The sequence below is a fragment of the Azolla caroliniana genome, unplaced genomic scaffold (genome assembly GCF_043228905.1).
Source record: "Azolla caroliniana isolate FFs.n. ecotype wild unplaced genomic scaffold, voAzoCaro1.0.p SCAF_14, whole genome shotgun sequence".
NCBI classification, from domain to species: domain Eukaryota; kingdom Viridiplantae; phylum Streptophyta; class Polypodiopsida; order Salviniales; family Salviniaceae; genus Azolla; species Azolla caroliniana.
Window position 1 is genome coordinate 7,627,446 of NW_028230449.1, and position 72,089 is coordinate 7,699,534.

Genomic DNA, 72,089 nt, shown 5'->3' on the forward strand with positions numbered 1-72,089 from the left:
GTAGTAGATCGTCATTGGATCGGACACCTCCTCTTGCAGTTCCTTAAGTAGCCGCTTCAACCATATGGCTTCGCATGTCGCGACAGCCGCTCCTCGGTACTCGGCTTCGGTGCTCGACAGTGCAACTGTCGGCTACTTCTTACTGCTCCACGCGATCGCGGCACTCCCGAGCGAGAACGCGTATCCAGACGTGGATCGGCGATCGGCAGCGTTGCCAGCCCAATCAGCATCGGTGTAGCCGACTAACTGCGCGGCTGCACCGGTCCGATATAGCAGTCCCCGGTCCTTAGTGCCGTTGACATACCGAAGTATGCGTTGCGTACACTGAAGGTGCTCCTCGGTAGGTCGCGCAATGAACTGACTGATCATTCCGATTGGATAACTGAGGTCGGGTCGGGTGATGGTCAAGTATATGAGGCTTCCGACCATTTGGCAGAACCTTGTCGGGTCGCATACCTTTCCCGTATTGTCGTGTTGTTACGCGCGTGCGTGGAGAAAGGCGGGACCACGGGGGTCTTGGACTAGGGAGCGACGGAGCATAGGAAGTCGCACTTCACCGTTTCTGGGGCACCCCTGAAACACACCGGAAGCAGCCGAAGGGAGAGAGGGAGTGAGAGAGCCTGCTTGACACCGACTCACGCGCGCGCACACACACACACACACACGCACACACACGCCCTCTTGTACAGGAAATGTAGGGAAGGAGGGGAGCACCCGACACCAACAAGACGCGAATATACATAGACAAACGCAAACATATATGTATATATATATAAGAAGAATACACTCCCGGCTTCGAGCCGGACTGAGGTAGGTTACAGTAGTCGTCTGCTGCCAAGCCGTCGTCGGGGAGCTCACGGGCTCGTCGCGCCGAGCGGGGTCTTGCGCAGGAGATGAGCTAAAGCCAACCCTAAATGAACACAAAGGGGAAGAAGAAGAAGCAGAAGAAACCTAACCCTAAACCTACCGGTATACCCTCTAACGCAAAAATGGGCAACCCTTACACAAAGGGCATTCACTTCCTTTTATAGATCAAGGAAAGGGATGCGTTACAATGTGGGACAAATCCCGACTTACATGGGATCGTCTGTCCCGACGTGACTACTCTTGGGCACCATAAAGGCGCCCTCGATATTCACACTAAATGTACATTGGTGCGTACAGACGCTGCACCCAGCCGATGTAGCCAATGTTCCCGATTTCCGCCTCTGGCCGAAATTCTTCACTACATCCGCCCCCACCTAACCACACATCCACCGGTATGTGCCAAGTCCGGTTGAAGGGTGAGAGATTTCGGCCGGTGAGAAACCGGTCTTCCGTTATCCGCATCCCGGCTCACTGCCGGATTGACCCGTCGGCTTCGAGTCTGCCTTCTCGCTCACCTCCCCGTAGGCTCGTCGACCCGTCGATGGGTCCTCTGCCGCGATCTCCGTAGTACGCGTAGTTCCGTTGGCCCTTGTTCGGCCGTATGAACACCCTGCTTCCGTCGTATGCTCGATGTCCTCCGCTTAAGGAATACCCGTGGCAACCCGCTTGGCCTCCGTTGTTGAATCGTGATGTCCCGATGGTGTTTCACGTCGCCTTCGTCCTTCCGCCGCCACCTTCCTTCTCCATGGTCTTACATTGCCGCGTCGGCTCGATCCGCCATGGTCTCCGGAACGGTGTGGAGGATCCCTTTCCGGCCTTCTCCGCGCTCGCCTTCCCGCTTCGGCACCTCCGCATGCCACATACCCTCGTCTGTTGTTTGGCGTTGCCCGTGTTGCACTCCTCGTCGGCCCCTTTCCGGCCAGATCGTGCATCGTTGTTCACCCGCATACCGGTGTCCTTTGCATCCGAGGAACACCCCGTAGTAGCCCGCTTGCCCGTTCCCGTCTTCGTGCTGCTGCAACAGGTCCTGAGTCTTCCGCTTGCCGTCGTCCCCTCGCCCCCACCAGCTTATCACCCCGGCTTGCCGTGTCAGTCTTCGTTACTTCGACGGAGCTACCGAGATCCACGAAGCGAGTGCGGAGGATCCTCCTCCGGCCTCTCTTCCCATCCTGGTTCCGACCCTGTGCAGTCCGCTAGGCACTTGTCACTTCGTTCTTGACACCTCCCTTGTGCCGTCTTCCGCTTCCTTCGTTCAGCCCTGCCCGCGCCAAACACCGTCCCGTAGTCACGCTTCGATCCGGCCCGCGATGGCCACTTACGAGACTCTTGTTCTACCCAAGGTGTGCCTTTCCGACCTGACACACCTCTCCGTGTTTGCCCCTACCGGCTCCTTCCGAACCTCGTGTCGTCGGGTCCCGTTCCCTGCCGCCATTGTCCTTCTCCCTCGGTCTCACGTTGCCACGTTGGCCGAACTGCCGGAGCCTCCGGATCGGTGTGAGGGTCCCATAGGACCGGACTCCGTTTGTATGCTTGCCGTAAGTCGGGTGTCTTTTGTTTGAGTCCCTCCCGGACTCTCCTCGTGTCTTCCGCGTAGTCGGGTCCCGTTTCCCGCCGCCACCAACCTTCTCTCTCGGTCTCATGTTGCCACGTTGGCCGAACTGCCGGAGTCTCTGGTTAAGTGTGGGGATCCCGTAGGACCGGACCTCCTTACGCCCATTGCCTTTGTCACCTCGCCGCAACCGTCAGTATCTTGGTCTTACGTCGACCGCGTTGCCGACTGCCGAAGTCTCCAGAACTGGTGTGATGGATCCTCCGTAGGCCACCCTGCCGTAGCCCCTGCCTTCGTCACCTCGCCGACACCGTCAGTATCTTGGTCTTACGTCGACCGCGTTGCCGACTGCCGAAGTCTCTAGAACCGGTGTGAAGGATCCTCCGTCGGCGTTCGTCGCCTTCCTGACCCTGTCCCGGGTCATCCTTTCCCTCATGCCGAGAGGGAGGTTTACTCCGCATCCTCTCCCGTGGTACCGACGTACCGTGTCTTCGGCCTCTTCGTAGGCCTGCTCTCTTCCTCCCTCCCGGAATGGTCATGCGGGAGTCCGCTCCACCCGGTTCTCGTCCGGGTCCGTTCGTCCTTCTCCGGATTGCCGAGTCCTGTTCTCCTGTCGCCACCGTCTTTCGTACAGGACTTACGTTGGCACTCGGGCCTGCAGCCGGATCGGTGTAAGGAATCCCATAGGACCGGCTTTCATTCTCTTTCCAAATCTCAACCTTCGCCCGGTCGGTCTTTCTCCCCATGTAAAAGAGGGCGGCTCGTCCCGCACCCCCTTCCGTATCGGCACTTTCATGCCGACTCCGGCCCCGATCGAACGATCCACGACCGGATTATGCTCCACCCGTATCGGAATGCCGATCTCCTCGTGCCGCGTCCGCCCTCGGCCTCCTCGCAGGCCGTTTCCCATCCGACTTCGTTGGCATCATGCCAGGACTCCTCGGTACCGCCATCCATCTCCTCGGTCTGACATGGGCATACGGGCCCGAATGCCGAGTTCTCCGGAATCCGGTCTGTGGGCTTTCGTCCGCTCCTTCCCCGTATCGTCTCGCCGGTGATTCTTGGCCCTCTGCCGCCGCCTTCCTCCGCTTGGGACTTACGCAGGTATTCGGGCTCGACTGCCATCGTCTCTGGAGCAAGCGTGGGAAGACACAAAGAATCACCCGCCCGTTTTACGCCCTTGTCTGTAGCCACCGACTCTTCGTGGTCGGCGGTCGTCTTCTTACCGATCGCGCAAGCCCCGTCTGGGCTTGCTTCTCCAATGACCAGGATCTCGGGCTGACACGCCCGAAACTGCTGGTCCCAACGTTCTGGTTCTGCAATCGGTATCTCGGCCTCGTCCTTGGCCGTTCTATCTCCGCAAGTCGAGAGGGTGGCTCGTCCCGCGCCCTCTTCCGTGGTACCGACGTACCCTTCTCTTTCGGCCTCCTCATCCTCCGATCACCTCCGGCCCGACTCCATAATAAGCCCTTCTTCGGCTTCAATTTTCCCCTCCTCCTCGAGCATCGCTTTGAGCGCTGCGTACGCCTCCGCAGTCCTGGCCCCAACGCCGACCCTTGCCGACTCTCTTTGTCGTTCGGCCTCTTCCCGCTGTGATGGCACACCGTCGCGTACCTTCCTCTTAGCCTTCTCGGCTCGCTCGTTGTCTAGCCTTTGGCACACCCTTCCTACCTTCGACCAGTCCTCCGTAAGCCCATTCGCTCCATCATCGTCTTCGAGCTCAATCCCGATGGCTTCCCGTTCCGCTCGGTCGATCGACCTGACGAACAAAAGGACTTTGTCCGCCCCCACCAAACCTTGTTCCCGCTCTGGGAGCCGAGCAAGTCATCGCTCGAACTCCCGGAACACCTTCGTCGCACCCCGGTGGGTCTTTGCCGATGCTACCCACTGGTCGAAGTGGTGCCGTACCTAGTTCTTCCGCCATCCTCCGTATGCCTTCAGGAGCGCCTCTTCGAAGGCCTCCCACGAACCATGAGCTTCACGGAGCTCCATTACTTCCGCTTGCATCCGGACAGCTACGAACCGGCAGAATAACTCCAGCCTCAACGCCTCGTCTAAGCCACGCTCTTCCATTTCCACGTTGTAGGCTTCCAAGTAAGATGGGACTTTGTCCTCGTTGAAACGGACGACTCTTTCGACCACTCGCCCAACCGCTTGTTGCGCTGCTTCTCGCCTCATCACCACTCGTGCCGACTCCAACACCACTTCGGCCACCATCTCCGCAAGGTCGTCGTCATCCGACTCCATCCTCCCTTGCCGCCCTTCACGTCGGGTTCACCAAATATGTCGCGTTGTTACGCGCGTGCGTGGAGAAAGGAGGGACCACGGGGGTCTTGGACTAGGGAGCGACGTAGCGTATGAAGTCACAAATCACCGTTTCTGGGGCACCCCTGAAACGCACCGGAAGCAGCCGAAGGGAGAGAGGGAGTGAGAGAGCATGCTTGACACCGACTCACGCGCGCGCACACACACACACACACACACATGCACACGCCCTCTTGTACAGGAAACGCAGGGAAGGAGGGGAGCACCCGACACCAACAAGACGCCAATATACACAGACAGACGCAAACGTATATGTATATATATATAAGAAGAATACACTCCCGGCTTCGAGCCGGACTGAGGTAGGTTACAGTAGTCGTCTGCTGCCAAGCCGCCGTCGGGGAGCTGACGGGCTCGTCGCGCCGAGCGGGGTCTTGCGCAGGAGATGAGCTGAAGCCAACCCTAAATGAACACGAAGGGGAAGAAGAAGAAGTAGAAGAAACCTAACCCTAAACCTACCGGTATACCCTCTAATGCAAAAATGGGCAACCCTTACACAAAGGGCGTTCACTTCCTTTTATAGATCAAGGAAAGGGATGCGTTACAATGTGGGACAAATCCCGACCTACATGGGATCGTCTGTCCCGACTTGACTACTCTTGGGCGCCATAAAGGCGCCCTCGATATTCACACTAAATGTACATGGGTGCGTACACATGCTGCACCCCGCCGATGTAGCCGATATTCCCGATTTCCGCCTCTGGCCGAAATTCTTCACGAAACCGTATTGGGACGAAGCTTGATGGTTCAGTCCAGAGGAGTCGAAATGGACTTATAGTCGACCATCCCGAGTTTGAAGAGCATACTCAGCACGTAATGACGTTGGCTGATCAATATGCCTTCGGGGGTACGGATCACTTCGATCCCAAGGAAGTAATGAAGGTCCCCCAGATCCTTCATGTCGAATGATGCCGCAAGTTGAAGCTTCACGCGGTCGATTTCACCTAGGTCGGCGCCGGTGATGACCAAGTCATCAACATATAGTAAAATACTAACCGGTCCGAGTCGACCTTTACGGATGAACAAGGAAGAGTCCGATTTTGACGTGACGAAGCCCAACCGACGCAGTTGTTGCGTGATCTTCGCGTTCCAGGCACGCGGGGCTTGCTTCAGTCTGTAAAGGGACTTTTTCAGTCGGCATATTGCCAAGGAGTTCGTTCCAGAGTGAAATCCGAGGGGCTGTACCATGTACACCTGTTCCTCAAGGTCACCTTGCAGGAACGCATTCTTTATATCCATCTGATGTAAGTGCCACCCCTTTGCCGCAACTACTGCCAGCAAAACATGGACGGTCATCATTTTCGCAACCGGCGCAAACGTCTCATCGTAGTCGATGCCGCGTTTCTGCGCGTAGCCTTTTGCCACTAGCCGAGCCTTGTACCGGTTGACCGAGCCATCGGTGTTGTACTTGACTTTGTACAGCCATCTACACCCGATCTTCTTCACACCCTTCGGTGCGTCAACCAGGTCCCAGGTCTCGTTCTCCGCCAATGCGTGCATCTCTTCCTCCATCGTGGCACGTCAATTCGCGTCTTTAGCCGCTTCTGCGTAGCTCTCCGGCTCACGCACTTCCGCTACACGGGTCATGTACGCATAATGATGCGCCATGTACTCATTGTATCCGAACCGCAAAACAGGATTCTTCTGGCGGGTAGATCGGCGTAATCTCACATTAGCCGATGTCGAGGCCTTCTCGGCCGACGCGGTCTTCATCTTTAAAGACCCGTCACCGGTTCCCTCGGAGTCGGACTCACGTCAGTTTGACTCGTTCCTTTCCGTGCCAGAATCCGACACCTTCTTCTTCCCTTTCTCTTTGCGTGTAAGCCGTCTCCTCAGCTTCCTGTGCGGGGAATACACGGCCGAGTCTCCACTACTCGCCGACTCTTCATCGGACTGGTCGTACCGACTCAGTCGTCCAATCGGTCCACATAACCGGAGTGAAATCGGACTCTCTTCGCGGGTCTCGATTTCGGGCTCATCCGGAGGCATCTCGGCCTCGCTGACCTCATCGTTAGAACTCGTATTGGAGTCGGGGTTCCGAGTCGGGGGTAGGTACCAGGACGCGGACTCGTCAAACACAACGTCGCGGTTGACACGCGCTTGTTTGGTGCGAGGGTTATAGCACTTATAACCCTTCTGCTCGTCCGAGTAACTGACCAAGATGCATTTCTCGGCCTTTGCGTCCAGCTTCCTCATTTTCTCCTTCGGTATATGCACATACGCAATGCTACCGAACACCCTCAAGTGTCGCAAGTTCGGCTTCGTTCCGAAATATAGCTCGTGCGCCGACACTTTGTCTCCGATCCGGTTCTGGATGTATACCACGGTCCTTACCGCCTTGGCCCAATAGAACTTGGGCAAGCTCTTCTCCGATAGCATTGCCCGTGCCGCTTCCACAACTGACCGATTCTTTCTCTCGGCCACGCCGTTCTGCTCTGGCGTGTATCTACAACTGAATTCGCGGCGAATTCCCATTTGTTGTAGATAACCGTTGAATTGATCGGAAAAGTACTCTTTTCCGCGATCCGACCGCAGGCACTTGATCTTTCGTACCGTTTCGGCTTCCACGAAACCTTTGAGGTCCCAGAAACAGTTGAAGACTTCGCTCTTCCTCTCAATGAGGTAGATCCACGTGTGCCGTGTGTGGTCGTCGATGAAGGAGACGAAATATCGGCTCCCGCCAAGACTAACATTTTGTGTCGGCCCCCATACATCGGAGTGTATAAGGTCGAGCTTGTTCCGGCTCCGATTTCGCTCGTTGGGGAAAGGAAGTCGGTGTTGCTTCCCGAGCTGGCAGGCTTCACAAATTTGTGCCTTTCGGCCACTAAATTTGGGCAATCCGAATACTACCTGTTTCGATTGCAGATCTTGAAGCCGTTGGTGGTTGACGTGGCCTATCCGCTTGTGCCACAAGTCGATGTCCGACTCGGTCTTTTGTCCCTTCGCGAACATTGCGGTGCCGCCGTCAGTGGAGTCGAGGATGAACATCCTCCCGTCTCTGCGCCCTTGCGCAATCACACGTTCATGAGTTTCCCTTTCAGCCCGACATGGCTAAGGGGAACTTCTCCGACATTTGCGATCGGATGCGGAGTGTCGTCTCCTGTTGCGACTACTCCAGGTTGTATCGGTTTTTCAAGGTACAAGAATCACTCCTTATGGCTCGTCATGTGGTTTGACGCGCCGGAGTCTACGTACCACACCTCGTCCGATCTCGGGGTGCTCTGTTTCATTGAGTTTGCTTCGTGTCTCGTCACGAAGACAGACCCTTCTCCAGCTTTCCCGGAGTCTTTGGCGTAGTGCGATCGCTGCCGATTTCCCCTGTGGGTATGTCCGGAGCCGTTTCCGGAACCGGTTCTCTCCGAATCGGCACGCTTCTTCCAGCACTCACTTTCCCCGTGGCCTTTCTTGCCACAGTACCAGCACTCCGCGATGGCCTTCCCTTGCCGGTTCTCATCGCTTCGACTCCCCCTGTTTCCGGAGGGTCTGGAGTTGCTGTCGGCATCACTTCGGTGCCTTCTTCCTTGATCTTGTCGGCCGCCTTCATTGCGCCCCGACTCGCCTCGTCCTCCACGTCCACGGGGCCTATCTCCCTCCATGTATAGCATTCTGCTGTCGGCGTGTGTGCTTGTAGACGCACCCGCGTGGTTCTCCTCTACCAGGAGCATCGACTGTAAGTCGAAAAAGGACGGCGTATTCTCCCGGGTACACACAGTCGTTCGGAACGCTCCGAACTTCGACACCAAACCTCCGAGACAGATCTAGACCATCTCGCTCTCCTCGATGTTCACCTCTATGGAGGCGAGGGAGTCGCAGATATCCTTGATCTTCGAGGTATAGTCCGCCACCGACAAGTCGCGTTGTTGTAGGTTGCTCAACTCCTGTCGGAGCTGAAGCTTCCTGGCTGTGGTGCTCGCGGCAAAAATCTTCTTCAGATTTTCCCACGCACCCTTCGGCGTCTTTGCATCCCGAACATAGCTCAATAGTTGTTCGCCCACACACGATGCAAAGCAGTATAGTACCCTGCTCGCCGATTGCTCCCACGACGGGAAGTCTCTGTGTGTCGATTCGGGTGCCGCGTCATTAGCTCCTTCGACATAACTCTAGTAACCGTGTCCGAGCAGGTACTGGTGCATCTTGTTGGACCAAGACGCGTAGTTGGTTCTGTCGAGCTTCTCTGATGGAAGCGAGCTCGCCATGCCTCTATCCATCGTTCTTCTTGTTCTACTTCGTCAAGCTGTGTTGGCTGCAGAGAGGTTCTCAACCCTCACGCTCTGATACCATGTAGAAAGTAGTGTGCGGAAGCAGGTATGAAGACAGAACAGAGGAAGGAAACTCAGGTTCAATGGAGAGCTTGGGCTTACACGGTATACGCGGGAGAGACAGAGAGAGTAGACACAAAAAACTATTTCAATAATATTACTCAAGTCTGTACATAAGACGTGCTCAGTGAACACTTTTATACAAGTCCTGGAAGGACTTACCGAAGTACTGACAGTACTTCAATGCTCATTAAGAGCTCCTACACTAACTCCCAAATATATTCCTCACGGAATATCTTTCCTAACGACCTCCCGGTTTACGCACTCGGCCTAACCGATCGGTCCCAACCTATCCGGTCCTCGACTTCTTCAGCCGATCCGGCCGATGTTGAGCTTGTCTCTCAACAGTAACCACAATGAGGATATAACTCATGCTATGGGGAAGCTTTTTATGGAGAGAGAGAGAGAGAGAGAGAGAGAGATAAAGACATGCGTTGGAAAGCCCTCGATTAGAGCTTCGTAACGAGATATAGCAAGTTAAATTTGGTGGTCTGTACGAGAAGCAACGATTAAAATAAGGAATATTGTGTTGTTGGCATCCACATACTCAAGACACATTGCAGGTCTTCGATTGTATTCATCATCTTCGACCTCTTCAATCGGGTGAGTTTGTCTTTCTTGTTCATGGAAAATTGTTTTTATCCCAGATCACTATCACATCAAGAATAATGTATATAAACATGAATTCCTCTCAAATTGTGGGGAACATCGATATGGAAACAATTGATAAAAAAAAGAGTAATGTGATGGTTGAATGTAATCATGAAAGGGAAGACATTGGAAGTTCTAAGAGGTTTAAGGGCATTGAGGAAATTAATGAGAAAAAAGCAACATATGCTGAAGTAATACATGTAGATGAGGTTGACAAGGATAATTGTAATTGGGATACTTTATGGGGAATTGCCAATACCTTATTGTCTGATATTGTGGAAGAAAATGAAAATGCAACGAAAGAATGCAATGATGTGGATGTTGATGCTAAGGTAGTGTTGCAATCTTTTGATGTATTCTATGATCGTGCAGTTATATTGTTTTTTACTGGGAAACTCCCATACATTAATTGGATTAAACAATGGTTGAACACAATCATGTCACCAAATTGTGTTGAAAATATATATGCAGGACCGCGAGGGTTTTATGATGTAGTGTTTCGTTCATTGGAACATCGAAGTGCACTGTTGGCTAAAGTTCTAGTGTTTTTTGATAAACGATTGGTGCATGTAATGCAAAGGTCCCCTGTTGTGGACTGTCATGCTTTGTTGAAACAAGAATGCCCTATTTAGGTAATAGTGGATTGTAAGCATGCTTTTTTATGGCCACTTTTACCAGAGTTGATGAGTCAAATGGGTAAAGTGTTGGTATCTCCACATGCAAATGCTAGAAATAAGTGCAGATTTTGTGTGTTATGGGATACAAGTCGTAAGAGGACAGGATGGGTGCGTATGAACACACCAGGAATGAAAAGACTTTATTTTAAATTGAAGTAGGAGACATTTGCAGGTCACTATTTTGGATGTGGTGAATGAAGTCACTTTATGGCGGAATGCCATCGTCATTGTCCTTCAACTACAGAGGTTCCTAATGAAGGGAATGGTAAGGAAGGAGTTGGGAGAGATGTTGGTGTGTCAGATATGGTGGTTGTTATGGATGAAGGAACATCATGTAGAGCAGGTTATAAAGAGGTTTCACTTCAAGGTTTGGGCCCTAAGAGTAAGGGAACTCAATCTATGGATATGGAAAAACAAAATTTGGTGGTTATAGATAAGGGGGATAAAACCATTGGATAGAACTAGTAATGATGGTGTTGTTGAAAAGGATTGCCATCAGGTTAAGGGCAAGTCGAAGGGTAAATCAATGAATATGCAACGTAATAGTTTGCCCACTACCTGTGAGACTACTTGGAAAAGTAATTCAGGAACTAGGGAGGGTCCTCGAAAAGTTCCTTGGCAAAGACAATTTAGGGATAAGGGATTACCCCTTCACCTTCAATTTGATCCATTGGGACGAGTTGTAAATTCATCGAATTCTCAAGGTTTTCGTCAAGCGAGAGAACCTAAACAAAAGAGTTCGATATACAACTCTAAGGATGTGGTGCATGAAAATCCATATGCAACATTGGAACATGCTTTGACTAGTTTCATGACATCGGTTGCTCTAAAGGAGCAAGTGCACCCATAACATTGTTGACTAAATGAAAGTGGAAACATGGAATGTGAGAGGGGCATGTTCTCCTCATAAGAAGTATATATTATGGAAAACTTTATTACATAAAGAATGGGATATATTATGTGCAGTTGAGCATAAGTATCATGAGTTAGCAAGATCCACAGTTCATTTGCGTGGATATTCATCATTCAATGCAGGACATCTTAATAATCATTATTCAGGTGTGGTATTAATCGTGCGGGATAAGTATTTTCCTTAGGTGGTGCATAATGATCCTTATGGTCGATTTTTGGTTCTAGAAATCACTTTTTTTGCCGAGGTTGTGTGGTGGTTGGGATTTATGCCCCTAACCAAGACACTCAACGTATTGCATTATGGGGCTCACTCTGCCAAACCCTATGTGTGGGCCGTCTAGGATTACTTATGGATGATTTTAACATGTGTGTTGATGCATCTCAATCTACGTCTGAACATTCAATCATGGATGATCCTAAGCAACTTGCTTAGGATTCATTGGCTATGGAGGATTTGAAGTTGGATGTTTGGACATGGTTGCATGGGAATGATCTAGGTTTTACTTTCCAATCCGCTCAACATAGACAAACATGGAGTCGGTTAGATAGAATGTATGTGATGCACAATGATTCTTTTTTACTGACATCACTTCGTATGGTAGTTTTACAAGATGTAGGAACTTCAGATCAATTTCCTATTTGTTTGGAGATTTGTGGTCATGCAATTGACATGTATAAATCCTTACTTGGAAAGCCTCCATTACACTTTAACTCTTCTCTTTTGCTTCAACCTCACTTTGATTCTCTCATGGAGCAAATTTCAGTAATTTTTTCACAAGAAGTGAATCTTAAAGGATTTAAAGCATGGGATATCACATTACGAAATATTAAGATCGTTCATCGTATGTATGGAGTAACTAATGCTCAATGAAGAAGAGGTCTTCTTCGAAAATTCTTACAAGTTCTCTCTAGGTGTAATCCATTATTGATACGTGCACCTTTAGGTGAGGAGCTTTTGGATATGCAAAGTCAATTGCATGTTATTATTTCTCAGTTGCAATGCCAAAGTTATCGTTATACAAAGATGTGACAATTGAGGGATGGGCTCATAGATAATCAATGTCAATCCCATTTGTTTTTCCAAGCGTTACATCCTACTTATACTCGATCTAATGTGGTACATGTGAAGCAAGGTGATGAATGGATAGTGGATCCTACTAAAATAATTGACATATGTGTTCATTATTTTGAGTTGATTGGCCCACAATTGCTAATGACAAATGAGGTGAGTAGAGCACGTCATGAGTTTTATGATGTGGTTGGATGTATTGTGCATGATCTCATTAGTCATGAATTGGATGTGGATTTCACTGAGGATGAGGTGGACACAGTTTTAAGGCATCTTCCTAGTGGTAAGAGCCCTGGTTGGGATGGCTTGACAAATGAAGTTTTTAAGCGATATTCACACATTTTAAAGGGGCCCTTAACTTTGATGTTTCAACATTCTTGGGATTCTGGTCGTATGCCTCAAGCTTGGAAGGTTGGTCTAATTAAATTAGTTCCAAAGGTGGCATCTCCAAAGTCATTTCATCAATGGAGACCTATTTCTTTGATGGGGGGGTTGTATAAGATATTTACAAAGGTCTTGGCAAATAGATTACAAAAGTATTTGCCAAAGTTGATACATCCTGCCCAATATGGTTTTATTGCAGGTAGGAATAGATTGCATAATGTGTTGAATGTTCAAATGGCCATGGATTATGCCCGAAACACTCATCAAGAATTGATTATGGTGCAATTAGATTTGGAGAAAGCTTATGATCATGATAATTGGTCCTTTGTTTCTGGTTTAATGCATACAATGGGCTTTGGACCTCGTATGTCTCACCTCACATTTTTATTAGGACAAGATGTGGTGTCTCGAGTCATGCTTAATGGAGGAGTTACATTAGATATTGCCCTTACAAGATCCGTTCGTCAAGGATGCCCTATTAGCCCCTTGTTGTTTGTTATTGTTACTCATCCCTTGTTAGTGATGCTATCAAGGCTTGCAACAAATGGTGATATTGTGGGTCTACACCTTTCGTCTGGAGGGCAACTAGTTGCGGAAGCTTTGGCTGATGATTCTTTCATGTTTCTACAAGCCTCACGAGAGAATCTTGAGAAGGGGATGTTTGTATGGAACCAATTTGCATTGGCTTCCGGATTACATATTAATTGGAGGAAGTCTAGTCTCATATCATGTACTGAAAGGGATTTGGAATGTTTAAGATGGCATGGATCCGTGGTGAAGAAAGGCTCTATTTTTCGACACTTGGGCTATCCATTAGGAATGAATGTTACAAATGGTCAATTGATTGAATGGATGTCTAGTAAGTTGAGGGATAAGTTCATGTATTGGAAATCACAATCTTGGCCATTTCATGTACGTTTGAAGGTTGTACAATGTATTATGGAACCTATGATATTATATTACTTGCCACTGCTGTCATGGACAAAGAAGGCTTTGGATTCTATTTTGCAACCTCTTCGATATTTGTTGTGGAAGAAAAGGGATAAGATGGGAATCACTTGGGTTGCATGGAATCATTTGGCAACTCCTAAGTGCTTGGGGGGAGTTGGAGTATTGAACTTATCTAAGCATATGATGGCTTGTAGATTTTCATTATTACAAGACATGTGTTCAAACTCACAACCATGGATATCTATTGTTCAATATTTCATTGAGAACAAGGGTTTAACACATGGGAGGACAACAATTAAGGCTTCATGGTGGCAATTACTAAATGGATGTATTTCACTTAGGATTCTAGGCTCTACATGTGTTCAACACTTGGTTATCTCATGGCAAGAAACACTCTTATTATGTGTATGGAAACCATCATCTAGTAGAGAGCATTATAATTCTTTGCAAAAAGAGTTACTTGTGTCTTCTTGGTTAGTATGTTGGCTAGGAAAGGAGAGATTATGCTCTCAATTTAATTGTTTGTTTCGTTTAGGGGTCAAAGAGGTGGGAGATATAGTTGAGGCTCCATCTCAAAGAATTTTGGAGTTTGTTGAAGCACGACAATTATTACGCATTCCGCCTAATTATGGGTATTTTTTGGCAACAACTACGAAATATTCCATTGATGCAAGGTCCCTTACCTCTACAAACAGGAGAACAACTGTGGATTGATTGGTGTTTAAAGGGTCAAACATTGTTGTTACAAGTGACTACTAATCTTTTGTATCATTGCTTTGTTGAGTCTCTTGGATGGTTATCAGCTAAGGCTAAAGAAGAATGGAGATTACACAAATCTGATCATGGGTGGTGGCAAATCTTACAACGTAGTTGGCGTTCTAAATTGCCACTTGTAGCAAAGGTCTTCATTTGGAGAGTTTTGATTGGAGAATTTCCTTTGGGATTAGCTCTAAAGCCTCGTGGACTAGCAACAGGTAATTGCTTTTTTCGCACTGTTCAAATGGAAGATAGTACTCATCGATTTATACAATGTCCGATTGCTCCTCACATTTGGAGTTACATTTCTCAAATTTGGCAAGTTTTATCACGGTGTTATTTGACACCTAGACATTGGGTGTTTGCACAATTTACATAGGTGGACCCAAAGTCAGAGATGGAGATTGTTTTTCTATTTTTGAGATATTGGGGATTGCGTCATAATTGGAATATGCGCAAGGCTTTTGTATTCGATGGTAGACATGGAGTGAAAGCATATCTACGAAAGTTGAAGGGAGTACTAATGTGACAATTTTCTTTATTGGAGCAAGTGGAAATCCTTTCCTCGATGGAATGTTTGTCTTGTTTATTGGCAATTCAACATGTTCCATTACCCATGTAGTGTAGTGTCGTTAGTGGGTGACCATACTTCATGGTCACACCCATTGTAAGTAGTGTTTTTTACACACATTTATTAATATAATTGTGTGTTTTCACCAGAGAGAGAGAGAGAGTGAGAGAGAGAGAGAGAATGTTGTGTATGGCAAGTGTATTCTTATCAATGTATGCAAATTAGATGGACAGAAAGTTACATTGTATATGTGGGAGGCATCATCAAGGGAAACTCCAAAGTTGAATGTCCTAAAGAGTGTGCTTGGTGGTGTCAAGACTGAGAGAGAGAAAGAGAGAGAAAGAGAGAGAAAGAGAGATAATTGAAAGAGAATTATTATATTGAAGAGAAAAATGGATTACAAAGAGTAGGCTACAAAATGGCATTGAACCAATTTAGGTTTGGGATGGGTGGTAGATCCCTATTTATAAGTAGTAGAGAACACTCTAGAATATTCTAGGTTATCCTAGAATGTAGAGTAATCTAGAAGATCTCTAGAGTATTCTAGAAGGTTCTAGTGGTATAGAACACTCTAGAATATTCTAGGTCATTCAAGAATGTAGAGTAATATAGAATATTCCTATGATATTAGATTTCATATTCTAAAAACTATACATATAAGAATATAAATACAATGGTTAAGGATTTGACATGTGTATAACAAGGTCATGGGTTCAAATCCTTTCGAGTCATAATGTGAGTGTCATGATCCTTTCGATGCATGATGTGAGTATTATCATGACACTATCTCCCTTCTTCAACGACACGTCTCACGGGTCGTAGGGTTTGTATTAGGACCTGGTTTACAAGGATATTGGCGATGAAATGCATTGACGAGTTCTGCAACATTGGAAAGATTTGCGGCAGGTTCCCAAGTTCGATCATTGGGGGTATAGCCTAGCCAATCGACTAAGTAATACAACTTGTTGCGCACGATTTTAGAATCTGACGAGTTCTGCAACATTGGAAAGATTTGCGGCAGGTTCCCAAGTTCGATCATTGGGGGTATAGCCTAGCCAATCGACTAAGTAATACAAATTGTTGCGCACGATTTTAGAATCGAGAACGATAGCAACTTCAAATTCAGGCCCGTCCAAGAACTCGACAGGTGGGGGGGGTGTCGTAAGACAACCCGGAATTGAACTTGTAGTATAAGGTTCCAAAAGGGATACATGAAACACCGGATGAAGATGCATGTGCGGAGGGAGGTCCAGACGAAATGCAACATCACTTATCTTACCAGTGATCATGTAAGGGCCAAAACGTTGATAATCCAATTTACTGCAAGGTCGAATGGTCTTGATGTTGTGTTGTAGAAGCCATACATGATCCCCAATGCGGAACTTTTTTGAGGAGTCTAGACGATGACCATCGGCAAGCCTCTTGTGTGTAAATTGAGCATTGTGCAAATTGTGGAGGATGTTAGCTTGAACTTCTTGGAGGCAACTAAGACGATCCTTGGCAGTAGGGTTGGTAGGAATGTCTGGATGTGCATTCATCGTCCACCGAGGATGATAGCCCGTATTTGCGAAAAATGGGGAATATCCTATAGAAGAATGGGCTGAGTTGTTGTAAGCGAATTCTGCCAAGTACAAAAAATCAACCCAATCATCTTGTTGATAGTTGATGAAACAACGAAGATATTGTTCCAATGTCTGGTTGGTACGCTCAGTTTGGCCATTTGTTTCGGGATGATAGCCTGAAGAAAGCTTAACAGAAATGTGGAGAGAAGTTTGAACATGTGCTTCCAAAACTTTGAGATGAATTGTGGACCACAATCACTATTAATATCATCCGGCAGACCATGATGCTTAAATACCTCCCGTATAACGAGATCAGCCGCCTCTTGACTAGTAATCGACTTTGTACATGGCAAGAAATATGCCATTTTGGTAAATCGATCAACCACTGTGAGAATTGCATCAAAACCTTTTGAAATGGGGAGATCAATAATGAAGTCCAAGGATATAGACTTCCAAGGAGTTTTCGGAATGGGAAGTGGTTGTAGTAAGCCATAGGATCAGTGACGAGGACTCTTTGATCGATAACATATATCACAGCTCCAAACATACTCCTAAACAAAATGACGAAGGCGAGGCCACCAATAGCGTCGAGAAATTAATTCTAGAGTCTTGCGAACTCCAAAATGACCAGCCATTGGTGAGTCATGGCAATGTTGTAAAACTTGTAGCCATGGGGGACCATCAGGAACATACAATAGATTTTGTCGAAATAGAAAACCACCATGCCAATAGAACTGACAATAGTCATTATGAGGATTTTTCGACCGTGAGCAAGAAGCACGATCCGGGATGATATGATCCAAAACATCCTTGGCGAAATCATCAGTGGCCATATGATCTCGAATGGAATCAAGAAGAGTGGAATTTTCAAGAGTTGTTATGGCGTTAACTACCATTAATCATAATCAATTAGGACCCAAAAGGATTTGTTTTTGATGCTCAAATGCAGGTTCCCCTGGACGAAGTTCCATATAAGAGCGCGGAGAAAGAGCATCTGCTTTGCCTTGCTGCATCCCAGGGCGATATATGATGATAAAGTCGAAGTGAGTCAAAAATTGCGCCCATCGGGCTTGTCGCCGACTCAAGACTCGAGCATTTTGGAAATAAGTCAGGTTCTTATTATCATTGTAGACAATGATTTGCTGAGAAGAACCTTCTAGAAAATGTCACCATTGTTGAAACAAATCCACGATTGCAAGAAGCTGTTTATCATGGATCTCGTAGTTGATCTCTGCAGCTTCAAACTTTCGTGAATGAAAGGCGACAGGGTGTAGCTGTCCATCATCTCCAGTCTGCGAGAGGACACTCCCTAGTGCAAAATCGGATGCATTGGCTTCGAGGATGAAGCGTTTTGTTGGGTCGACATGTGCTAAGATAGGTGTCATTGTAAATGCTTGTTTTAAACTTTCGAATGCCTCGGCTGCATCTGAACTCCATATAAATGGTTGATCTTTATGTGTGAGTTGAGTAAGTGGAAGCACAACCTTGGAATAATCTTTAATAAATTTTCGATAAAAATTTGCAAACCTGTAAAAGATTGCTTGCCGAAGCGTTAGAAAGAACAATACACAAAGAGAGAGAGAGAGAGCAGGACACACTATTCTTCAAAATTATATGAATACTCTGTGCTTTGTATCTACAACGCGCTCATCAGCGCTATTTATACAAGTCCACACGGGACTGTTAGAAGTACGGTGTACTTCAATGCTCACACGAGCATCTGACACTAACTGCGAGACTATAACTACCTAGTAGTCTAACCTATGCTAGGTTTCCGGTTACGGATTGGATCCGGCATACCGGCTCCCCAACTCACCGGTCCTTACTGCTTATCGGCTCGGTTGCTCACCGGCATACCGATTCATCTCGCTTACCGGCTCAGGCTTATTCAGCCGATCCGGCTCCGGTTGAGCTTGCCGCTCAACACTCCCCCTCAAGCTCAACCTGAGGTAGGGTCATAGTGTCAACCTCTGTGGCAGCCGATTCTTCCAACCGACTTCTCCTGGCGTCGCTTCGCCTTGCTCGCGCTCCTTGTCCGGTCCGGTCCCGTTTGCCGTGACCCCTTTGGTTCTGCGTGCCTCGACCTTCAACATGTCTGCTCAATAGGCCCATCTCAGCTCCTTCGCTGCTATGACTCCGGCGCTTGCTGATCCGTCGGTTCCTCCGCAATGGCATCGACTTCCGTTGCATCCGTGTCTCGTTGGCCTCTTCAGCCGATTCACCAAAGTCGAATTCTTCATTCGATTCCGCATCATGGCCACTACGATCGTGATGACCTCCGCATAGCATGCACTTCTCTTCTTGAGTGTACACTTCTTCTTCACAGCCGCTCACTCCGACCTGTTCGGATGTGCCGACTTCCTTCGTCGACTCGACTTCATTTTTTTTCTTGTCTCCACCTTTGCCGGTTCTTCTCTTACCTACGGGTTCAACAGTTTTTTTGCCTTTGCCCGTTTCGGTAGTGTCTTTGCCCTTGCGTCTCCCCCTCAAGTGCGGCACGTCGAGATGTTGAACACCAAGCATTTCGGTAAAGTGCTGCAACTTGTCCGACCCGAGCGGCTTGGTGAAGATGTCGGCAACTTGCCGATCCGTGTGAACATACCGTAGTTCAACTTCACTGCTCAGGACCCGCTCACGCACGAAGTGATAATGCACTTCTATGTGCTTTGTGCGAGCATGGAACATAAGGTTCTTGGCGAGCTGCATGCTGCTGAGGTTATCGCTGTCGTAGTGTATTTCGTACACTACGTGAAAAAGTAAAAATAATATAACCGATTTAATTACATATAAATAAATAAAATAAGAATATCAAAATATTTATCACGTGCATAGGGCAGGATTCAAACCCTGTACCTCCACATAACCAAACCTCAACTTTACCATTATGCTACCTTATCTTTAGCATTCTACAAATAGATTTAATAACTATAAGTGCTTTATTTGCGCCTACCTTTATTAAAAGGTAAATCATGCATTTTTAGAGGGCGTGAATATTTTATAGAAAAACGCAAGCAACTAAAAAGTGACTCATGCACATCTAGTGTGCATGAGCACTATATTTAGCAAATAAAAGCGAGGATTAGAAAAGCATCACATGCACATTTAGTGTGCATGAACATATTAGAAAAAAAACATATAGCTATGCTTAGTCTCTCCCATCACTATATAAGGATGGGGAGCACATTGTAGTTTTTGTTGATTATTTTTCTATAATGATCAATCAATCTAAAATATTCGTGGGATTCACGAATTTGCTAAAATAATTCTCTCTTACTACCTAAATATTGACTAAATATACTAAACTCGTGGGATTCACGAGATTTTTATCTTATAACTCTTTATACCTATTCTTTACTAGCCTTATTTGTATTTTTCTTCCTCCTAGTCCAAAACCTCAGTGGTTCCCACCCGACTCACGCAACGATCCGGAGCCGAAAGGCACGACATCGCAGTAGATCAGGATCGGGGTCGGTACCTCGATCCGTAGGTCTTGCAGTAGTCGCCGAAGCCAAATGGCTTCGCAGGTGGCAACGGTCGCGCCCCGGTATTCAGCCTCAGTGCTGGATAGAGCCACTGTTGGCTGCTTTTTGCTGCTCCATGCAACAACCGCGCTCCCAAGAGAAAACATAAAGCTGGAAGTTGAGCGACGATCCGTTGCATCGCCGGCCCAGTCGGCATCCGTGTAGCCGACAAGCTCTTCGGTTATACCTTGCCGGTATAAGAGCCCCCGGTCCTTAGTGTCGCTTACATACCTCAGTATTCGTTGCGCGCACTGAAGGTGCTCCACGGTCGGCTTCTGCATGAATTGGCTTACCACTCCGACCGGATAGCTAATGTCGGGTCGGGTGATGGTCAAGTAGATCAGGCTTCCGACTATTTGTCGGAACCGTTTCTCATCGCAAGCTGGTCCAGATTTGGGACGGATCTTCTGATTCCGGTCCAGGGGTGTGGAGACAGGTCAGCATTCCATCATGCCGAACTTGTACAATATATTCAACGCATAATGGCGTTGAGAAAGCAATATGCCGTTGTGGGTGCGGATCACCTCGATCCCCAAAAAATAATGAAGGTCCCCCAAGTCCTTCATATTGAATGCGTCTGAAAACTAGGACTTGATGCGGTTGATTTCCGGAAGACCTGGGCTGGTGATGACTAAATCATCAACATAGAGTAAGATACATACCGGACTGTTTGAGCCTTGACGAATGAATAGGGAAGAGACCGACTTAGAGGCAACAAACCCCATCTTTCGCAACCGGTGCGTGATCTTAGCATTCCAAGCACAGGGGGCTTGCTTCAAGCCATACAACGACTTCCTCAGTCGGCATACCGCCGACTTGTTCACCTCCGAGTGAAATTTGGGGGGTTGAGTCATAAAGAATTCTTCTTCAAGATCTCCTTGAAGGAAGGAATTCTTCACATCCATCTGATGAAGATGTCACCCCCTTGCCGTAGCAACCGCTATTACCACATGAACCGTCGTCATCTTCGCTACAGGAGCGAAGGTCTCGTCGTAATCGATTCCGTGGTTCTGCGCATATCCCTTCGCCACTAACCGGGCCTTGTACCGGTTAACTGTACCGTTGGCATTGTACTTTATCTTGTACACCCACTTGCATCTGATCGGTTTACAGTGACGGGGAGGGTCAACCAGGTCCCAAGTTCCGTTGGCATCCAGTGCCCGCATTTCTTCCTCCATAGCAGCACGCCAATTTGCGTCCTTTGCCACTCGTGCGTAGCTCTCTAGCTCACGCACTTCCGCAACCTTGGTCATGTACGCATAATGATGCGCCATGTACTCGTTATACCCATACGGTTTAACGGGATCCTTCTGGCGGGTGGACCGGCGGAACTCACCGTTACCCCATATAAGACCCTTCTTGGCCGGTTCGGTCTTCGTTCTCGAAGATCTGCCTATGTCCTTGCCGAAGTCAAATACGCACCGATCCGACTCATCATTGCCGGTCTCGAATTCCGGCATCTTATGCTTCCCTTTCTCTTTGTGTGTGAACCGTCTCCTCGGTTTCTTGCGCGGGGAGAGCACGACAGAGTTTCAACTACTTGCCGTTTCATCATCCGACTGGTTGGACTGATCCAGTCTCTCATTCGGTTCGCTTAACCGGAACGATTCCGGACTCTCATCTTGAGTCCCGGCTTCATCTTTCTCTACCTGGGCCGGTTCGGGCTCACTAGCCCCATCCTCCGATATCGGGTCGGGATCGGAAGTCAGAGTCGATAAGGAATACCACGATGCCGATTCATCAAACTTGACATCTCGGCTGACTCGAACCTGCTTCGTCCGGGGGTTACAACACTTATACCCCTTTTGCTCTTGAGCATAGCTGACTAGGATGCATTTTTCCGATTTTGCATCCAGCTTTCTCTGCATCTCATCCGGCACATGTACATAGGGTATGCTGCCGAATATCCGGAGGTGTCTCAAATTCGGCTTGCGCCCGAAATACAGCTCGTGAGCTGACAGCTTGTCCCCTATCCGGTTCTGGATGTAAACGGTCGTTTGGACCGCCTCCGCCCAATAGAACTTGGGCATGCTCTTTTCCTCCAGCATTGCCCTAGCCGCGTCAATCAACGACTGATTCTTGCTTTCGGCCACACAGTTCTGTTGCGGTGTGTATCTGCAGCTGAATTCTCGCCAAATTCCTTTTTGTTGCACATAGCTGTTGAATTGGCCGGAAAAGTACTCTTTTCCGCCATCCGACCGTAGGCATTTGATCTTCCTCTCCGATTCCTGTTCCACCATCTTTTGGAGGCTCCGGAAACACTCGAATACTTCGCTCTTCCGCTCAATGAGGTAGATCCACGTATGCCGCGTGTAGTCGTCGATGAAGGAGACGAAATATCGACTCCCGCCAATGCTAGCATTTTGTGCCGGTCCCCACACATCCGAATGGATAAGATCGAGCTTGTTACGGCTTCGATTTCTTTCGGTGGGGAATGGAAGCCAGTGTTTCTTCCCGAGTTGGCAGGCTTCACAAATTTGGGCTCTCCGGCCGCTAAACTTCGGCAAACCGAAAACGACTTGTTCCGTTTGCAGGTCTTGAAGCCTCCGGTAGTTGACGTGGCCGATCCGCTTGTGCCACAGGTCGATATCCAACTCGACCTTCTGTCCTTTGGCGAACAGTGCTTTGCCGACATCATTGGTGTTGAGAATAAACATCCTCCCATCTCTGCGCCCTTGCGCAATAACTTCGCCCTCAACCTCAATGAAGCACCCGAGGTGCGTAAACCGCACCTGCATCCCCTGGTCGACGATCTGTCCGACCGACACCAGGTTCTTCGTGATCGTCGGAACATGTAATACATTCATCAGCTTCCCCCTCTGTTCGACGTGGCTCAAAGGAACTTCTCCGACGTGCATGATCGGGTAGGGAGTGTCGTCTCCGGTTTCGACAACTCCCGGTTGATCCGGCTTCTCCAAAAAGGAGAACCACTCCTCGTGGCTCGTCATGTGGTTTGATGCGCCGGAGTCAACGTACCACACTTCCTCCGATTTGGAAGTGGTCTTCTTCATTGAGTTTGCCTTGTGCTTCATCACCAAGGCTGGCCCCTTACCGTTCTTGGATCCTCCCGATCTGTTTGCGTAGTGCGAGCTTTGCCGGCCTTCCTTACCAGTCTTGCCGGATCCGGATTTGTCCGAATCGGCACACTTTCTCCAACACTCGCTTTCCCTGTGGCCCTTTTTGCCATAGTACCAGCATTCCGTAGCGGATTTTTCTTGTCGGCCTCTGGCACCACCTTGACTCCCCCTGCTTGTGGAAGTCCCGGAACTGTTGGCACGCTCACTGTGCCTTCGTTCTTGCTCTTGCGGCCGCCTCCATTGCGTGCTGACCTGCCTCGTCCACCACGCCCGTGGGACCGATCCGCTCCCGTGTACAACATCCGGTTGTCTGGGGATGCACCGGTAGATGCACCAGCGTGGTTCTCCTCTACAAGGAGCATCGACTGTAAGTCGAAAAATGAGGGCGTATTCTCCCTTGTACAAACCGCAATCCGGAAAGCTCCGAACTTTGACGCCAGGCCTCCAAGACAGACCTACACCATCTCGTCTTCCTCTACGGTGAAGTTAATAGAGGCAAGTGAGTCACAGATCCCTTTGATCTGGTCTATGTAATCTGCCACCGACATGTTCTTCTGTCTAACATTGCTCAACTCCTGTCTGAGTTGCAGCTTCCGGGCAGTGGTGCTTGCGGCGAAGACCTTTTTCAAGTTTCCCCAAGCATCCTTCGGTGTCTTCGCGTCACGGATATGGCTGAGCAGCTGGTCACCGACACTGGACGTGAAGTAGTACATCACCCTGCTTGCCGCCTGTTCCCACACTGGGAAGTCCTTGTGTGTCGTCTCCGGTGCTGAGTCGTTCACTCCGTCGACATAACTCCAGTAGCCATGCCCAAGCAGGTACTGGTGCATCTTGTATGACCAAGATGCGTAGTTGGTTCTGTCGAGCTTCTCCACCGGGAGTGACGTAGCCATACCTCTGTCCATTTCTCCTTTTGTGTCTGTTTTTCGATCTGTTAGGGTTTCCTTCATAAGCGTAGATGTCTACAGCAGAGGTTCTCAACCCACGCGCTTTGATACCATGTAAAAGATTTCTTGCGGAAGCGTTAGAAAGAACAATACACAAAGAGAGAGAGAGATAGAGAGAGGGCAGGACACACTATTCTTCAAAATTATATGAATACTTTGTGCTCTGTATCTACAACGCACTCATCAGCACTATCTATACAAGTCCACACGGGACTGTTAGAAGTACGATGTACTTCAATGCTCACACGAGCATCTGACACTAACTACGAGACTATAACTGCCTAGTAGTCTAACCTATACCAGGCTTCCGGTTACGGATTGGATCCGGCATACCGGCTCCCCAGCTCACCGGTCCTTATTGCTTACCGGCTCGGTTGCTCACCGGCATACCAATTCATTTCGCTTACCGGCTCAGGCTTTTTCAGCCGATCTGGCTCTGGTTGAGCTTGCCACTCAACAAAACCCAAGAAAACATTGCACATCACGCATTGAAAGGGGCGTTTGCCACTCTAAAATTGCTTGTACCTTCATGGGGTCCATAGCAATACCATCTGATGATACAACATACCTCAAAAATTCCACTTGATTCTGGCCGAAACTACACTTTTCTAATTTTGCGTAGAGACCATATTCTCAGAGTCGACGCAGTACCTGACGAACATGTTCGTCATGCTCCTCTTGGGTCTTCGAGTAGATTATAATATCATCTAGGTAAACTATAGTGAAGATAACAAGAAAATCTTGAAAAATATCGTTCGCCATATGTTGGAAAACAACAGGTGCATTCGTGAGACCGAATGGCATCACTGTATACTAAAAATGTCCATAGCGAGTGCGGAAAGCTGTCTTCCATTCATCCCCCGGGCGAATCCGAACTAGATTATATACTCCGCGAAGGTCCAACTTCGTGAAATATTTTGCACCACTAAGACTTTCCAAAAGATTCGGGATTAATGGTAGAGCATATTTATTCCGGATAGTCACTTTGTTTAGCCCTCGATAATCCACGACCAACCGAAGAGTCCCATTATTCTTCTTAATGAAGAAGATAGGTGCACCAGCAGGGGATCTAGAATGCCAAATTAATCCGTTTGCCAGATTCTCATCAATATATTCTCGCAAAGTCTCTAGCTCTACAGGGGAGAGATTATAAATTGGGCCCCATGGAGGTTCTTTCCCTTGTTGTAAGTCAATAGGGCAGTCGTATGGCCGATGCTCCGGCAATGTATTGGCCTTCACCTTATCAAAGACATTTGAAAACTCCTTGTATTTCTCTGGTAGTTTAATGTCCGCTTCACGTGAAGTGGATGATGGAGTTGCTACTATTGCGAAGACAAACATGGCCTCATTCCCCCCTTCCTCCCGCAACTGTTGTAAAGAGATGGTTGATAACTCCATAACCCGAAGATTGATTGGATGAAAAGAACAATTGAGGAGACCCGGGAAAAAAGCACAAACCCCGCATCCCTCTCTCCTACATGTGATAATAGATCCCCGGAGTGTCATGATAACACTCACATCATGCATCGAAAGGATCATGACACTCACATTATGACTCAAAAGGATTTGAACCCACAACCTTGTTATACACATGTCAAATCCTTAACCATTGTATTAATATTCTTATATGTATAGTTTTTAGAATATGAAATCTAATATCATAGGAATATTCTATATTACTCTACATTCTAGAATGACCTAGAATATTCCAGAGTGTTCTATACCACTAGAACCTGCTAGAATACTCTAGAGATCTTCTAGATTACTCTACGTTCTAGGATAACCTAGAATATTCTAGAGTGTTCTCAATTACTTATAAATAGGGATCTACCGCCCATCCCAAACCTAAATTGGTTCAAACTGTCAAGACTGAGAGAGAGAAAGAGAGATAATTGAAAGAGAATTATTATATTGAAGAGTGAAATGGATTACAAAGAGTAGGCTACAAAATGGTGGAGACTAAAGTCTCATGTGATGTTGGGAAGAGGACAACCATTGGACCATTGGCCTTGATTCCAATTGAAGTTGTAGTGATTGATTGGATGCACCTTCCTTCACTTGAGAAGCAAAATCATGCTTTTGGTTCAGACTCTACCCTCATCATCTGATGTTGGGACCTCACATTTGGCATTGAAATGCAATGGAACCTGTAGTGCTGCTTGACGCCCCCGGGCCCGAACCCACCCACCCTACCCTACCCTACCCTTTGGGAAGTGAGCCATGAAGAAGCATGAGAGGAGAACACGTGTGGTGTGGATAAAAAGTTCCCAAGGAAAGGGAGTGTTTTGTTTTTGGAAGAGGTGTGATCTACGTTCTCTCTCTCTCTCTCTATATATATATATATATGTCTGTGTGTGTTCTCAGAACCTTTTGCCTCTCCCACCAATCAATGACTCTCCGCCCATGAGAGGCAATCAATGGTGGGAGTCGGAGGAGCTGACATTCTTGATGGCTCTGTGTCTTCATCATCCCTGCTTCTGCAGACCAATGATGACGATGCTATTCATCATCATCATCCTCAGAAGAGCAGTAGAGTTTGTTAATTCACCCTTACATATATCTTATTATATATAAATACGTGAATGATGCATAAGTGATAATGAATGAGGAGGTTCTATCTAATTCCTCTTTTTGGAGAGAGAGAGAGAGAGAGAGAGAGAGAGAGAGAGAACTCTTCTTTTATCTAATGAATGTTTCGTAAACCTCGGGCGCAGATAACCGGAAAGGCATCATTTTCCAGACTTAAAACGACCCAAAAACTGGCATCGAAACCTGATCAGTTCTTCTATCACCAAGAAAGCTTAATAGAAGGAGCAAACCAGCTATTATATGTTTCTTTAGAAGAGAGAATTTCCTCGTTGGAAAGAGGGAGACTTGATTCTGATTTTCCTTCAGTAGAGAGATTCATCTCCATACTCCATGACTGTAAAAAGGTGAAAGATAACAAATTCATAATCCGATGTTATATGTATCTACAGAGCAATGGGCTGGAATCTCAACCATTGCCTGGAAATCTATTTGTCTCTATATTTGCAGACGTTGGAAATATATGCTATGCCCAGAAAGTATTCAATAGGCTTCATTGTCGAAATGAATGCACATGGATGTCTCTAATCTTAGGATATGTTAAATGTGGGGAGCCTCAAGAAGCCCTCATTTTTTATGAACAAATGCAGCAAGATGATTCTGTATACCCTAGCAAGCACACATTTGTGGCTGCCCTCAAGGCATGCTCTCAGATCACAGATTTGGAATGTGGATGTCGAATACATGATCAGATTGCTAAGAAAGGATTGATAGAGACGGATGTAGTGGTTGGGAGTGCCTTGGTTCATATGTATGCACAATGTGGTGTGCTTACCAAAGCTCAATCTGTGTTTGATAATCTGTTGATTCGGGATAGGATCTCCTGGAATGCGCTGCTTACAGGATATGCCAAACATGGGCATAGTGTGGATGCACTGAACTGTTTTGAAGAGATGAGAGTGGAGGGAATAGCACCAGACCGTGTTACTCTTCTCTGCTGCTTGAAGGCTTGTGGTAGCATAGGAGCCCTAGATCGAGGCGAAGTGTTGCATGCAGAGATTGATGAAAAAGGATTTCTAGAAACAAATGTTACAATTGGCAATGCACTTGTGGATATGTATGCGAAATGTGGTTCCCTGATCAAAGCTCAGGAAGTGTTTGATAAGCTTCCAATTCGAGATGTGGTGTCATGGACTGCATTGATTTCAGGTTACGTGGAAGCTGGTAATGGGCATGAAGCTTTGAATTGTTTTGATCATATGCAAGATGATGGAGTCTCCTCAGATCCTATCTTGTTTGTTTGTGCTTTGAAAGCTTGTGGGTGCAAGGGAGAGGTGAGTAAGGGTCAGGATTTGCACACAGAAATTGTTATCAAAGGATTTGATCGAAATATGCATGTTTGCAGCTCCTTAGTGGATATGTATGCAAAATTTGGGTATCTATCAATATCAAAGAAACTATTGGATAGTCTTTCAATCCGAGGCCTAGTGTCCTGGAATGCACTGATAACAGGGTATGTTAAATTTGGATATGCTGATGAAGCACTCACTTGCTTTGACCAAATGCAGCATGAAGCAATCCCGCCTGATGCCATCACCTATGCTTGCAGCTTGACAGCTTGTGGATTCACAGGAGCTGCAGATAAAGGCCAAGAAATACATGATATGATTGTGAAACAAGGATACTTATTAGAAAGACATCCATCTGTTGTGAATGCATTAATTGACATGTATGCCAAATGTGGCTTACTTACTGTAGCACATAATGTTTTTGATAGCCTTTTATATCGAGATGTAGTTTTGTGGACCATACTTATTTCAGGATATGCTGAGCATGGGTATTGTGAAGAAGCACTAAATTGTTTTAGTGAAATGCAATATGAAGGAATCTCTCCAGATGCTTTAACATTTGTCTGTTGTTTGAAAGCTTGTGGCAGCATTGGAGCAACAGATATGGGTGAAGAAATACACGCAGAAATTGCGAGACAAGGATTGCTAGAAGAAGAAGATGCAGTACTGGGCAACGCTTTGCTTGATATGTATTTGAAGTGTGGCATGCTTGCAAAAGCCAGTGATTTTTTTAATGAACTTCCAGTTAGAGATGTAGTGACATGGAATGTGCTAATCGGTGGGTACATTCAACATCAGAGGTGTAAAGAAGCTTTGGTTGTTTTCCATCAGATGCAACAAGAAGGCATCTTTACAGACCTTATCACCTATACATGCATCTTGAAAGCTTGTGGCAGTTTAGTTTCTATAGAGAAAGGCCAGGAAATTCATAGTGAAATTATGAAAAAAGGATTTGCAGAGAAAGATGAAGTTGGGAATGCATTAATTGATATGTATTGTAAATGCAGCTACTTTGCAGAAGCAGAAAGTACTCTTGAAAACCTTTCAATCAAAAGTCTAGTATCATGGAATGCATTGATTTCAGGCTATGCTGACCATGACCATGCTGAGGAAGCAATCAAATGTTTCAGCAGGATGCAAGTTGAGGGCTTTCATCCAAATGCTTTCACATATGTTTCCATAGTCAAATCTTGCAATAACATAGGTGCCATAGATAAGGGCAAAGAATTACATTTGGAGATTGCAAAAAATGGTTTGCTTGAAGGAGACCGCCTTCTTGGTAGCAGTTTGCTCGATATGTATGCTAAATATGGCATGCTGGAGAAAGCCCAAGAAGTGTTTGATGGGCTTGCATTTCATGATGTTGTTTCATGGACATCACTTATTGCAGGGTATGCTGAACATGGTTTTGGAGAAGCAGCCCTTACCTGTTTTGAGAAAATGCAGCATGAGAGCATCCCTCGAGATGCCATTACATTTATATACATTTTGAAAGCATGTAGTAGTTTAGGAGCCGTGAACAAAGGAGAGGAGATATGTGTAGAAATTTTCCAGGCAGGATTGGTGGATAAAGACATAGATGTTGGAAATGCATTGCTAGACATGTATGCAAAATGTGGTTGGCCAGCTAAAGCGATGGAAGTGTTCGAAAAACTTAGTGATCGAGATATAGTTTCATGGACAACATTGGCCACGGCTTATGCGCTAGTTGGGGAAAGTGAAAGGACATTCTCCATCGTTGATAAAATGACGAAACAAGGAGAAAACCCAAATCTTGTCACATTCCTGTGTCTTTTGAGTGTGTGTTCACACACCGGATTAGTGAGTAAAGCTCTGATGTACTTCAAAGTCATGTGTGAAGATTTCTGTTTTGTTCCAAGTGTTGAACACCATGGATGCATTATTGATCTTCTTGGCCGAGCTGGCCAGTTAGAAGTGGCAATGTCCTTAGTCAAGAGGATGCCATTTGATTGTACTAGTTCTGAAGTTTGGCATACACTCTTAAATGCTTGTAGAAAGTGTGGAAATGTGGAGCTTGGTGAACAGGTCTTTGAGCATGCCCTTGTACTTGATCAAGGTGATACAGCTGCATATGTATGTATGTCCAATTTGTATTTAGAATGCTAGAATCGGGAGATCAGCAATATAAATATTGACCAAACTATCATAACTAAAATTTTGGGAACGAAAACAATCCCAAATGTACATACTTGTATCGCAATGATCCTTAATTCTTCATGTGCATTTTCATTTGTAAGCCTTATCTATTATGGACTTCCTATAAATGTGTAGATATCAAAATCCTTCTTAAAGATTCATCAAACAGATGACATATCTTTAACTAGGGAAACCATAAAAGATCTCTTTGAACCAAAGTTTGAGGCTTACAATTATGTTGGGCCTTGTATTGAAACAACATAAGGCTGGATTATTTTAGTGGTTTAAACTTCTTTGATGTAATTATATGAGTAGTTATAGAAGATCTAGTTTAAGACACATGCACATAAGGACTGCTTGATTCAAGTCAGGTTCAAGTTTTTGTAAACGGTTCAATTTCGTTTTGTTTCAGTTCTAGCCTTTATCCGTTTAACGGTTTGACGGTTAAGGATTGATATTTGATAATTTTATAAAATTTGTTTTGAACATTTTAAGCCTAATTTTGATATTTTAAGAAAAACCTTTAAATTTTGAAATTTTGAAAATTTTGAAATTTTGAAAATTTTGAAATTTTTAAAATTAAAACATGAAATTTTGAATTTTGACTTAACTTGAAAACCTAAACCGCGGTTTTAACAGTTTAACGATTTAAAGGTTTAAAAGTCATTGAAACCGTTTGGTTTGAGCTTGATTTTTTCGTAACGGTTCGATTTAAACTATTTTGTTTTAAGCAATTTCATGGTTCGGTTCGGTTTAAGTTTCAATTATTTTAAACAATTTGAGTTTGAGACTCTTGAACCGAACTAAACTAAATTGAACCATTAGTGATTGTTAATTTTTTACAATGATTATAATGACTAAACATGACGTGATGGTCACCATGTGATAGCTAGGCTTGAACCTATGACCTATCCTATGTCTACGTATATATTAAATATTCATTAATGAGCTATTGTAATTAGAAGAATCTAGAATATTCTAGAACTTTTTGGAACATTCTGGAAAACCCTAGAATGCTCCATGAGCCACTATATAATCAAGCCCCCTCACTCTTGTTGAAACATTCTATTTCAACACCAGTCTTGAGTTATCTATGTAAGCTCTCTTGTGTACTTCTTTATCTTAATATGTATTTCCTTTCATAGTTTCTCTCTCTCTCTCTCTCTCTCCATGGCTATCTCATCTATCTCTATCATCCATCACTCTTTCTCTCGCTCTTTCTCTCGCTATCTTGTCTCAACTCTAATAGTTTGAACCAGAATTCCCCTTTCCTTAGCCACTTCCTAAGCCCTATATAATTGTGCCAACTGTTAGTCAACAAGATTTTATGACTGTTGTCTCTGAATTGGAAAGCCTTAAGACCAAATTTGTGGCACTTGAGATGGACAATCAATGATTGTTTGAGGATCTCCAAATAGTGGTCGTGGAAAAAACAACATGATGAGTTCACATGACGAGTACAACAATTAGAGTTAGCGTTGTCGTGAAGATTTCCGGCTACGGTGAGAAAACCAAGAGGGACAATTTAAATGGGGATGTACAACGTTGCACATGCACTTGTAAATTTGTGTAATAAGAATAAGTAAACAAAATGTAATGGGAAGGGTAATAATCTAAGGTGCTAAAGGTGCACCACGGAGTTTGTAGAGGCATAAATGTGATGTGCACTTTGTAGAGTACGAGGTCAGTAATGGGCATAGTAGTATGTGTGAGGAGTGGGAGCTAAGGCCCATCAATCCCTCCTCCTAGAATCCAAGCAAATATCCCCATTGAATAAAGGGGATATTTAGTCTCTCCTTTTTGTAACGGCTTTCTCTGCTTATGCAATAAAAGGAGAGGAAGGGGCACCATTGAAGGGGTTGCCTATTTTGAGTAAGAGAGGTATACCACTTAGGTCCGGGGTCTTTATTCGGGTTTCTTTTAGGGTTTTCTTCTAGGGTTTCTTCTTCGTCTTCTTTACTTGCTTATCCGGTTAGGGTTTTGTTATACCATTTGGTGCGGTCTATGCATCCATTGTTGTAATCATTCGTGAAGTCTTAATAAACTTGTTGAGTATGTCGAATCCATCGTCTTCTTCTTCAATCTTAATGTCATATTCATTGTCCTCTCCTCTTGAGCTAAGCTTCCATTTCTTGTCTTATTCTTTCTCCTCTACTCCCTAGTCCAAGACCCCTGCGGTCCCGCCTTGGATCCTACACGTACTCGCGGAATATCGCGACATAATTTGGTGAACCCGACGTGAAGAGGCGGCAAGGGAGGACGGAGATGGATGAAGACTTTGACTTCGCGGAGATGATGGCAAAGATTGTGACGGATTGTAAAGAATCGGATATGGATTCTTGTGAAGCGGAAGAGATATGAGTTATGTGTGTGTATGAGAGAGAGAGTGTGAGAGAGAGAGAGACAAGGAATAAGACACAGAGAATACGCAAGGTAAGAGTATATTAACAAAGGACAAAGACTCAAGACAATACAAGGTGGGAGGAGGGTGCTTTATATAGTCACCCTCTCTCTTCCTTAACTACAAGACTCATGGAGGATGGGGAATGTGAAAGCTCATAAGTTATGTGTCATAGAATATGATTCTATGACTCAGACTAAATCCTAGAATACAAAGAGGTGACATAATGGTGACTCTTGCCGTTGGAGTGTCTATTCACTCTCAAGGTGAGTTCACACACTAGACCAAGTTGAGCTTGATTCTCAACACACCCCCTCAAGCTCAAGTCAGGTCGGTTTAAGACGGTATCCGAAATCCGCTTCGACTCGCGTTCCGGAGTGCACGTCGATTCACGTCGACTCACATTTATGCGGAGTTGCGGGATCCGTGCTCTAGCTTGCGTTGTGCGTAGTTGCGAAGTCTGTGCTTCAGCTTGTGTCTTTCTTCGCGTCTTTGCGCGGTTGCGTAATCCACGCATTATTGCGTAGTGTGCGCGGTTTGCGGAATCCTTGCGTTATTGCGTAGCGTCTTCAGTACTCCCCCTCAAGCTTGGTAGGTTAGGGATCATCAACCCTAGATCGGTCATGAATTGCCATAGCTTGTCGGCTCCTAAGGCTTTAGTGAAGATGTCGGCCGTTTGAAGATTGGTGCTAATGTGTTGTAGGTTGACATCGCCAGCTAGAACACGCTCTCGGATGAAGTGATAGTGCACTTCGATGTGCTTTGTCCGCGTGTGGAACACCGGGTTCCGAGCCAAATAAATACTGCTCATGTTGTCGAAGTAAAGGGGAGTTGGATCCTTGATGGGAACGCCCAAATCCTTCAAAATCCTCTTTAGCCATACGGCTTCACATGCAGCTACGGTTGCACCCCTGTATTCCGCCTCTATACTTGAAAGAGCGATGATAGGCTGCTTCTTGCTACTCTAGGATATTGCTCCATTGCCGAGGGAGGAAACAAATGCGGAGGTTGATCTTCTATCGGCTTTGTAGCCGGCCCAATCGGCGTCGGTGTACCCCTCGAGTCATATTGGCATCGCAGTCTTGTAGAGGATGTCGTAATCCATTGTGCTGCTCATGTATCGAAGAACTCGCTTAGCGCAATCCAAGTGAGTATCACGCGGTGTTTGCATGAATTGACTAAGGAGACCGACCAGATAACTGAGATCAGGACGAGTGATCGTGAGGTAGATGAGACTCCCGATGAGTTGCCGATATTGAGTCGGTTCACACGCTTTGGTGCCGGAGTTCGCATCTAGTTTGAGATTGCGATCGAGCGGGGTTGCCGCGGATTTGCGCTCAACCATACCGAACTTGTATAACAAGTTGAGGATGTAGTGCCGTTCAGAGATCATGATTCCGGCCGGAGACCGAATTACCTCAATGCTGAGGAAGTAGTGGAGCTCCTTCATGTCTGTCATCTCGAACTTGTCAGAAAGGAGGGATTTGACCTTATTGATTTCGACGAGATGCTCACCTCCAATGACTAGGTCATCCACATATAAGATGATGACGATTGGACTTGCGGAATCGCGTCGTATGTAGAGGGAGTTGTCCGATTTGACATACGGAAGCCGATTTGATGAAGATATTGCGTTATCTTCGAATGCCAAGCACCCAGTGCTTGATTGAGGCCGTACAGTGGCTTCTTGAGTCAGCATACAACTTTCGGATGGGTGCTCGAGTTGAAGCCGGGTGGTTGTATCATGTACACCTCCTCTTCTAATTCGCCTTGTAGAAATGCGTTCTTGACGTCCATTTGATGGAGGTGCCACCCTTTCGCCGCGGCAAGCACAATTACAGTCCGTACCGTCGTCATCTTTGCCACCGAGGCAAAGGTCTCCTTGTAGTCAACTCCGTGCATTTGGGCGTAGCATTTCACTACGAGTCGCACTTTGTAGCGGGTGACGGAACCGTCGGTGTTGTACTTCACTTTGTAAATCCATTTGCATTTGATCGCCTTTTTGTGTGGTGAGGTGGGAACAAGATCCCACGTCTCATTCTTGCGTAGTGCCTGCATCTCCTCGTTCATGGCTTCTATCTAGCGCGGATCCTTGGCTGCTTCGGAAAATGTTTCCGGCTCGCATATTGTCGCTACCTTCATCATAAAGGCATAGTGATATGCCATGTAGTCATTGTAGCCGAATCAGTTGACCGGATTCTTTTCACGGGTGGAGCAACGGAGCTTTTCATTTGCAGAGATGAGGGCTTTCTTAGCGCCGATTGGTACATTGAAGCCACCAAACTCATTGTCGAGTGAGTGAGTCGACTCATCGCCGTCGAAGCGATCGTCTACGTATTCCGCCATTTTCGCCTTGCCTTTGTCCATCTTCGGGCTAGGCCGTGATGTGCTTTGATCGCTCAAAGGCTCTTGTGGTCCGCTCAGTCGGGTCGTGATCGGACTTTCTTCGAACATGCGCGTAAGGCGATCTTCATCCTCTATCTCTTGTTCGGCGGATTCTGGGTTTAGTGGAGTCGGAGTCGAAGTTGTCTCTGGTGTGTACCAGGATGCGGACTCGAGATTTTCGAGTTGAGGGGTTGTAGCACTTGTACCCCTTTTGCTCCAATGAGTATCCTACGAGGATACATTTCTCCGACTTCGGGTCGAGCTTTTGACGCTTCTCATCGGGGATGTGCACGTACGCTATTGCGCCGAATATCCGGATGTGTGATAAGTCCAGCGTCTTTCCGAAGTATTTTTCGTGCGGAGTGACCTCGTGCACACCAGATGTTGTGCACCAGTTCATTAGGTAGACGGCCGTATTTGCAGCTTCGGCCCAATATGACTTGGGCATATGCTTCTCGTTCATCATGGCCCGTGCTACTTCGAGGATGTACCGATTTTTGCGCTCGGCTACTCCGTTTTGTTGCGGAGTGTGTCGGCAAGTGAATTCTCGCTGAATTCCTTCGTTACGCCATGAAATCGTCCGAGAAGTACTCCTTGCCGCCATCCGATCGAAGACATCGTACATGTCAGCCCGTGGCTTTCTCGACTTCATTCTTGAATTTTTGGAAGTGTTCAAACACTTCACTCTTTTGCCGCATTGGATAGATCCAAGTGTGCCTAGAAAAGTTGTCGATGAAGAGAACGTAATATCTCATCCTTCGAATGTCGCCGTTTGAGCCGGACCCCATACATCGGAATGAATTACGTCGAGTATGCCTTTGCTCACGTTCCGCTCCTTCGGAAATGGGTGTCGGTGTTGCTTGCCGAATTGGTATGCTTCGCATACACCTTCAATCTCCTTCTCTTTGAATGTCGGGAGTCCGATGACAACTCCTTTCAATTTCATTGCTTTGAGTTTGTTAAGATTGATGTGGCCGATTTGCTTATGCCATAGCTCTATGTCGGAGTCGGCTTTCGTGCTTTTCGCGAACATGACGGATTTCATCTCGTGCGAATCGAGAATGAACATCCGGCCCTCTCTTCTTCTGCGTGCGATGATTCACCCTTCTTTTTCGATGAAGCACCCTTCTTGGTCGAATCGTACTTGCATCCCTTGCTCAACCATTTGGCCGACCGAGATCAGATTCTTCGTGATGGTGGGAACATGTAAGAAATTTTAAATGTATGTTTGCTTACCTCTTTCACCGAACGGAACATTGCCGATGTGCCGAATCAGGTGCGTAGTGTCATCTCCGGTTTCGACATAACCGGGTCGCTCCGGCTCTCGAAGTTCGAGAAACCATTCTTCATGAGATGTCATATGGTTTGAGGCTCCGGAGTCAACAAACCATACGCCCTCCAGATTGAGGGCACTAGTTGAGGTAGAGGCCGACATAGAGTTTGCTCTATGTTTCATCATGAACATTCCGCCACGGTCGGAGTTCCGTGCATACATTCCGCGACGATCTTCGTAGTCGGAGTTGTTCCCGTACATTCTGCTATACTCTTGTAGTCGGAATTGTGCGCGTAATTTGAGAGTTGTCGGATTGTGGAAGCCGATGTTGTGCCTTTCGGCACTGGATCGTTGCGTGAGCCGGGTGGGAACCGCTGAGGTTTTGGACTAGGAGAAAAGAAAATTCTAAGGCAATTAAGAATATGAAATATATTGTAAGAAAGAAAGATTTGAAAACCTCGTGAATCCCATGAGTATAGTGTATTAGTGAGTACTACGATTAAGAGAGAAAAAAAAAAAGTTAGCAAATTCGTGAATCCCAAGATTATATTATATTAATCCACCCTTATAAAATAAGCAACAACCCTCCATACATCTTTCTCTCCTCCTTATATAAGGATGGAAGAGGCTAAGCATAGCTTCATGCTTTTTCTAAAGTGTTCATGCACACTAAATGTGCATGAGTTGCCTTTTTACACTATGCTTTTATTTCCTAAATATAGTGCTCATGCTCGCTAGATGTGCACGAGTCATTTTTTTATTGGTGTATATTTTTCTTATAAATAAAGTATTCACGCATTCTAAAAAATGCATGACTTTCCTTTTAATAAAGGTAGGCATAAATAAAGGTCTTATATGTATTGAATCTATATTTAAAACACTTAGGATAAGTTAGTACAATGGTAAGGTTGGGGTTTGTTTACATGAAGGTACAAGGTTTGAATCCTGCCCTATGCACGTAATAAATATTTTTAATATTTTATTTTATTTATTATACATACTTTAAATCGGATATAGTATTTTACATATTTCACGTAGCGTGTGATTCACACTACGACACCGATTCACGCATCTTCTTTCGGCAGTCTTCTTCGTGATGGCCGAGCTTTCCACAATATCTGCATTCGGTTGCGTTTTGACGGCTTGGGCCGGAGTGGAAGCTCCCCCTTCTTGCGAAGGTTCCTCGTTGGCTTCCATTTTGTGGCCGAAATTGGGAGTTGTTACCATAGGTCGGACCTCGTCCGCCTTGTCCTTGGCCGAATCGGCCTCTCGACCGTCCGCGTCCTCTTCCTCTATTCGAGTGCGTGTAGAGCATGTGGCCTTCTGACTCATTGCTCCTTGTACGCACGTGGTTTTCTTCGACCAATAGCATTGATTGGAGCTCGAAGAAGGAGGGAGATTTCTCCTGTGCTAGAATGGCGGTTCGCATTGCGCCGAACCATGGTGCGAGGCCGCCGAGGCATATTTGAACCATCTCATCATCATCGATATTTACGCTTATTGAGCCGAGCGAATCGCAAAGCCCCTTGATCTTCGAGGTGTATGTCGTAATGGACATGTCCCTTTGTTGAATGTTGTTCAACTCTTGGCGGAGTTGAAGCCTTCTTGCGGTTGTGTTTGCCACGAAAATCTTTCGTAGATTTTCCCATGCCTCCTTCAGTGTCTTGGCTTCGCGAATGTAGCCAAGCATGTGATCGTGAACACATGTCGCCAAGCAATACATCACGCGGCTTCCGGCTTGCTCCCATGATGAGCTAGTTCTTGGTCGTCAGCGTGGAGCACAACACACGATCACGATGAGGCGAATGGGCCAGATCGAGCTACCAAATCGCTCTGATACCATGTAAAGAATCAAATATGGATTCTTGTGAAGCGGAAGAGATATGAGTTATGTGTGTGTATCAGAGAGAAAGAGAGAGAAAGAGAGAGAGAGAGAGAGAGAGAGAGTGAGAGTGAGGGAGACAAGGAATAAGACACAGAGACTATGTAAAGTAAGAGTATATTTACAAAGGAGGAAGACTCAACACAATACAAGGTGGGAGGAGGTTGCTTTATATAGTCACCCTCTCTCTTCATTAACTACAAGACTCATGGAGCATGGGGAATGTGAAAGCTCATAAGTTATGTGTCATAGAATATGATTCTATGACTCATACTAAATGCTAGAATACAAAGAGGTGACATAATGGTGACTCTTGACCGTTGGAGTGTCTATTCACTCTCAAGGTGAGTTCACACACTAGATCAAGTTGAGCTTGATTCTCAACACGGATGCTAGATAGAAGAAGGCGGGGCGAGATGCGGCTCAACAAGCCGTCGAGAGGGTGGTCGATCGAGTCGGCCGATTCAATGGAGATGATGTCCCGAGGTTTTTGAAAGTGTACAATGCCGAGATGACGAAGAGGGGCGTGGACGAAGCGATGTGGCTAGAATATTTTCGTCGAGTGGCGGCCGTATCGATGCACAAAGAGGTCAAGGAGCTTCGAGACACTCACGAGTCGTGGGAGTCCTTCGAGGGAGCTCTATTGGAGGCGTACGGGTACGTTAAACCGGAGGGGCGAGGTCGGCATGAGTTCGATCGATGGGTGGCGTTTGTGAAGGCCCATCGGAACGCTATGGAAGCATTCCAAGAGTTCGAGTGTCGTTTCCCTCAACTCTCGGAGCGGGATCAGAGATCAGTGGGGGCGGACAAAGTCCTCTTATTTTTGAAGACGGTCCATCAAAAGGAGAGAATGGACATTCTATTCGAGCTTGAAGATGATCACGTAGCACACGGTCTCACCGAGGAGTGGTCTGAAGTAGAGTGGATGTGCTGAGAACATGATGCGAGATGGTCAGCCACAAAGCGGCCCACGAGTGGTGGAGAAGAGAGAGCAGTGAGTGACTATGCACTACCGTCGGATGAGAGCTCAACGCGTAATGATATGGAGGAGTACGACCTAGAGGCGTTAATTCGGGAGGCATGCGAGATCGTGAAGGTGAAGATCGAAGCCAAAGAGTGCCTTGTTATGGAGTCGAGCCCGAGAGGATCGGAGGACGCGGAGGAAGATGCCTCCCTACGCGTGGAGGACGGGGCCTATGCGGAGGCCGGAAGAGTGTACGACGACGTGGGAGAGGGTGCGGAGCAAGCGACCCTCTCGTCTTGCGGTGAAGGGACGACCATGGAGGAGGCTGGTGACTACCAAGCGGGGAGCGCCACTTCGAGAGTGGGCGGGGAATTTGGGATACGATGGCCCGAAACATCAAGCGGGGAGGAGACGAGTGGTGGTGCCGGGACCTTACCCACACCGATTCTAGAGACTCCGGCGTCTGGCCCGAGAGCCGGTGTGAGACCTAGAGTGACGAATGATGGCAGTGGCAAGGCGGGCAACCATGACGATGGAAAGGAAATCGAGGAAGAGGAGGCGGCAAGCGTAATCGAGGCTTCCGCGATCGGAGACGAGGTAGCCACGAACAATGACGTCTGGATGGAGGTGGCTACGGACATAACGAGCAACGACGCCGGGATCTTACCCGCACTAGTTCTAGAGACTCCGGCATCCGGCCCGAGAGCCAGTATGAGACCTAGAGTGACGGATGGTGGCGGCGGCAAGGCAGGCGACTGAAACGAAGAGGAGGATGTTAGGAAACAGGTCCCTCCGGATGGGAAGTGAGAAGAACAGCACTGATGAGCAAACTCGGCCTCGGCCGAATCCGTATGTGGAGTACCCGGTGAGAACCGGACGACGAGTACCCGGCTACGGAAGACCCGGTGAGAACCGGATGACGAGTACCCGGCTACGGAAGACCCGGTGAGAACCGGATGACGTGTGCCCGGAAAGCGTCGGATGATGCAGGCCCGGTGAGGAGTGCTCACCGGATGAAGGGACATATTCGTAAATATGTTTCTGAGAGTCCATCGGGGCAATATTTGTAAATAGCCGAAAAGTCATATTAGTATAAATATGACTGAGGGCAAACTTTAGTGTGTTTTTTTTTGTTGTCATTCTTGTTGGTGCAAGATTAGAGCGTAACAGTGTACAGAGAGAGAGAGAGAGAGATGAAGAGGTCGTTTCCTCTATTGTAACCGCCGCCTGTGGCGAAGATAGCAAGCTCGAGGTTGTTACCTCGGTGCTTTACTATTGTACATTCTAATATAGTGATAGTTTGCAGTCTGTGGCTGCCGTGGTTTTTCCCTAGTTTGGGTTTTCCACGATAACATCCTTTGTTCTCTTCTCTCCATTGTGTTGTGCATTCATTCTCATTTTCAGTGTTAGATTCTAAGCTTGGTTGTGGCCGAGCGTTGTTTATCGGGAGTGTGTAGTTCCTGACAAAGTGGTATCAGAGCGAAGCGACACAGAAAATGGATGAATCATTGGGAGGCATGTTCAAGCTCACCGGCTCCAACTATTCGGTGTGGAAGTCGAAGATGAGGGACATGCTCGTGGTTAAAGATCTTTGTTTGCCGGTTTAGTTTGGGGACAAGAGACCGGACAAAATCGACGCCACGATATGGGAGGTGATGCATATGAAGACAACTGCGTACATACGGTGCTTCATCGACATGAGTCTATACAACAACTTCAATGAAGAGAGCAAGGCTCATGAGCTCTGGGAGAAGATCGGCATTATGTTTCAAAACAAAAATGCTATTAATCAGGTTTCGGTATTTCGGAAGCTAGTAAGACTCTGGTACCAAGATGGCTCCAACATGGCGGAGCACATGAATGCCTTCCAGGGGCTGATCCACCAGGCAACATCATTGGAAGTACCTCTCGCCGACGAAGTACTAGCACTACTCCTACTCGGTTCCCTCCCAGATAGCTGGGAGACGTTGGTTGTCACTTTGGGCCACGCCGGGCCGGAAGTGAAATGATTATCCCTAGCAAGAGTGAAGTCGAGCTTGCTAGATGAGGAGGCAGGTCGGAAAGATAAGGATACGAGCTCCGACTCCAAAGCGCTCCTTACTGAATCGGAACGTGGAAGCCAAAGGAACCGTAGTCCCCAGAACCGGGAGAAGTCGGGGACACGGTCAAAGTCAAGGGGGAGGCCTACCTGCTTCTATTGTGGCAAGCCAAGACACTTCCAGAAAAACTGTCGGCACTTCCGAAAGGACAAGGAAACCGACGACACCGATTCGAAGCGGACATCGGACCGAAACGGTAAAGACCGGAAGGGAACCATGGCAATCGCGTCAAGTGAAGAAGAGTTGATGCTCATCACCAAGGAGAGTGAGCTAAACCTTGCCGGCGACGAGATGACTTGGGTGGTCGACTCCGGATTGTCGTTCCACCTTACCCCGGACCGGAAATGCTTCTCATCCTACTCAGTCGGTGATCACGGCTGTGTCCGGATGGGGAATGAAGGTACATGCCGAATTTTCGGCATAGGAGACGTGTGGTTGACAACGCCAACCAGATGCAAGCTGCTGCTGAAGGATGTTCGACACGTTCCGGAGGTTCGTCTAAACCTGATATCACCCGGTCGACTAGATGATGAAGGCTACACGGGTAGCATCCGGAACGGTGTTATGAAGTTCAGCAAAGGGAGCATGATTGTGGCTCGGGTCCGGAAGGTAAACACTTTGTACCTGATGAATGCCCAGTTATGTTCGGAGGAAGTGAACGTGGCATCTGACACTGCCGGTGAGCTGTGGCACAAGAGGCTGTGCCACATGAGCGAGAAGGGGATGAAGAGGCTTGCAGAAGACAACCTCATTCCAGTGAAGAACGTGCACTTGGAGAAGTGCATTGATTGTCTGGCCGATAAACAAAATCGGACCTCCTTCTGATCGAGGCCACCGATGAGACGTAATACACCACTGGAGTTGGTGCATACTGATGTATGTCAAGTGGACACGAAGTCACATGCCGGATCGCAGTACTTTGTGACGTTCATAGATGACCACAGCCGGAAGCTGTGGGCCACACCATTGAAGACGAAGGATCAGGTGTTATCCGTCTTCAAAGAGCTCCACGCGAGAGTGGAAAGAGAAGCCGGCCGGAAGTTGAAGGTGGTTCGAGCAGATAACGGAGGTGAATACCGGGGGCAGTTCGAGGAGTATTGTCATTTGAAGGGAATCCGGCTCGAATTTACCGTGCCGAAGACGCCGAAACTAAACGGGCTGGCCGAGAGGATGAACCGGACCATAATGGAGAGGGGCCGGAGTATGCTGGCGCATGCAAAACTACCCAAGAAGTTTTGGGCTGAGGCACTGTCGACGACGACATATGTGATAAATAGATCACCCTCAATACCCTTGGACGGAGACACGCCACAGAGAGTCTGGACTGGTAAGGAAGTGTCCTACCGGCATCTGAAGGTATTCGGGTGTCTTGCGTATGTGCATGTAGCTAAGGACCGGAGAGGAAAACTAGATTCGAAGACCCGGCCATGCATATTCCTCAGTTACGGTGACGATGGGTTCGGCTACCGAGTGTGGGACTTGGCCGACAAGAAGGTATTCCGGCGTCGAGATATTATCTTCATGGAGGACAAGACGCTCGCCGACTGGGAGTTGGAGAAGAAGATAATGAACTCCGAGTCGACCGGTAACGATTGATTCTACGATGAGCAGACCCAACCGGCAAGAGACCGGTTAGCACTCGAGGAACCAGTCGGTTACGGTGAGGATACCGAACCGGTAGAAGAAGAAGTAGAGGAAGCTGAAACCGGAACTGGCGAAGACCCCGAATCGGATTCGGATGAAGAGCAAATGGAGGAGCCGGTTATCGAAGCCCAAAGACGGAGATATCCTCTCAGAGAGAGAAGGCCCCCCCGGAGATTTCCGGATGCAGAGCATGTGTTGCTAACCGATGAGGGAGAGCCAGAAAGCTTTGAAGAAGCGAAGGATGACACCCACAACCGGAAATGGTTAAGTGCCATGCAGGATGAGATGGATTCCCTGCACGAGAACCATATGCACGAATTGGTGGAGTTGCCGAAAGGAAAGCGGGCACTCCGAAACAAGTGGGTGTACAAGTTGAAACCGGGAGATGCCGGCAACCCCCCGAGATACAAAGCCAGGATTGTGGTGAAGGGGTTCGACCAGAAGAAGGGCGTGGACTTCGACGAGATATTTGCCTCGATAGTAAAGATGACCTCCATCCGGACGGTGCTGAGTATAGCGGCAAGCATGGACCTCGAAGTAGAGCAGCTGGACGTGAAGCTGACATTCCTTCACGGTGACCTTGAAGAGGAGATCTACATGCAGCAACCGGAGGGATTCGTGGAGAAAGGGAAGGAGCACCTAGTTTTTCGGTTGAAGAAGAGCCTGTACGGACTGAAGCAGGTTCCCCGACAATGGTACCGGAAGTTTGACTCCTTCATGACCGATCAAGGGTACCACAAGACGCAGGCCGATCATTGCGTGTTTGTGAAGAAGTTCGAAGGAGGCGACTTCCTGATACTCCTTCGATCGTCGGACGGGACCAAGCCAGAATACGGATGTTGAAGAAGGCTCTCAATCGAACTTTCGCAATGAAAGACTTGGGTCCGACAAGACAGATGCTGGCGATGCATATCATCCGGAACCGGCCAATGAAGCAACTGTGGCTGTCACAGGAGAAATACATAACAAAGGTGCTTCAGCGGTTCAACATGTTAGAAGCGAAACCAGTCGGATCGACACTCCCGGGAAACTGCAGATTATACGGTAAGCAAAGCCCGAAGACGAAAGCAGAGAAGGCTGATATGATGAAGGTTCCATATGCCTCTGCCATCGGGATCTTAATGTACGCAATGGTGTGTACCCGACCGGATATAGCATACGTAGTCGGAGTACTGAGCCGGTTTATGAGAAATCCCGACAAGGAGCACTTGAACATGGTCACATGGATACTCCGGTACTTGAAGGGCACTTCGGACATGTGTCTCCGACTCGGCCCCGATAAACCTCAACTTGACGGTTTTACTGATTCAGACATGTCGGCTGATATGGATACCAGTTGGTCTACATCCGGGTATGTAATGACTTATGCAGGGGGAGCTGTTTCGTGACAGTCGAGGCTGCAAAAGACGGTTGCGTTGTCGTGCCTTTCGGCTCAGGATCGTTGCGTGAGCCGGGTGGGAACCGCCGAGGTTTTGGACTAGGAGAAAGAAGAATATGAGATGAGGCTAGTAATGAATAGATTATTAGAAAGAGAGATAGAAATTTCATGAATCCCACGAGTGTATTGTATTCGATTAATCAATATTTAGATAAGAATATGTATTTAGATTGAAAGAAAGATATAAGAAACTTGTGAATCCCACAAGTATAGATTATATTATTTTCGTGAATACCACGATTATATTAATCGGTTGGTGTTTTCGGAAATATATCCAATTTCCAAATATTTCACACCCCTATTACATTCTGCTCCCCATCCTTATGTAGTGATGAGAGAGACTAAGCATAGCTACATGCTTTTTCTAATATGTTCATGCACACTAAATGTGCATGTGATGCTTTTCTAATCCTTGCTTTTATTTGCTAAATATAGTGCTCATGCACGCTAGATGTGCATGAGTCACTTTTTAGTTACTTGCGTTTTTCTATAAAATATTCACGCACTCTAAAAATGCATGATTTACTTTTTAATAAAGGTAGGCGCAAATAACGGACTTATAGTTATTAAATCTATTTGTAGAACACTAAAGATAAGGTAGCATAATGGTAAAGTTGAGGTTTGGCTACGTGGAGGTACAGGGTTTAAATCTTGCCCTATGCACGTGGTAAATATTTTGATATTCTTATTTTATTTATTTATATGTAATTAAATCGGTTATATTATTTTTACTTTTTCATGTAGTGTACGAAATACACTACGACACTCGCCCCCTCCGAACCCGCACATCCTCCGGTATGTGCCGAAGTTGCCGATGCTCATTGTCTCCCCTTCATCCTCCGTTTGTCCCGCTATGTCAACTTTGTCTCTCCATTTTGAGTAGACCCATTCTTTCCACCCGAACCATTGTCGCCATCCGATCCACCATATTCTTTGTTCTCTCTCGTCATATTCTTGGCCCTTGTCATTCGTGGTAGTGTCTTTTACTGGCCTCTTTCTTGTCTTCATCAACCTTGACTTTTTTCCGGATCGCTCTCGTCCGATCGACTTTCGGTTTGATCGGCTTCCGATCGGATTCGTATTCGGCCGAATCGGAATCGGTTGTTCGGTTTCGATTGAGTCGGTCTCCTTCCGGCCCGGTTTCGATCTATCGGTTTCGGTTTCGGTTGGCTTTCTTTTCCTCGTTTTCACCAGCCTCGACCGGTCCAACCTCCGATTGAGTCGGATTAACTTCTTTCCGGATCGGTCTCGTCCGATCGGCTTTCGGCTAGGTCGGCTTCCATCCATATTCGCGTTCGGCCAAGTCAGACTCGGTCGATCGTTTTTGACCGAGTCGACCCCTTTTTGGGTCGGCTTTCTTTCGGGTCGTCTTTCGGCCGAATCCTCATCCTTTCGGTTCGGCTTTCTTTCGGGTCGACTTTTGGTCGAATCCTCATTCGCCCGGTTCGGCTTTCTGTCAGGTCGGAATCCCGTCCGGATCACCTTCCATCCGAACCGGCTTTCGACTTTACCTTTCTTGCTTCCACCTCCCGTCTCTCCGGTCTCACGTTGGTTCTCGGACACAACCGCCGAAGTCTCTAGAATTAGTGGGTAGGAATCCTCGATATTATCATCCTCCGTTGTTTCACCCATAGCCATATTCTTGGCTATCTCTCCGTCATACGCATCGGTTTCGACCTTTGTTTTCTCTCCGCCACCTTCCGTCTCTTCGGTCTCACGTTGCCTTTCGAACGCAACCGCCGGAGTCTCTGGAATCAGTGGTGGGGAAGTCTCGATATGGCCATCCGTCGTTGATTCGTCCATAGCCACCTTTGATTCGATGTCATCTTTCGTGGCGACCTCCTCAATCAAGTCCTCCTTTCTCTCTTTCACTGCATCAATTATGCTTACCCCTTTTTCACCCGATGTTTCGGACACTTGTATTCTGAAATCTTCTTCTACACTTGGGTTATCGGCCTTATCCTTCGTCGTTGTTCTTTCGCAAGACAAGAGGGTAGCTTGTTTTACACTCTCTTCCGTCGCACCATCATGTTGTATTTCGGCCTTCATATCGGCTCCATCGTTTGTCTTCAATCGACCATCCTTCATCGGCCATGTCGTTGACAAGATTCTTATCTTCCTCTCATCATGTCTCCGGCATACCCTTTGGACTTCGGCCCAATCTTCGGTAAGACCATTCGCACCGTCATCGTCTTCGAGTTCGATCCCGATGTCCATCCTTTCTTTTCGATCGATCGATTTTACGAACATTAAGACTTTATCCTCCCCCACCAATCGTTGTTCCCGCTCCGAGAGTCGAGCAAGACGATGCTCGAACTCTAGGAATGCTTGTGTTGCACTTCGGTGGGTCTTCTCCAATGCCACCCATTCGTCAAACTCGCATCGATCTCGTCCCTTCGATCTCTCGTAGTCATATGCCTCTCGTAAAGCTTCTTCAAAGGACCCCCATGTTGGATTTTGTTGCCGTATCTTGTAGATTCTTTCTTGTAACTCATCCGTGGCTACCCGACTGAAGGATATCACTTGCAATCCTTCCGGTATCCCACATCGCATCATCTCCCCTTTGTAGTCACGTAGATAGCGTGACACATCATTTCCGTTCAATTCCCCTTTTCGTCGCACAAGCCGCTCTACTGCCACCTTCATCTCCGTCATCGCGTGTTGTTCTTGTTGCATCCGCTCAACCATCATCATCATCATGTTCATCGCCTCTTGTTGATTTTCCATCTCCTTGCCACCCGTTTCACGTCGGGTTCACCAACTGTGTCGTGCCTTTCGGCTCCGGATCGTTGTGTGAGTCAGGTGGGAACTGCCGAGGTTTTGGACTAGGAGAAAGAAGAATATGAGATGAGGCTAGTAATGAATAGATTATTAGAAAGAGAGATAGAAATTTCATGAATCCCACGAGTGTATTGTATTCGATTAATCAATATTTAGATAAGAATATGTATTTAGATTGAAAGAAAGATATAAGAAACTTGTGAATCCCACAAGTATAGATTATATTATTTTCGTGAATCCCACGATTATATTAATCGGTTGGTGTTTTAGGAAATATATCCGATTTCCAAATATTTCACACCCCTATTACATTATGCTCCCCATCCTTATGTAGTGATGAGAGAGACTAAGCATAGCTACATGCTTTTTCTAATATGTTCATGCACACTAAATGTGCATGTGATGCTTTTCGAATCCTTGCTTTTATTTGCTAAATATAGTGCTCATGCACGCTAGATGTGCATGAGTCACTTTTTAGTTGCTTGTGTTTTTCTATAAAATATTCACGCACTCTAGAAATGCATGATTTACCTTTTAATAAAGGTAGGCGCAAATAAAGAACTTATAGTTATTAAATCTATTTGTAGAACACTAAAGATAAGGTAGCATAATGGTAAAGTTGAGGTTTGGCTACGTGGAGGTACAGGGCTCGAATCCTGCCCTATGCACGTGGTAAATATTTTGATATTCTTATTTTATTTATTTATATGTAATTAAATCGGTTATATTATTTTTACTTTTTCACGTAGTGTACGAAATACACTACGACAGCGTTGTCAACCACGGAAGCGGAGTACATGGCAGCTGTGGAAGCTAGCAAGGAAATATTATGGATGAAGGACTTCATCGGAGAGCTCGGTATCTGGCAAGATGAATACCGGCTCTATTGCGACAGTCAAAGTGCCATCCACCTTGCTAAGAATGCAGCCTACCATTCCCGAACAAAGCATATCCAGTGAAGGTATCACTGGATCCGGAAAAGAGTAGATGACCAGGAGTTCGCGCTGACGAAGATCCACACGGCCAAGAACGGGTCAGATATGCTGACCAAAGTACTGATACCCAACAAGTTGGATGCATGCCGGAAGCGGATCAGACTAGTAAGACATCCCATGCCGGAGTGAAGGGGGGGAGTTTGTAAGGAAACAGGTCCCTCCAGATGGGAAGTGTTCGGATGTGGAGTACCCGGCTACGGAAGACCGGGTGAGAACCAGACGACGAGAACCCGGCTACGGAAGACCCGGTGAGAACCGGATGACGAGTACCCGGCTACAGAAGACCCAGTGAGAACCGGATGACGTGTGCCCGGAAAGCGCCGGATGATGCAGGCCCGGTGAGGAGTGCCCACCAGATGAAGGGACATATTCGTAAATATGTTTTTGAGAGTCCATCGGGGCTATATTTGTAAATAGCCGAAAAGTCATATTAGTATAAATATGACTGAGGGCAAACTTTAGTGTGTTTTTTTTAGTTGTCATTCTTGGTGGTGCAAGATTAGAGCGTAACAGTGTACAGAGAGAGAGAGAGAGAGATGAAGAGGTCGTTGCCTCTGTTGTAACCACCGCCTGTGGCGAAGATAGCAAGCTCGAGGTCGTTGCCTCGGTGCTTTACTATTGTACATTCTAATATAGTGATAATTTGCAGTCTGTGGGCTGCCATGGTTTTTCCCTAGTTTGGGTTTTCCACGATAACATCATGTGTTCTCTTCTCTCCATTGTGTTGTGCATTCATTCCCATTTTCAGTGTTTGATTGTAAGCTTGGTTGTGGCCAAGCGTTGTTCATCGGGAGCGTGTAGTTCCTGACAGATGCGAGGCCTGGAACGAGCATATACGAAAGGACCGAAGGGGAGGCCGAGAGCGGCAACAAGAAGAGAGTCGAGAACCAACCTGACCGGAAGGCGAACTGGGAAAAGAATGAAGCGGGGCCCGGTCAACTGGGCCCAAACTGAAGAAGAGCCGACAAGACCAGAAGTGTTCAGCTGAACCCTTACCGACCGGTTACGATTATGGAAGGAAGCTGACCAAACCGGAACATGATCGGTCGGGACCGAACCGAGCAAGGACCAAGCCGGCATGATTGGAGATCGGGGAGGACGAGTCGCAACACATGGTGGGAGCCGGTGAGCGCGAGAAGGAGGCCAAGCGGGCATGACGACTACGGTCCTGTGAAAGACCGGAAACGGGCGGGACACTCCACACCTATTCTAGAGACTTCAGCGGTTGCGGATGAACGTAAGATTGGAGAGACGGCGGGTGGCAGCGAGGAGTCGGTTACCGGAGCGGGTATCCGGTATGAAATAATGGACGAATGGGGCCAAAACGGCAAGCCCCAGTTGGAACGAGCTATGACAACAAAGGGAGAAGAGGCCAACGTGGAGGTCAGGTATACGACGGGTGAAGGGAGTAAAACGAACCATGCACTACGACCGGCTAAGGGCCAAGAAGCAAGGATGCACCCAGAAGAGTGGCAACGAGTGACCGGCAACGGTGGGCCGATCGAGCCTTTAAGAGGCAAGCACGTGGTGAGAGACGAAGCGGTAGGGTGCCATGATTGGTGGATGAACGGCTGGAGAGAAGCATGGTGTGCGGTGAATAAAAGGGTACACGTCGGGAAGAGAATGTGTGGCGTGCCGGAGGACATGCGAGGCCAAGAGGGTGCAAGTCAAGGCGAAGCAGTATCAAGAGCAGCGAAGGACACCGACCCGGAGGTCGGTATGAGGGTACGTTCTACGGCGAGAGAACACGACAAGCAAGGGGGAAGCGAGGAGTGCGTAATGGGGTCGCGTAAGGACTGAAGAACGAGTGTGCATTCGGGGAACGATAACGGCACACAAGAAGATCCTACGCAAAGCGAGCGCGGAGCGGAGAGAGTCAGCATGCGGAGACGATCGAACCGACAGAGGGACATACGCGGTACGCAAGGCGTGAAATCCGACGTACAACCGAAGTGACCGGGGGCCCAATCGAAGGGCATACATGGCGGACAAATTCGGAGTGGCCGGGTTGACAACGGCATCCAGGAGGACATATCGGGGAGGAAGGCGCAAACGTCGGATATGGTGGATCGGATGGAGCCGATGGATCGGGGCCGGAAGGAGCCGGCAAGGCGGTCGGGTGTCGGGACGGCAGATGACCCGGTTGATCATCGTCGCCAAAATCTCTCACCTTTTCCCTCTTGGCACATACCGGTGGATGTGCGGTTTGGTGGGGCCAGATGTCGTGAAGATTTCTGGCTACGGTGAGAAAACCGGGAGGGACAATTAAAATGGGGATGTGCAACATTGCACATGCACTTGTAAATGTAAAAGATTATGTGCGGAAGCAATAGAAAACCGAACACACACGATATACGCAGGTTTAATGGAGAGCTTTGAGTATACACAATACACGGGAGAGATAGAGAGAGAGAAACACACAGAAACTCAATTCAAAATAATACTCAATCTGTACACACACCATGCTTAGTGACCACCTTTTATACAAGCCCTGACAATAGGGCTGACACAAGTATTGACAGTACTTGACCGCTCATAAATGAGCCTCGACACTTACTCCCGAAATTATTCCTTACGAGGAATATCTTTCTAACGGCCTTCCGGTTTACGCACCGATATGGCCATGTTATGTGTACCGATTTACGCACCCAGTCTACGCACTGGGTTACGCACCGTATTATGCACACATGTTGAGCTTGTCTCTCAACACTCCCCCGCAAGCTCAACTTGAGGTTCCACCTGCTCCACTGGATCTACGCTCCAGTTCCTTCTAGCTTCACGCCTCACTCGTGCTCCTCGATTCGTTCGATTCCGCGCGCCTCGACCCTCCCGGTCGGCTTGACTGCTTAAACGGCCCTTCTCAGCTTCCTTGTTGTTGTAGTGTTGGCGCCTCTTCTGCTACCTTCTCTTCCGCTTGGCCCTTGGTTGATTCAGCGTAACCGAATCAAACATCCGAACTAACTCGGCTTCCTCCGATCCGTTTTCGTTCTCATCCGAGTTGGTTGTCTCCAACTCGTCTTCAATCTTCTCGCCCTTGATGGCTTCATCTCCCCCATGCTTGGCTAGCTTTGGCTCTTTCTTCCGGTTGCTCCCCTTATGTCCGCTTTCACACTCTTCCGTGGATCCGCCCTCAGCTTCTTCAACCAATCCGAAATCGAATTCGTCATCCGACTCGGCGTCACGGTCTTTTCCGCTCCTTTCCTACTCCCTTCCGTGGTCATCCAGGACGTCTCTACCCCTCAAGTTCGGCTCGTCGAGGTGACGCAACCCAAGCGCACCCGAGAATTGTTGCAACTTTTCCAGACCAAGAGGCTTGGTGAAGATGTCGGCGTTCTTCCAATCCGTCGGAACATATTGAAGTTCAACTTCACCGGAGAGGACACGCTCACGGACGAAATGGTAGTGAACCTCAATGTGCTTAGTCCGGGCGTGGAAGACAGGGTTCTTTGCTAGCTAGATGCTACTGAGGTTGTTGTAGTAGATTGTCGTTGGATTAAATATCTCCACCTGCATATCCTCAAGTAGCCGCTTCAACCATATGGCTTCAAATGTCGCGACATCCGCTCCTCTATACTCGGCTTCGGTGCCCAACTGCGCAACTGTCGGTTGCGTCTTGCTCCTCCACATGATCGCGGCACTCCCAAGAGAGAACGCGAAACCGAACCTGGATCGGCGATCGGTGGCGTTTCCGGCCCAATCAGCATCGGTGTAACCAACCAACTGCGTGGCAATATCGGTTTGATATAGTAGCCCCCGGTCCTTAGTGCCATTGATGTACCGGAGTACGTGTTGTGCCCACTGAAGGTGCTCCTAGGTCGGTCGCGCCATGAACTGACTAATCACCTCGATTGGGTAGTTGAGATCTAGTCGGGTGATGGTCAAGTATATAAGTCGACGTACCACACCTCGTCCAACTTCGGGGTGATCTTCTTCATCGAGTTAGCTTTGTATCTCTTCACGAAGACTGACCCTTTTCCGGATCCTTCGGCGTAGTGCGATCGTTGCCGATTTCCTTTGTTGGTCAGTCCGGAACCTGATCCTGACCCGGTTCTCTCCAAATCAGCGCACTTTTTCCAGCACTCGCTCTCCCTGTGGCCTTTCTTGCCACAGTACCAACCTTCCGCAGCGGATTTCCCTTGCCGGTTCTCGTCGCCTTGACTCCCCCTGTTTCCAAAGGGTCCGGAATTGTTGTCGGCATCGCTTCGATGCCTTCTTCCTTGATCTCGTTGGCTGCCTCCATTGCGCACCGACTCGCCATCTCCCTCCATGTACAACATCTTGTTGTCGGCATGCGTGCTCGTCGACGCACCCGCGTGGTTCTCCTCTACAAGGAGCATCGATTGTAAGTCAAAAAACAACGGCGTGTGTACACACAGCAATTCGGAACACTCCGAACTTCGACGTCAGTCCCCCGAGACTAATCTGCACCATCTCACCTTCCTCGACGTTCACATCGATAGAGGCTAAAGAGTCGCATATATCTTTGATCTTCGAGGTGTAATCAACCACTGATAAGTCGCGTTGTCATAAATTGCTTATCTCCTGTCGGAGTTGAAGCTTCCAAGCTGTCGTGCTTGCGGCGAAAATCTTCTTCAGATTTCCCCAAGCATTCTTTGGCGTTTTCGCATCCCGAATATAGTTGAGGAGTTGTTCGCCCACACAAGACGCGAAGCAGTACAGTACTCTGCTCATTGGCTGTTCCCACACCGGGAAATCTCTGTGTGTCGATTCGGGTGCTATGTCCTTTGCTCCGTCAACATAGCTCCAGTAACCATGCCTGAACAGGTACTGGTGCATCCTGTAGGACCAAGATGCGTAGTTGTTTCTGTAGAGCTTCTCCGTCGGAAGTGAGCTAGCCATGCCTCTATCCATCGGTTTTATCTGTTCTTCTTGGTTGGTTTTCCTTTCAAGCTATGTCGGTTGCAGAGGCTCTCAACCCTCACGCTCTGATACCATGTAAAATATTATGTGCGGAAGCAATAGAAAACTGAAAACACACAGAATACGCAGGTTTAATGGAGAGCCTGACCTGAGTATACACAGTACGCGGGAGAGACAGAGAGAGAGAAACACACAGAACCTCAATTCAAAATAATACTCAATTTGTACACACATCGTGCTCAATGAGCACCTTTTATACAAGCCCTGACAATAGGGCTGACACAAGTACTGACAGTACTTGATCGCTCATAAATGAGCCTCAACACTTACTCCCAAAATTATTCCTTACGAGGAATATCTTTCTAAACGGCCTTCCGGTTTACGCACCGATACAACCATGTTATGCGTACCGATTTACACACCTAGTCTACGCACTGGGTTACGCACCGTATTATGCACGAATGTTGAGCTTGTCTCTCAATTATAAATTTGTGTAATAAGAATAAGTAAACAAAATGTAATGGGAAGGGTAACAATCTAAGGTGCTAAAGGTGCACCACGAAGTTTGTAGAGGCATAAATGTGATGTGCACTTTGTAGAGTACGAGGCCAGTAATGGGCATAGTAGTATGTGTGAGGAGTGGGAGCTAAGGCCCATTAATCCCTCCTCCTAGAATCTAAGCAAATATCCCCATTGAATAAAGGGGATATTTAGTCTCTCCTTTTTGTAACGGCTTTCTCTCCTTATGCTATCAAAGGAGAGGAAGGGGCACCATTGAAGACGTTGCCTATTTTGAGTAAGAGAGGTCTTCTTTACTTGCTTATCCGGTTAGGGTTTTGTTATACCGTTTGGTGCGGCCTCTACGGCCATTGTTGTAATCATTCGGGAAGTCTTAATAAACTTGTTGAGTATCTCGACTCCATCGTCTTCTTCTTCAATCTTCATGTCATATTCATTGTCCTCTCCTCTTGAGCTAAGCTTCCATTTCTTGTCTTATTCTTTCTCCTCTACTCCCTAGTCCAAGACCCCCGCGGTCCGCGGTCCCGCCTTGGATCCTACACGTACTTGCGGAATATTGTGACAACGTTGGTGAATTTGCAACAACATTCGACAAGAGATGAAGGGATCATTAAAGAACCCTAGATTAGCTTACATGCAAAATTTGATGGTACAAGGTCTCAATTTAGGGATTTTTAAATCACTTACGACTCCTCATTCAAATGTATCCCATACGATAACCAACTAATGCATCTCGAGTAGGGTTTGTAGGCACCCTATTGATGGGCATAACATTATCTTGGTTTGCTCCTGTACTTGAAACGAAATCTCCATTGTTATATGTTAAAGAATACGTGTGCGATAGACACTGAATACACAGTCAGTGTTCAGAAACTCGACAGTTAGGTAAACACGAGAATAGTGAGAGAGAGAGAGAGAGAGACATAGGGAGCAAAGAACAACTTCTATTACAAATAATGAACACTCTATGTACATACACAGTGCTTAGTGAGCACTTTTTATACAAGCCCTTAACAAGTGGGCTGTTACAAGTACCATCAGTAGTTGAATGCTCATAAATGAGCATGACACCATGATTCCGGATATCATCCGGACACTGATCCGATTCTCCGTTCCAGATATCAATCTGGATATAGCTTATGCAGCCAATCCAGATTCGGTTGAGCTTGCTCGCTCAACACTCCCCCTCAAGTTCAATTTGAGGTCAAATTGTGGTGTCAGTGTCTGTAGTAGCCAGTCCTTTCCTTTGGCTGCTTCTTACGTCCTCCTACCTTGCCCGCACTCCTCGTCCAGTCTGGTTCCACTTCCCACGACCCATCTAGTTCTGTGCACCTCGTCCTCCTTGGTCGACTTGTCTATACAGCAAGCCCATTTTAGTTCCTTCGCTGTTATGACTCTGGCGCTTGTCGAGCCATTAGCTCCTCCGTGTTGCTGTTGACTTCCGCTGCCTTCTTGTCCGCTTGTTAGTTTATCCGGCTTCCTCCGATTCGTTCCAACTCTTGTCCGAGTTGGTAGTCTCCAACTCGTCTTCTGTTTTAGGCCCTTCACCACGTTGAACCACGTCCGGATCTTGGCCTTCTTCCGGTTGGGTCTGTCCTTCTTGACTCTGCCACCGATACCACTTGTTGAGACGTTTTCGAATGTGTCGACTCCTTCGGTCTGCTATGCTTCCTTTATCTGCTCATCTCCCCCCTTGATTCTTTCTTCCTCTTCGCCTCCTTGTCTGGTGCCATCCGTTCCTGTTCCTGTTCTCCCCCATCGAGATGCTAAATGCTGAGCATTTCCGAAAAATGATGCAGCTTGTCTGATCCGAGTGGCTTGGTGAAGATGTCGGCAACCTGCTGATCCATGTGAACATATTGAAGTTCAACTTCACCGCTCAAGACCCGCTCACGAACAAAGTGATAATGCACTTCTATGTGCTTTGTCCGAGCATGGAATACAAGGTTCTTCACGAGCTGTATGTTGCTTACATTGTCGCAGTAGATCAGGATTGGGGTCAGCATCTCGATCCGGAGGTCACGCAGCAGTTGCCAAAGGCAGATGACTTCACAGGTGGCAATGTTAGCGCCCCGGTACTCAGTCTCAATGCTCGACAGAGCCAGTATTGGCTGCTTTTTGCTGCCTCATGCAACGACCACGCTACCAAGAGAACACATGTAACCGTACATGGATTGGTAATCCGATGCATCACCAACCTAGTCGGCATCGGTATATCCGATTAGCTTCCCAACTATACTATGTCGATATAATAGTTCCTGGTCCTTCGTGCCGCTAACATACCAGAGTATCTGGTGTGTGCACAGAAGGTGCTCGATAGTTAGCTTCTGCATGAACTAGTTGATCACTCCGACCGGGTAACTAACGTCGAATCGAGTGATTGTCAAGTATATGAGGCTTCCGACAATTTGTCTGAACCGTTTCTCATTGCAGGCCAGTCCGGAGTCGGGACGTACCTTCAAGTTCCGGTCTAGGGGTGTGGAGATCGGTCGGCATTCCGTCATGCCGAACTTGTACAACATATTCAACACATAGTGTCTTTGTGAGAGCAATATGCCGTCAGGGGTCCGGATCACCTCGATCCCAAGAAAATAATGAAGGTCCCCCAGGTCCTTCATTTCAAATGCGTCCGACTGTCACTAATGAACAATTGGGGGTAAAGAGATGGGGAAGTTGATGAGAGATAGGGAGATCGAGAAGTTGATGAAAATGAGTAAAAATATCTATTCCATGACTGGTGTTGATCTCCTTGATGTTAACAAGGGAGATCAACCCTTTTTATACATGTAGTGATGCATTATAATCATGCTCATGCCAAGTCTTACATACTATAATATCAAGCATACTAATTCTTGCATGCCAAGTCTTACATACTCAGTCTTACATACCGAGTCTTACATATTGGGTCTTACATACTAGGTCTTACATACCACTCTTTACACAAAGGTTTGAATTCTAAAGTTTGTCTAGGAGAAATATATATACAAGGGCCTAAGGTTCACATTCGAGTCGATGTTCATGACGTTATCCTCCCCTTAAGTGCCGACTTCAAGAAGGTGCGGGTTTGTGAGGATATCGGAGATGAAAATCATGAACCACTTCCGGGGCATTTAGTAAATTTCTAGCGGGCTCCTATTTAGCCTCAAAGATGGGATATCCTTTCCACAATACCAAATACTGGAGCTTTCGTCGGCTCTTGTGCGAGTCCAAAATGGTCTTGACTTCATACTCATCCCCGGTCGCCAAAGCCACAGGGGGAGGTGGCTCGATGCTTCTTCTTAGAATTGAGGATGGATGATAGAGCTCAAGAAATGATGCATGGAAGACATTGTGAATTCGGTAGTGTGATGGAAGAGCAAGACGGAAAGCCACAATGTTGACTTTATCAATGATGCGGAATGGACCCAACTTTTTGTAATCAAGTTTGTTACATGGGCGAGTTGTCGGAATATGTCGACGTAATAGCCATACCATGTCACTAACTTTAAAATCAAGTGCAACCCGTCGATGTTGATCAGCCAGCCTTCTCTTTGTGTCATTCTTGAGCAATTGAGAATTCTAGGGATAGGTCATGATGCACTTCTTTCATCAGACGAGCTCGTTCTTCAGGAGATGGATTCACAGAACCAACAGGGATAGCTATACTAAAGCATGGGTGGAATCCATAATTTGCGAAGAAGGGTGTTACACTAGTTGATGTGTGGAGAGTATTGTTGTAGGCGAACTCAGCCATTGGAAGAAATTTGATCCAATCATCTTGTTGATAACTCATCATACATCGGAGATATTGCTCTAGGATCTGATTTACTTGTTCCATTTGGCCATCTGTCTCAGGATGGAAGGCTGTCGAAAATTTTGTGGAAGTTCCAAGAGTCTGGAAGAGGTGCTTCCAGAAATGAGACATAAATTGGGGACCATGATCAGAGATAATGTCATTCGGTAAACCTTGAAGGCGCACAATATTTGTTAACAATAGATCTATTGTTTCCGTCCCTGAAGTGCCATCTTTGTGAATCTATCCACCACCACTAATACTGAATTGAATCCCTGAATGTCAGGAAGGTCAGTGATAAAATCCATCGAGATGGAGGCCCATGGCCTACTTGGAATTGGCAAAGGTTGAAGTAGACCGTAGGGACGATGATGTATTGCTTTGGCGAGGGCACATGTATCACATGTTTTCACAAATTGTTTAACAAGTTTCCAAGGTTGTGACCACCAATAACTTCTAGAGATTAACTACAAATGTTTTGCAATGCCAAAATGTCCAGCTAGGGCATCATCATGGCATTCCTTCATGATACGGATACGACAAGGACCATCTGCGACATACATTAAGTTGTTCCGAAAAAGAAAACCATCTCGAAAAATAAATTGTTCTTGACTATTCCATACCTCCTTTATGTTTGATTTGTTGACCCGATTATCCTTAATTTCTTTTGCAAATTTGTTAGTGGCAGTATTTGTGGCTATTGCATTGAGTAATGATTCATCTGCACCCATATAAGCTGCAAAGAGCTAAATTTAATGTGGCTGTAGGAGACAACGTGATTGTTGATTGTAGGTCTCATCTCCTGGTCGAATTTTGAATTTCGAACGCCGAGATAGGGCATCGGCTTTACCATGTTGGGCATAGGGACGAAAAACAATTTGAAAGTCATAGTCAGCTAGGAAGGTCGACCATCGCGCTTGCCTCTGGTTCAAAGTGCGAGTAGTGGTGAAGTAGACGAGGTTCTTGTGATCGGTCACCAGTTGGACACGGTGTTGGGTGTCTGCTAAGTAAGGACACCATTCTTCAAAGGCGGCAATAATGGCAAATAGTTCTTTGTCATAAACTGGGTAGTTGATCTCGGGAGGTGTGAACTTCCAAGAGTAAAAGGCAACAAGATGAAGAATCCCATTGTTATCTGATTGAGAGAGAATGGCACCGATGGCGAAGTCAGAGGCATCAGTTTCGATCGTAAAATGGTTTGGTCAGATCTGGGTGTAGAAGTACCGGAGTTGAGGTAAAAGCCTTTTTTAGTGTCTCGAATGCTAGTTGGGTTGTGGGAGTCCAACAAAAAGGGGAATCCTTCCGAGTGAGTGCTATAAGTGGTTGCGCCAATGTAGAGAATCCCTGAATGAATCAACGATAGAAGTTGGCAAAACCCAAAAATGATTGCACATCCTTGACCTTGGTGGGGACTTCCCACTGTTGAACTGTTTCGACTTTCTTCTCGTCCATAGTGATACCATTAGATGAAATGACATACCTGAGTAATTCAACTGAGGTTTGATCAAACTCACACTTTTTGGGTTTCGCATGGTCAAGATAAGTCGAACGTGCTTGGTGTGTTCTATGTAGTCCTGTGAGAAGATAAGTATGTCGTCGAGATAGATGACCACAAATTGGTCTAGATATTCTCGAAAGATGTCATTCATCATATGCTGCAAAACGGCAGGAGCATTTGTGAGACCAAATGGCATTACCATGTATTCAAAATGCCCATACCTAGTTTGAAATGTCGTTTTCCACTCATCTCCAAGCTTGACACGCACCAAGTTGTAGGCGCCTCTAAGATAGATTTTGGAGAATATACGCTCAGCCCGAAGTCGGTCGAGGAGTTCGGGGATTAGAGGTAGTGGATAGCGGTTTCAAACCATGAATCGATTGAGCCAGCGATAGTCGATACATAGGCGCAACGTTCCATCTTTCTTTTTGACAAATAGAATAGGAGAGCTAGTTGGAGATTTTGAGTGGTGAATGAATCCCTTTGCGAGTTTCTCTTCAATGTATATTTTGAGGGTCTTCAGTTCAGGTTCCGATAACCCATAGATAGGGCTAAATGGAGGACCAACACCATCTTTCAAGTCAATTGGACAATCATATGGGCGATGTTCGTGCAAGCGATCAACATTTTTCTTCTCAAATACATCAGAGAAATCATTGTATTTTGATGGAAAAGAGCTAGTACATAGGGTAGTATCTGGAGTGGACATGACTGCCATGTCCTTACAATTAGAAATGGATGCAATCAGCATTGTATCGCTTACCCGAGCAAGAGTTGGAACTGTTTCTGAGGCCGACACGGGACTAACTATCGATGTTGTTTCTATTGGAGCAACCGCTCACATGGTTCTCTCTGAAGAGGAAATGGGACCGACTGATAACCTGGTCCTCACCGAAGCAGAAATGGGAGTTGCCCCTGAAACATTGGTGGGAGCAACCGTTGACGCAGTCCTCACTAGAGCTAAAATTGGAATCGGAGCAAACATTGATGTGGTTCTCACTGGAGTAGAAACGGGAGTTGTCCCTAAAACATGAGACGGTCTTCACCGGAGTAGGCGGCCAAACAAATGGTGGAACATTGGCTCGAAGAAGGGTGAACGCAATACCTTGTGAGTGAAAATTCGAGGTGAAATTGATGGAGCGAGATCGCCAATGCATGACTGGATTGTGAGTTTCGAGCCATGATAACTCCAAGATGATAGGATGTCCAGGTGATGTGATGAGGTTAAAAGTGATTTCTTCCTGGCGGGCTCCTATGTGGAGACCCAAGGGAATTGTTGTATTTGTGTTGGCACCATAAGAGAGTGTTCGACAGTCGATCACTTCAATTGGAATCGGGATGGTTAATTTGTTGCCTGGAATGTTGTGTTTTCGTGCAAACATGATGTCAATAAAGCACGACGTAGCCCCAGAATCCAACAAAGCTTTTGTCTTCAGAGTGGTAGAGCCAAACTGAAGAGTGATCAGATTCGTGAAACTTGTTGTCGAGGAAGTCGGTTGATTGGGCCCTTGACATAATTGTCGAGTCTTGCGGTCCAGATGCACAACCCCTAATGCAACTAGACATTGGAGTTTTCCTGTTGGCCGAAAATGTCAACCCCATCTACACAATGTGGTGTTTGATGGGGTCCCTTTTTTGGGCAAGAGCGGATCAAATGGTCAGGGCCGCCACAATAGAGACATAAATTGTTGGCCCGTCGATGTTGTCGTTGCGCATTAGTCAATGGTCGATAGCGAATTTGATCGATCTCCATTGGCAAGCTGGAATTTGTGGTGGGAGTTGAAGATGAAGTGGAGGATGACATGGGAGGCGGTGTCGTCAACCATGGTAGGTGACTTCGCGTAGCGGCTGGCCAAGGTGGATGGATCCGGTGAGGATGTTCCTCTTGCTGGAACTCAAAGAGACGGTTATCGCAATGCATAGCTTAGGAAATAACCTCATTCAAAGATGTGGGCTCAGGAAAATTAAGTAAAAGATTTTTTATCTCACCTCATAATCCTCGGCGGAATTGATCGAGGAGGGCTTGTCCGTCCCACTCGACATCGCACGCGAGCTGACGAAATTCGGATGCATAGATTGATGTTGCACGATCGCCTTGTTGTAACGCATATAGTTTGTTGAGTGTGGCTCGTTGTTTGTCGGTCTCCCCAAAAGTTGCCTCAAATTTGGTAAGAAATGCTTGGAAGTCATTCAAGAGGGGCAAACCAAGCTTGTGCTTGTCCTGTCAGCAACGCGCCGATGAGCCCAACTTCTCGAAAGTCATCAGAATAGCGTCGGGGCTGAAGAAGAAGAATAAGGCGGATTTGGTTGATGAAACCTCTTAGCCATGACCTTGTTCCATCGAATTTGTCTGGCAAGCTGACATTGGGTTCTACATCATAAGGGTCAACAATCGGGTGAGGTATAACCGGTGTGGCTGCATGAAGTTCTTGAACAGAGTTTCGCAAGTTCGCATTTTCATGTTGGAGTTGTTGCACGACCGCCAAAATTTGCTCAAGATTACTAGATGATTCTGACATGATAGTGTATTGAGAAAGAAGGAAAGAAGGAGATCAATCTGTCACGGATGAACAATTGGGGGTAAAGAGATGGGGAAGTTGATGAGATAGGGAGATCAAGAAGTTGATGACAATGAGTAAAAATATCTATTCCATGTCTGGTGTTGATCTCCTTGATGTTAACAAGGGAGATCAACCCTTTTTATACATGTAGTGATGCATGATAACCATGCTCATGCCAAGTCTTACATACTATAATATCAAGCATATACATACTGGGTCTTACATACTGAGTCTTACATTCTAGGTCTTATATACCACTCTTTATACAAAGGTTTGAAGTCTAAAGTTTGTCTAGGAGAAATATATATACAAGGGCCTAAGGTTCACATTCGAGTTGATGTTCATGACACCGACATCTAGGACTTCACTCGGCCGATTTTATTAAGTCCGGCTCCAATGATGAGTAAATCATCTACATTTAGCAGGATACAAACTGGACTGTTTGGACTGTTCCGGATGAATAGTGACGAGTCGGAATTTTAGGCCGCAAACCCCATCTTACACAGCTGGTACATGATCTTCTCATTCCAAGCTCGGGGGGATTGCTTCAGACAGTAAATCGACTTCTTGAGTTGGCACACTACCGACTTGTTCATCTCCGATTGGAAACCGGGGGGTTGGATCATATAGACCCATTGTTCAAGGTCACCTTGAAGAAACGCATTCTTCACGTCCATTTGGTGAAGATGCCATCCCCTTGCCGCAACAACAACCAGTACCACATGAATTGTCAATCATCTTCGCTACCGGAGCAAAGGTCTCATCGTAGTCAATTCCGTAGGTATGTGCATATCCCGTTGCCACTAACTGGGCCTTGTACCGGTTGACCGAACCGTCGGAATTGTACTTCACCTTATATACCCACTTACATTCGATAGGTTTACACTGTCGAGGAGAGTCAACCAGGTCCCATGTGTTGTTTGCATTAAGTGCCCGCATTTCTTCCTCCATAATAGCACGCCAAATTGCGACTTTTGTTGCTTATGCGTAGCTCTTCGACTCATGCACTTCTGCCACCTTAGTCATGCATGTATAGTGATGCGTCATGTAGTCATTATACCCGTACCTCTAGACAGGGTTCTTCTGGCTAGTTGAGCAGCATAACTTGTCATTACCCAATTTGAGGCCCTTCTTGGCCGATTCAGGCTTCCTTTCTGACGATCCGCCTTCTTCCTTTCGGGGGTCATATTCGCTTCGATCCGACCCTTCACTGCCGGTATCGTATTATGACATCTTCTTCTTCCCCTTCTCTTTGCGTGTGAACCGTCTCCTCGGTTCCTTGCGCGGGGAGAGCACGACAAAGTTTCCACTACTCACCGGTTCTTCATCCGACAAGTCATCCCGACTCAGCCGCTCATTCTGCCCACTTAGCTGGAATGAGATCAGACTCTCATATAGAGTACCAAAGTCTTCATCTTCTACCTAAACCTATTCGGGCTCACTAGCCTCATTTTCAGGAATCGGCTCGGAGTCGGAAGTTGGAGTCGATAGAGACTACCATGATGCCGATTCATCAAACTCGACATCTCGGCTTACTCAAACCTGTTTAGTGTGGGGGTTATAACATGTATACCCCTTCTTCTCATGCGATTAATCGACTAAGATGCACTTGTCTGACCTCGGATCCAACTTCCTCCGCTTCTCATTCGGTACATGCACATATGCTATGCTACTGAATATCCAAAGGTGTCTCAAATTCGGCTTCTACCCGAAATACAGCTCATGTGCTAACACCTTGTCCCCGATCCGGTTTTGGATGTAGACGGCCGTCCGGACCGCCTCAACCTAGTAGAATTTGGGCATGCTCTTCTCCTCCAACATTGTCCTTGCCGTGTTGACAATTGACGGGTTCTTTCTTTCGGCCACACCGTTTTGTTCTGGTGTATATCGGCAGCTGAATTCTCTCCGAATTCCTTTTTGCCGCAGATAACAGTTGAATTGGTGGGAAAAGTATTCTTTTTCGCCATCCGAACACATGCACTTTATCTTCCTCTCAGTTTCCCTTTCAACTAAGCTTTGAAGGTTCCAGAAACAGTCGAAGACTTCAATTTTCTTCTCGATGAGGTAGATCCACGTGTGCCAACTATAGTCGTCGATGAAGGAGACGGAATACTGACTATCGCCAAGACTAACATTGTTTATGGGTGGGGGTTGGAACCAAGAAGAGCTCCACCCCCCTCCCAAGGGGGTTGAGCATGAGAGAGAGAGAAAGAGAAAAAGAGAGAGACAAAACAATGTTGAGAGGAAAACTTGTATTATCCTCCCATTCATGCCCAATGGGTGGGGTTATATAGGAACATTACATGAGGGTTCCAAATCAAGAACATCCAATGAGGGTTGTAGGTTAGTTACATAACCTTGTAACAACCTACTCACTTTACATATTAATATACTCACACTTATGTGCACATTTGCACATACACTTACACATTACTTTTAATACAAAGACTTCACATATCTATCCACGTACCAACACTTATACACTCATACATGTATAATCTCACGTATAACACCTATGGCACGCTCGTGGGACAATGCCTTGCACGGGTGAACCCACATGCCTTCAATAAACATGAACATCGGTCCTTGGACCAAAACTTACGACTGGAACTCCCTCAGTCTTCTCTTATCACGTTGGTCGAAACTCCATCGACCGGAACACGCGTAACACGAACACAAACTCAACGACATGAACCTCTCGTTCGGTTGGAACATTCGTGAACATAGAAACTTCAGTACTCTTTTTGTTTTTGGTTTTACAATGATATTGTGTGTGTGTATGTGTGTTTTTCTTTTATTTTATATGAGTTTTGAGTTTACAAGGACTTTCCTCATATATTTTTTTGAAATTCTTGGTAATGCCCTTCAGGTATTTGAAAATTTGTTTCTTGCCCTGGTTTTGAAAATTCTTTTGTCTGCCCTCGAGCCTTTGCAATTTCAATAATGCCCTTTGAATTTGTGCCCTTACATTTCTGAATTTTGGTGATGTCCCCCCATCTTTTCTGTAATTTCTCTCTATGCCCTTTTCTTTTCTCTTTTCCCGATCTCGATCTTTGCTCCTATGCTTGCACCAGATGCTCTTCTTCTTATTCTTCTGTATCTGTCTCTGTGTCTTCTTTCGGTTCTTGCTTCCTATCTTTTTCGTTTCTAATTTCCTATCTTTGAATATTTCCTTCATGTAGTAGTTCCCTAGTAAATTGTAGCTTCATGGCAATGTGTTTTGTTATCTCAGAATGTTTGAGGTTCTTTGCGAGCATGATGGCTGACATGTTATCACATCGAAGAAGAAGTGGATGATTGGGGAATATATTCTGCTTCCGGTGATGAGAGTGTGACTCTTTGTTTTCTTTTTCTTTGCTATGAAATGGTGGTAGACGTAGCCTGATGTCGATTGTAATGTGTCTTCATCACCCCCCCAATTGGCATCTGAGTAGCAAGTTAAGTATGGTTTTGGTAATGGTATTCTTAAATAAGTGGAGGGCTTCATTAGGGGACGATGAATTTGTAGGCATAGGGAATAGGAGGGATTTGGTTTTCTGTCCAAGGGGCCAAGGAGGGGCTTTTGGTGTTGTAGGTATGGGAGCATGTAACGTTGGTGGTGTTGTGGTTATTCTTCAGACAATTAGAGTGGGAGTTTGTGGTGGGTGGGGTGAGTTGTGAGAATTCTTCCCATTCAACTTGAGGGTGTCTTTTTTTGGAGTAGAGAGTGGAATGGCTGGTGTGGTGGATGGTGGGGTTAATGGAGTTATGGGGTTGCGGCTTGCGAGGTGAAATTTTCGTTGCTCCGGATGATACAATCTATATGCTTTGACACCAAATCGGTCACCATGGCCCACGAAGATCATTCGCGTGCTTGTTGGATCCAATTTCTTTCTCAAGTCCAACACTTTCACCAGGTATGCTACACATCCAAAGATTCGAAGATGTTGAACATTAGGTGGCTTGCCAAACCAATGAAAATATGGTGTAGTTTTGGGGTCGTTTGCATGCAGAACTCGATTTTGCACATAGCATGCTGTCACAACCGCCTCTTCCCAATAGGTTTTTGGTAGTTCCACTATAAGGAGCATGGCTCTAGCAGCACCAACAAGGGTTCGATTCTTCCGTTCAGACACACCATTTTGTTGAGGCGTGTATGGAACCGTGAATTGTTGTTGGATGCCCTCATCTTTACAAAATGCCTCAAATGCATTTGAGCCATATTCTCCGCCATTGTCGGAGTGAAGTGCTTGAATTGGAAGCTCATGTTGACGGACCACGAGGTTGCAATACTCTTTGAAGTATGTGAGTACTTCAGACTTTTTCTCTAGGAAGTATATTGTTGTATACCTGCTAAAATCATCAATGAAAGTGAGAAAATAATGGGAGCCCGTGAGTGAGCTCGTTTCCATGGGTCCACAAAGGTCACTATGTACTAGTTGGTTCAATTGTGTGGATTTGTTGGGTGATGTTTGGTGACTTTTGTGGCTAGATTTTCCTAAAATGCAACCTTCACACAATTCTATTGGGTTTAGATAGGATAGTAACCCGACACAAAGCTTATCTTTCACCATGCGATGTAGTGTGACACTATTTATGTGACCGAACCTATAATGCTACATAAGGGTGGACACAACTTTAGCCATGTGAAGACAATGGATGGAGGTGTGACCAATTACAAAGAGAGGATTAGACATAGATATAACTAACGGATACAAACGGTCCTTTTGAGGTAGTTTTATAATTTCAAATTGTCCATTAGGGAGCTTGAAGTGAATAATACATGAGTCATGGAAGAACTCCATGGAAGATCCAATTGAGGTAGCCATTGTGACCAAAAGTATATTCTGGCTAAGGCCTAGGATGTGATACACATTCTAGATGTTGATGTTTGCTCCACTTGGTAGGATGACATGAAGATTCCCGACATCGATGGCTGTGAGGAATTGGTTGTTCCCGAGGTAAACGCACATGGTACTTGAAAGGTGTTTGTAGTCGCGGAGCCAATGCTTTTGTGGCATCATGTGGTGAGTTGCACCAGTGTCAAGTAGCCATTTAGATATATTTGTGGCGTGGGAAAGACAATTGGAACTATTTAGTAATGATGTAAATAGTTTTAATGTTTCCATACCATATTGGCCAACTTCGGGCACATTTAGTTGTTGGAGGTGTGCTCTGGGACTTCGTCCATGTGGTTGTTGACATTGTTGTTGTGGCTGGTCCAATTGTTCATGATCCTTGGTGCGGCACTCATGTTCAAGATGTCCATGGCGTCCACAATATGTACAAACTTTTGTTGAAATGTTGGTAGGTCGCGTGTTGTTGTTCCTTCGAAAGGGAGGTCCTCTTTTGAAGTTAGGTTGTCGTTGCACATATTGCGTCGAGGGTGTAGAAAATGTTGCATTTGAGTGATGAGCGCCATTTCGCATGATCTCTTCTTGGCGGATGCGTGCCATAAGAGATTCGATGGTGAGGCCTGTCATTGATGCTTGAGTGGTTATAAACGGATGCCAAGAGGAGGGCAATGCTGCTAGTAGTAACATTGCTTGGAGATTAGAATCCAATTGCAGTCCCGAGAGGAGGGCATTGTCGAGTAAGATGTGCCATTCATCAAGAAATTTGGTGATTTCTTGGTTTTCCGTGATGGAGGAAATGAGGAGCTTTTTGAGCGATGTGACTTGGGTGATAAAATGTTCATGATGATAAGTGCTTCGGAGTACCTTCCAAATTTCCGCAGAGGTGTTGCAACGTCGAACCATTTGTACTTGTGGGTCTCCAAGGTGGAACAGGAGTTCCGCTTGGGCTTGGAGATCTTTTGCCGTCCACTCGGTGTTATTGGTTTCGGCAGTGGGTTGGGTTGTGCCACTTACCACGTTCCACAAGTCTACTCATTTGAGCATCAGTGTCATCCGAGTGGCCCATGTAAGGTAGTTGGGGCCTGTGAGTTTGTCAAGGTTGTAACTTCTCGTAATGGTTGGGACGAGTGAAGTAGCGTCTTGCGTTGTTGAAGAACCTGGGCTAGGTGTTGATATGGACAAACCGAGTGACGAGGTAGATGGATTAGTTGTAGAAATAGGTGTGCCATGTGCGTGGTGTGCCATAGTTGTCCGGATCCACTAATGGCAGGAGCACAGGCTATGAAGGAGGAGGAAACACAAGAAGAAGGTGGTTGGAGAGAGCCTAACACTCTGATACCATGTTGAGAAGAGAAGAGAGAGACGAGAGAGAGAGAGAGAGAGAGAGAGAGAGAGAGAGGGAAACTGTAAATGATTTATTATATTAAAATGCCTTGTTACAACTATAGGTCTAGAGACCTATTTATAGGTATATAAGGTGGTTAAAGCCTTTCTTGGTGAATGTCACCGGGAAGGCAGTTATTATATTTATTATTAATATTATTATTTAACTTATATTCTAATATCCGACCACTATCCGGCCTTTGCTTGGCCGTTGTTTGGCTGCCACTTGGCCACTGTGGGCAACTATCCGGCCAATTGCCATCACTTGGTCGCTATTCAGTCATTATTTGACCGTTGTTCGGCCACCACTAGGCTATAGTCGGTCACTGTCCGGGCAATCACCGTTGCCACTAGGCCGCAGTTTGGCCACTTTCCGGGCGATGTTCAACCAATCACCACTATTCAGCCACTACTCGGTTGTTCGGCCAATTGCTGCTATTCCGAGACTACTTGACCAATTGCCACCACTTGGCCGCTATTCGACCGTTGTCGGGCCGCTACTTGGCCAATCACCACTGTTCGGCCAGCACTCGGCCGCTGTCAGCCACTGTCCGGCCAATCGTCACCGCTATTCAACTGCCATTCAACCACTGTCGGTCACTATCCGGCTAATTGCCACCACTCGGCCCCTATTCAGCCATTGTCTCGCTGTTATTCAGCCAATCGTTGTTGTCCAACTGTTGACGGCCACTCAGCCAATTACTGTTGTCAGACTTGGGAGGTTAAGAGAGATGAAGTGCCAAAGCTCTGATTGAGACTCAAACAAAGGGGTGAGGTTTCATGCCACCCTCAAAGACCCTAACTTGAAAGGCTTGAATTCCATAGAATATCCTAATAAACCCGGAAATGGGATAAAACACAAAGAAACGTTGTCTTCACAATCCCATCCTCTCTCTCAGACCAAGACCAGAAAAGACATCGAGTGTTGTTGTTGCATGGCAAGAAATGGTCAGTTGTAGGGCGTGCCAACTCTTGATGGGTGGGGGGTGGGGCCAAGAAGAGATCCACCCCCCTCCCAAGGGGGTTGAGTGTGTGAGAGAGAGAGAAATAGATAAAGAGAGAGACAAAACAATGTTCACAGGAAAACTTGTATTATCTTCCCATTCATGCCCAATGGGTGGGGTTTTATTGGAACATTACATGAGGGTTCCGAATCAAGAACATCCAATCAGGGTTGTAGGTTAGTTGCATAACCTTGTAACAACCTATTCACTTTACATATTAATATACTCACACTTATGTGCACATTTGCACATACACTTACACATTACTTTTAATACAAAGACTTCACATATATATCCACGTACGAACACTTATACACTCATACATGTGTAAGCTCAGAGATAACAAACGTTTTGTGTCGGTCCCCATACATCTGAATGGATTAGATCGAGCTTGTTACGGCTCCGGTTTCGTTCAGTGGGAAATGGAAGCCGATGTTGCTTCCGGAGTTGGCAGACTTCACATATTTGGGCCTTCCGGCCACTAAACTTCGGCAATCCGAACACGACTTGTTTCGGTTGCAAATCTTGAAGCCTCCGGTAGTTGACGTGGCCGATTCGCTTATGCCAGAGATCGATGTCCAATTCAATCTTTTGTCTTTTGGCAAACATGGCGGTGCCGACGTCATTTGTGTTGAGGATGAACATCGTCCCTTCTCTGCGCCCTTGCGCTATTATCCGGCCTTCTTCCTGGATGAAGCACCCAAGGTGCGTAAACCGCACCTGCATTCCCTGGTCGACGATTTTTCTGATCGACACTAGGTTCTTTGTGATTGTCGGAATGTGTAGTATGTTCATCAACTTTCCCTTTGGTCCAACATAGCTTAAAGGGACTTCTTCGACATGCATAATCAGGTGAGGGGCGTCGTCTCCGGTTTCGATGATTCTCGGTTTTTTCGGTTTCTCCAGAAATGAGAACCACTCTTGGTAGCTCGTCATGTGGTTTGACGCTCCGGAATCAACATATCATACTTCTGATCCGGAAGTGGTCTTCTTCATCGAGTTCGCCTTGTGCTTCATCACGAAGGCTGGCCCTTTTCCGGTCTTCCCGGTTCCGGATCCTTCTGATCCTTCTGCGTAGTGCGAGCTTTGTCGGTTTCCCTGTCCGGCCTTGCCATATCCGGATTTATCCGAATCGGCGCTCTTCTTTCAACACTCGCTTTCTCTGTGGCCTTTCTTGCCATAGTACAAGCATTCCGTGTCGGCCTTTTCTTGCCGATTTCTGGCACTGGCTTGACTCCCCCTGCTTCTGGAGGGTCCGGCACTGCTGTTGGCACCATCTTTGGGCCTTCAGTTCTGCTCTTGTCAGTCGTCTCGACCCACCTCGTCCTCCACGCTGACAGGGCCAAACCGCCTCCATGTACAACATCTGGTTGTCTGATTGAGTGGTTCTCAACCCACTGCGTGGTTTTCTTCGACCATCAACATTGATTGTAAGTCGAAGAAGGACGGTGGTTTCTCCCGGGTGCAAATTGCGGTCCGGATTGGCTTGTATTGTTGTGCTAGACAACCGAGACAGATCTAAACCATCTCTTCTTCGTCCACCATCACATTGATGGACCCCAACGCGTCACAAATCTCCTTTATCTTAGTGGTGTAGTCCATAACCGAAATATCTCTTTGCCGGATGTTGTTCAGCTCCTGTTGAACTTGCAACTTACGGGTTGCGGTACTTGTAGCGAAAATCTTCCGAAGATTTTCCCAGCCCTCCTTCGGCATTTTTGCATCCTTGACGTAGCCTAGCATCTGATCATGCACACACGACACGAGGGAGTACAAAACTCAGCTTGCTCCTTGTTCCCATGCCAGGAAGTCTTTGTGTGTCGGCTCTAGTGCTACCTTGTTAGTTCCTTCCACATAGCTCCAATATCCATGCCCCAGCAGGTACTTGTGCATTTTATATGACCAGGATGCATAGTTACTCCGGTCGAGCTTTTCTATCAGAAGTGAACTTGCCATTCCTCTGTCCATCTTAGGTTCTCTTCTGTTCTTCACTAGGTGTTAGGGTTTGTCTTCACTAGTCGCTTGTCGGCTACAGAGGTTCTCAACCCTCGCTCTGATACCATGTGAAAGTTAGCGTGCGGAAGCGTATGCCAAATCGGCTCTGCCGGATAGTAACAGTAAAGAGAAGAAGGTTTAATGGAAGCTTAACATAGAGAATAAGCATACACAAGAGAGAGAGAGAGAGAGAGAGAGAGAGAGAGAGAGAGAGAGCAAAACATAAACACAACTCAATTCAAAATAATACTCTCAATATTGTGTACATAGAATGTGCTCAAAGACCACTTTTATACAAGTCCATAAAGGACTGACAGAAGTACTAACAGGTACTTCAATGCTCATACGAGCGACTGTCACTAACTCCCAAAAATATTCCTACGTACTAGGCTGGATCCGTAGGCCTCTAACTACCTACCGGTTTCAATCCAATCCGGGTCTCTGATCCTGCTCCTGGTTCCGTATATCATCCGAACACTGATCTGGTTCCCCGTTCCGGATACCAATTCGGCTCTGGCTTATTTAGGCGATCCGGATCCGGTTGAGCTTGCTCGCTCAACAGGACTATCAGACACACCTACAGAAATAGACTCGGGTTTAGTACTATTAGTACTAGCAGTTAATATTTGATTTACCTGCCTTCTTGGCCGATGGGGATAGTTCACTACAATATGCCCCGGTCCACTGCAATAAAGACATAATCGATTTGCCCAACGTCGCTACTTTTCTTCTTCTGATAGTGGTCCGCGACGATGTGTGGTGTCGATTTCCATTGGATTCAGAGTATTTGTTGGAGACATAATAAATGAATCCCTTGGGAATGTCTTTGCTACAATTGAAGCGTAGGTGGGCTTTGATCTTGCCCTCCACATTTGAAACTTACGTTCCGAACGTCGTTCGAAGAGGCGGTTATCGCATTGTACTGCGCGACTATTTGCTTCTGTCAATGACTTTGGTTCTTCGAGGAAGGTCAAGAGTAAATCCATGGCATTGTTATGTAGGCCATAACGAAATTGCTCCATTAATGCTTAGTCATCCCTGGGGATATCAGAGTCGAGTAGACGGAAATCTACAGTGTATGCGGAGGCTGGACTATCACCTTGACGTTGTCGCATTATTACGCGTGTGCGTGTAGAAGGGCGGGACCACGGGGGTCTCGGACGAGGGAGAAAAGGGATGCCAAGAAAACCGACTCCAAACACGACACGGGGGCAACCGAACACGAGAGAGAGTGAGTATGCGCGCGACACCGACTCTTATGCACAGGAAACAAAAAGGGCTATACACCCGACACCACTAGAAACACCAATATGCACAAACAGATGTAAGTGTATATATTACAAAGGGGAAAGATCCAACCCCGGCTTCGAGCCGGGTACGCTCAAAAGAAGAGAAGTTAGTCCTAACAGCTTCGTCGCCATGGTTGCCGCGCCCGACTTCTCAAGAAGGAGAAGAAGAAGAAGTTACTAACCCTAGGAAATAGAATGACCCTCGACAAAATTGGTATACCCTCACGACTCAAAATGGGCACCCCTTCACAAGTGACCCCTCCCTTCCTTTTATAGCCCAAGGAGGGAGGGACATTACAATGTGAGATAAATACCCCCCC

The 72,089-nt window shown here is 46.7% G+C and overlaps 1 protein-coding gene across 2 annotated transcripts; it reads left to right on the forward strand.

The window, feature by feature from the left end:
* Positions 1 to 26,532: 26,532 nt before the first annotated feature.
* LOC147855379 (pentatricopeptide repeat-containing protein At2g39620-like) lies at positions 26,533 to 30,251 on the forward strand. Of its 2 annotated transcripts, none has more exons than XM_087330779.1 (2): positions 26,533 to 26,672; positions 26,853 to 30,251. In XM_087330779.1, the coding sequence occupies exons 1-2, from the start codon at positions 26,556 to 26,558 to the stop codon at positions 30,138 to 30,140; spliced, it is 3,405 nt and encodes a 1,134-aa protein (XP_087186905.1). In that variant the 5' UTR covers positions 26,533 to 26,555; the 3' UTR covers positions 30,141 to 30,251. The 2 variants fall into 2 exon arrangements, with proteins under 2 accessions (XP_087186905.1, XP_087186906.1); XM_087330780.1 differs by lacking the exon at positions 26,533 to 26,672 and having other exon boundaries at positions 26,946 to 27,071; positions 27,175 to 30,251.
* Positions 30,252 to 72,089: the final 41,838 nt, after the last annotated feature.

Excerpts from the sequence above, each read along its gene's own strand:
- LOC147855379 (XM_087330779.1), top strand. The coding sequence starts at position 26,556 with ATGGTGGGAGTCGGAGGAGCTGACATTCTTGATGGCTCTGTGTCTTCA. Across the intron at positions 26,673-26,852 it reads ATCCTCAGAAGAGCAGTAGA|ATAACCGGAAAGGCATCATT; the intron begins GTTTGTTAATTC and ends CCTCGGGCGCAG.